Consider the following 72,089-nt stretch of genomic DNA (forward strand, 5'->3'; position numbering starts at 1 on the left):
TTATGCTAAAAGTTAATTTTGTATGAATTTATGTATATCATGTATATCACCTACACACACACGTTTTCCCTTTATTATTCATATTATATATCACATGTTTTTATATCACTACATTAATATTAGGCTACTCTATAGCATATATTTAGAGATTTATTGGACAGAAATTAAGCTCATCCAGCTTAGAATATCCAAAATGTATTTTTGTCTATTATTAGGTTTTGGCCTTGTTTATGTATATGTTGTTCATGCCTTGTTTATGTATCAATAATTTAAGTTCAGACTGAACGCTTACCTGTTAAATCAAGACTCCTAATAGTTTCTCTTCCAGTCTAGTTATCATTGGATCATTATATCTTATACACGCTCATACAATAATACACTCAAATACAATTATTCTACCTTTATACACACCCATATTTTTATTTCTGACTTTGTGTGTGTGTGTGTGTGTGTGTGTGTGTGTGTGTGTGTGTGTGTGTGTGTGTGTGTGCTACAAAATGACACTTGTATTGCTTTCTTTTTTGTTGTTATTTGTTGTTGCTTTCTCTCATTGTTGATTTGTTTTTTGGATGTTTGTATATTTCTTGGAGAGGTGCTTTTTAGAAGCCCATATAGGGTTTTTTAACCTCTCCTGCACTTACTATTCTTTTTCATTTCTGTTTTATGTAATTGTCTTTTCTTATGGTGCAAATAAATAATAATAAATAAATAAATATGTCTGTAAAACGGTTGAAAAATATAAAGTTTCATTAATTAAGCACTCTCTTTTTAGGTATTTTGAGATGCTGAATTACGGTTTTAAATACAAGCGAAATACAAGGGGTCTAGAACTGCGGGTGTGAATCTTCAGTCTGTGGGTCCTCCTCAGAGACAGACTACTGGTTCTGTCCCTAGATGGTGCCCTCTACAAAAACGTTTACGCACCTTTGCGCGTGCGTGCGTGCGTGCGCCCTCTCCAGTTTTCCAAGCTTGCCTCGTTCCAGCGAGGGCAGAGGCCACTTTGGGATCCGGAGGTCTGAGGAGGGTCCCTGCAGGACGGGCACACGGGATGAACGCGGATTTGTTTCCCTGTGTGAACACGCATCAGTCCCGCTGCTTCATGTCTGTCTCCTCCGCCAGCCGGGCAGTGCGCACTATCTCCGGGCCCGGCGGCTGCTGACTGGGAAAACAAGAAGAGCAAGAAGAGAAAAAAGGTCCAGCAGGAGAAGACTCGCCTCTGAAACTGGATGCACGTAGTGTTATTTTTGATATTTCGTGAGTGAAGTGGCGCTATGGACAACTTTTTGAAGAGTTTGATCTGGATGCTTTCCTTGTTTCCAAACGTGAGAAGTGACGGTAAGTTTTTTTTTATTCTGAATCTCCTTAAAGACAGAATCAAAGAGAGAAGTGACGGAATGTACAGCATTTAGTCAACAAGCACTACGTGCTCTATTATATAGTAACCTTCCTCTAGTCTGTGTTCAGATGCTCTCACACAATAGATGGAGCCTTTACCTGGACGCTTTTCTGCTTGTCGGCGAAGGAAAAGACTCAGTTGTGTCTCATCCATTGTGTCGTTTGCAGGACTAAATCTCACATCCTCTTACGGCTGCGTCAGACTCTCTGAGTCCCACGCACATTGATGTAAAAAGTTTGTAAAACTTTGTAGCATTTCTTTAACAACGTGGACATTACTTTGTACTGTGCCATTTCAAATCATTTGTGCACATTTTTTATTTTACCACAGTGTTGCAGAAGTGGTGGATGTAGAGGGAGGGTGGGGGTTGGGGTCCCCCCTATAAGTTTACGTGATCACTTAAACACTCTTTGTCCTCTTTCAGCTTGTTGACATGTGTTCCTTGCAGACCCTAGTCTTCTTAGAAAAGGTGCTTGTGTGAGACTCAAAGAGCCACTTTGTCGTTGTCATGTTAATTGAATGCATAGCTCGAGGTGATCTTACCTCTTTGTCAGTCATGCTAATTCATTTACTCCCCCTGTGTGTGTGTGTGTGTGTGTGTGTGTGTGTGTGTGTGGGGGGGGGGGGGGGGGGGGGGGGGCTGTGGAGATTTCCTGTTTTCAGCCCTGGCTTCAAGGACCTACCATATGGTATGAAGTGAAAGGGGCATGGGGCGAAGTGTGTGTGTGTGTGTGTGGGGGGGGGGGGGGGGGGGGGGGGGGGGTCACCTTCCCCTCCTCCTTTCTTCTCATTGGCTCTGCAGGCAGCATTTCGTAAGAATTTTATGACTTCATTGGAGACTAAAGAATCAGAGCAGAAAGTTTTCAAAAGGTTAAAAAAAAAAAAGACAAAAAGGTGAACATGTAGTTGTTATTCTTAGAGAAAAGGCACCTCTTGTCCTTAAATGGAAAGTTATCTGATAATCAGATCAGTTGATGTTTCCATCATTTAGTGCATCTCCTTTGTTCTTATAGGACATTCAAGTATATATTCACCTTTGAAGTGTTGAGAAATGCATTGAGGAAACCTTTAAAATTAAATTATCTGACTCCAACACAAAATCCTCTCCCATTTCTCTGTGCAGTTCTCAGTTTTACTTCATTTTATTACAACAATTCTTTATCAAGAAATGTGCAGTTACAGAGTCTCTGGGTTCAATCCACATATCCCTGACATCACATTAGGCTGGTTAGTTCATTGAGGTTGGACCAACCTAATTTCTCTTGAACCCTTTTTATATCCTAACATTAATAATTAATAAGAATGTAGGTTGAACTCTCCAGAAGTGCCTCCTTTCAATCTGCTGATTTGTCAGTTTATTGCATACGTGGTCATGCCACCAAGCAGAGAAGGCAGTTATCTTTCTGCTCAGCACATCATGTCTGTGACCTGACTGTTAACAAAACTTTCCAAACATTAACTCCTGCCTCGATAGGACTTGTAGAGATATTATTGGAGACACAGATTTTGCAACAAAACAATAAAACACAAAATATATATTTTTGTGATTATAGAATCTTACTCTAAATAGGGCAGAGTAAGTTTAAGCAGATGCAGTAAATGTATTTAGTTTAATCATAGTTTAAAAACAATATTAGCACATGATCATTGTATCAAAGCATCTTGCATGCACAGAGAGGACACACACACACGCATAGTGAATTATGCATGCATAGATAGAAACGTACGTTAACAAAGACAGAATAACAGATTATTACAGAACATGTAGTTGTTATTCTTAGAGAAAATGCAGCTCTTGTCCTTAAATGGAAAGTTATCTGATATTCATAGATCAGTTGATGTTTCCATCATTAAGTGCATCTCCTTTGTTCTTACAGGACATTCAAGTATATATTCCCCTTTGAAGCTGGGGCCTCATTACACAAACATGTCCAAATTATTTGTCTTATCTTAAGTTGATTGAAGAGTTAAGTTTCAAAGATAAAAAAACATCCTATGATTTTATTACAGAAGCATTTCTTAACTCCTGGCTGTGTCTGGTCCAATCTCAGACCTCTGATCTGATCCAAACTCATCTTGATATCCTGCTATGACTGTAAATTATTTAATTAGCACTGGTCTTGTCAAGTCTGTATCTGTGTTTAGGATGTACATGAGACTGCCTGGTATGGTTGGGCCATATGGAGAAGATAAAAAGTCATGAGTATATTGTTGCTATCACAAAACATTTACACAATGATATTTTTGAAAAATGATCATCATTAATGTGGATATAATAACTAGCAGGCATGGGAAAAATAATACAACAAATATCCCATCACATCAATAAAATGTTGGTGTCAACCAAGGTTATAATAGTAATAGTTTTCGATTTTTAATTAGTTTTAGTTTTAATTTAGTTGTGATTTAGTAAGATGGACAAGCCTTAAATTAAGCAGCTAAGGATAAAGGATCATTTCATTGTAAAGGACATGTCATTGTTAGAAACAACCCCATTGTTTCTCCTGTTATAATAACTTAATTTATATGTCATATGTAGACAAGCTGAGAAAGCCAGTTGAAAGTGCATCATAGGAGCTTTCACAGTGTGACATTTATGTTTCTAGACCATTTTTAAAATGTGAATTTTCTTTCTACAATGAAAACTATTACTATTTTTAATTTACATGCAAATAGACTGTTTTGTAGTTTTATTTATTTATTTTTTTTCTGCTGTTTTTGTGTGTATAAATGGTAAAAAAAAAAGGTACATTTCCATAGACACCTGTGTCTTTTGTTTGTATTTTGGGTTCCTGGCAGCTTTATACTTGGTTAATTGAAATAAAATGAAAAATCTGACTGGTAGCCAAGTTTGTGTGGAGAAAAAGGAGCCATGCATGTGATATAAGGACAGACTGAAAGATGCTAAACAGACAGAAATGAATGCATAGGAAGCTGACAAATTGGAACCAAAATCTCCTGGACTTCAGAGGTTTAACGTAATTCCTAAACTGAGAAATTAGTTTGAGTTAGGATGGTTCTGTAATAGCTACATTTCTGTCCATTTCTGACAGATTTCTTGCCATACGCAGTTAGGAAATATGTTTCTGTTAATCCCAAAGCTCATCCTAAACTGAGATAAGACTTTCTGTAAAGGAGCTCTCACTCAATGTATTTCTGAACAATCCGTGAACACTGAATAAGTTTGTATGGAGGAAGAAGCAGAAACAGTGGAAAGCCCAGGCAGCAGCTGGGAATGAAGAAGAAGCTTTTTACTAATGAGTACTCAGCCATATGAGTCATCATGTTGGGGTTAGAAACCAAAGGCAGAGCTGCTGCTGGAGGAAATGGGGCCAGAGGGGCTTTCTTTGCTGTGGGGGGTGTTTAAGGAGAGCTCCATCATCTCTATGGTCACATTTAACAGAAACCAGCCCAGCTGTGTATCCAAGTCCTCCGACCCACAAGACCACGTAGGTTGTTAATTCCTACCCACCTATACTGATCTACAAAGTCTAACTATGCAAATGTAAAACTGAGGAAAACTGCTTTAAAGTTGTTGTTTTTTTAAAACATTTTTCAACTGGCAAGCCAAATGGGTTATATGTAGGTAAGTGATATGACACTTATTTCTACATGTAATCATGATGTAATTATTATGCTCAAAATCATGATGATTTATTTGGCATTTGACCCCAAAAATGTAGTTACTGCACTCTGGTTTTGCTGTAAAATGTTCTAATAGTAATGCAGAAACATAGTACAGAGAGCAGTAACTACGATGTTGTTGTCTTCTTTCAGCTTTTATATTTTGTTTTCAGTGAATAAACATTTTCAAATTGAATTTGTTATGAATGTATTAAAAAGTGTTTGACTCTATTCAAAGATCAAAGATGTGTGTATTTTAGACTTAATATTATAAAGCAATGTTATATTTTAGTCTTAATAATATTTTTTCTCACTTTTTTACTTAATCACTATCTAGATAATAATTTCCCTATCAAATAAACTTATAATTTCTATTATTTTTTATGTTTAAATTAGTATATATATCCAAAGCAGACCGTGGTAAGTGCAATTACTGCTTGGTTTTGAGTTGGATTTTGTAGTTACTGCAATTTCTATATAATTATTTTTTTTAAATTAAAATCTAAATTTTTTTTTACTTAATCACTTTTTTACTTAATCACTATCTAGATAAAAATTCCCCTTTCAAATAAACTTATAATTTCTATTATTTTTTAAGTGTAGTATATATATCCAAAGCAGACCGTGGTAAGTGCAATTACTGCGTGGGTTTGAGTTAGATTTTGTAGTTACTGCAATTTTTGTATAATTATTTCTCTGAAATAAACTATCTATCTATCTATCTATCTATCTATCTATCTATCTATCTATCTATCTATCTATCTATCTATCTATCTATCTATCTATCTGTCTATCTATCTGTCTATCTATCTATCTATCTCTAGATAGAAAGATAGATAGATGGATAGATAGATAGATAGATAGATAGATAGATAGATAGATAGATAGATAGATTACTTTATTCATCCCCGAAGGGAAATTCAGTTATCACAGCAGTCCGGTATTCAAGTACAATAAAATACAATAAAATACAATAGAATAAAATAAAATACTGAGGTAGCATGAATAAAAACAACAAAAACGCACTGTTAAAAACACAGAAAAGAAGTTAAAAAAAGAAGATCAGTTGGTAGGTTGGCAAGATGATGGTAATTATACTGAAGATATGACGGCAACAATGCTATAGTGACTAGACAGTATATAATAATAATAACAGTACAGTATATAATATATAATATGTAATAATAAATAGTAACAATATAAAATAAAAATAATTATAATAATAATAATATTAATAACATAGCAAAGTGTCATGCGTAGATTTAGTGCATTTCTGTATTGTTGATTCTGGCAGAGGTAGATGAATTATAGAGTCTTATTGCAGAAGGAAGGAACGACTTTCTGTATTGTTCCTATGGGAACAGAGGCCGAGGGGAACTGACTAGTGGGCGGAGCCAAAACACTCAGCCACTTTCCAAAAAGTCCTCAAAAAGTACTCAGTGGAAACACGTCTATTATCCAATTCTGGGCCTTTGGTTTCCATCAGTGACAGACACTTTTTAACATGTAAGATTGAACAAATAGCAAAAGGTGAACCCAAATAAACAATACATTTGAAACATTTGTTGCAATAGGAGGTGAATGATGCTATGCTCAGTAAGCAACACGATGACATGTTGTTTTTGGGATGTTTTTGGGTAACCTGACTCTCATAGATACAGGGTCACACATACTTTGTTCAACAAATCCTCAATTTCATATTTCTCTCAAGTTTCACTGAAATAAATTTACTGCATTCATTTTTTAGCTGATGTATAACGACACAATATCTTCTTAATCAAATGATAAAGTGATTAAAAATGGCAACAATATTTTCAGTTTCAGCAACCAAAAGCTGATGGCTGGTTTCCAGGCCAGCAACCCCTTTTAAAAGTTAGTGTTGACCGCTGATGTCTGCTCATGTTTGTTTCCTACTTGGACCATTTAGTTATTTGGTGAGTGCAATATTATAACAAATACAGTTTTTTCTTGAATATTAAAAGTTGTGTCCTTCGTTCTATGCAAAAGCATAAAAGCAACACCTGTTTAAAAAGCGTTGCCTATATTCTGCTTTCCTGAAAACAGACATAAAACAGCAGGTGAGAGTAATTAATGTGATGACTCCCAGTCTTAGTTAGGGGAAATAAAGTATTCATGCTGCTGTAATCAAATTAGACTCAGCTTAATAAATACATGTGCCACTACGGGGCAGAACCTGTGGTTTGATGTTCTGTATGAACTAATGGCTTGGCTATTTAGCCACAGGCCAGACAATGATGTAACTCACAATAAGAGAGAGAGGGGATAAACTGTTGCATGGCACATACAGTACAAGCTTTTCCCACAGTATTATTGCACACACCATTTACTGTACACTGTAAAAAAACCTGTTGTTTTTACGGTAAAAAAAACAGCAGCTGTGGTTGCCAGAACTTTACCGTAATAAATATGGTAGAACTTTTTTTAATATTACGGTAAAATGATATTAGCACTGTTGATTTTACGTTTAAGGTTGCCATTTTATTCCATATTCTGCCGTAAAAAATAAAAAGTTTTTTCCATCAAAAGAAACGCTGGTCTGCCATATAATTGACAAGAAAATACTTTATAAATGCTGCATAAATTAAAGATTTTACCTTTAAATATTACAGGATGTTGTTGTTAGAGATATGGTGTTTAGTACATTTAACAGTGAGTAAAAAGTACTTTTTATAAAAAAAAATAAATGCAAAAATGATGGCTTGTATGTAACACAGTGCCAGTGTATTTTACAGTAGAGTAATGTATTTTTCAAAAAAATTAAAAACTGTAAAAAAAAAACACTGTTTTGGCTGATATATACATTTACGATGTTTAATTGGATGAAACTGAATTAACCCATTTATCATTTCACAGTCTTTTTCTGTCACGGTTTAGCAGTTTTTCACCGTAAAATCTACAGACATTTTTTACAGGGTGTTACTCCGTGTTCTCACCTCCTGTCCCTGGCGAGCTGTGAAGTGAAGCAATGCATACTATAGCAGCACTGAACACGGCAGAGGGCTAGAGCAGAGAGTTAGCCAGAGGTCAGTCCATTCATCTGGAGTTTGTAGAAATGTGAGGGAAGTGTTCACCGCCCTGGGTTTTCCCTCAATTTTAAAACAAGCAACATCATTTTACACTGAGACATGAAAATTTCATTTTGGACCAAAAGGGAGACAATTGAGTTGGAGACAAGTACAGTATATCCTACGTTAGGACATCAAGTCAGTGTGATCCACTGTAGAGGACAACAGGAGAATAACAGCTTTCAACTTCAGAATAAATAAATAACACAATCTTCTTCTCACAAATGAAAAACTGAAGTAGGGCTGCGTGATATTGGAAAAAAGTGACATTGTGATTTTCCTTTTCTGCGATATGACAACATAGGCTACAGAGATGTTCATCCTGAGGGGCGGTCCAGGTGCACGTGCAGTTTGAGCTGTGGCTCACTTGGTAGATCGGTCATCCACTGATTGGAAGGCCGGTGGTTCGATCCCTGACCATGGCAGCCTACATGTCCAAGTATCCTTGAGCAAGATACTGAACCCCAGATTGCTCCCAATGCTGCGTTCATCAGTGTGTGAATGAATTCCCAATGGTGGCAGGTGGCACCAGTGTGCCCTGGTAGCCTCTCACACCAGTATGAATGTGTGTGTGAATGGGTGAATGAGCGTAGTGTGTAGTTTAAATCGCTTTGGATCCTCTCCATTTACCATTTAAACGATTTCATCATTAGCACATTGGTTTTTTATAGATATGAATCATGATGACCCGGCAAAAAAGGCACACCCCAGTAAACGGGAAGTGGTCTGTGTTTCAAAACACCCAAAAAATTTGGGCCGGGAGAGCTTAAAAAAAAAAAGGGTTGCAGTTCAGTGCCTCGCCTGACATCTCGCTTCCAGCGATGTGACTATTGTTCATGTGCACAACACAGCGTGGATGCTGACATGATATATCAGTGGTTTTACTGCTTCAGCCTGTAGTAGCAGTAGTTTGTGAATATTAATGTGACTTCATGTTTGCTGATGCTCTAACTGAAATGATTACTTTTCTACTTGTGCTAATGTTACATAATGTATTAGCATGTCCCAGTTAAACAGTCTAGATTCAGAAGTGTCTCTTTGAAATGGCCTGCTATGTGGAAAATATATTTGGGCCGTAGGTGGGTTTTTTTTGTCACAGTATCATTAGAGGCCGCTACACTGTAAAAAAAATGTCTGTAGATTTTACGGTGAAAAACTGCTAAACCATGACAGTAAAAGACCGTAAAATGATAAATGGGTTAATTCAGTTTCAGTAACAATGAAACACTGTTAATGTTTACATCAGCCAAAACAGTTTTTTTAAACATTCTTTTATTTTTTTTAAATACATTAATCCATTGTAAAATACACTGGCACCGTATTTGTAGCAAAAATATACTGTAATATTTATACAAGCCATCATTTTTGCATTTATTTTTTGTAAAAATACTTTTTCTCACTGTTAAATGTACTAAACACCATACCTCCAACAGAAATATACTGTAATATTTAAAGGTAAAATCTTTAATTCATGCTGCATTTATAAAGTATTTTCTTGTCAATTATGTGGCAGAACAGCGTCTGTTTTGATGGAAAAACTTTTTATTTTTTACGGTAAAATATGGAATAAAATGGCAATCTTAAACGTGAAATCAACAGTGTGAAAAAAATGTTACCGTGGTATTAGAAAAAGTTGCACCATATTTTTTACAGTAAAGTTCTGGCAACCACAGCTGCCGTTTTTTTGCCGTAAAAACAACAGTTGTTTTTTTTACAGTGTAGGAAACCTGGTAGCAAAACTGAATGTGGCCGAGTCACATGCGTGAAACACATCAATGCCGTCAGGTCACCTAATGATGATGTCTTTACGACAGGCGACTTCTAGCTGCAGTTGCACAGTATCCCCTTGTTGTAGACTCTTGGGTGGATTGTAATCCAGCTAGGTGTAAAGTTATCCTGATTTTTTAATGAATAAATAATATCATATATATAAAATAATGAAATAATTTGCTATACAGTGCCAAATGCAGCTGGCAGGCTCAAAACTTTGAAACAACATTCCCCATAATACCCCTGTACTTTTATTCCAGCTCACTGTTGTCTTTAACTTTTGTTTCTACTTATGTATGGGCAATAATAAAGTCATGTTTCATTTTTTTCAACTGCAGTAAAGTAATAATATGACCGTTCATCTGCCCCATCACAGGGTTTCAAAGCAGACCTTCTTCCATCAGGTCTAGTGCCTGGTCATCCTCACTGCAACAGTGCTGGCTTTGTTCTAAGTAGCTGCTAATTGCTGGCTGATGACAAGCTCTCAAAGGAGTGTGAAAAAGCTTGAGGAAGGCTGCAGGTTGCTATTGTGTTGATATACACAGAGCTGAACCACAGCAGACATCCAGAGCCCAGAAACACCCAGACCACGTCACTAAAACATGAGATGCATTATTTTCATTAGATGTACGAAGCTGTGCAAATGGGCTCATTAAACCTGTCAATTAGAAATACAGCAAAAAAAGTGCACTTTCGCCAAGTGTGTTACATCCAGGGTTGGGCAAGTTACTTTCAGAATGTAATGTATTACTTCAGTGGTTCCCAAAGTTTTTCTACTGCACACAAAAAGCAAGAATCGTCTTGTCATATTTTTAATCTTTGTTTTTTGTATCTGTAATATTTGGAGTAGAGTCATGATCTGATTTAGCTTTTACGAGCATTGGAGAACAATGAAATTATTTCAATTTAGCCTTGCCACGCCCCCCCCTTTTATAACCCTTGGCACCCCCCCTTTACTTAAAGTGCCTGTAGGAGTGAATCAGTGTGTTTACATGCACAGTTTAATCGAATTATACTTAAAAATCGATTTTGGCGTCTAATCAGAATTCTGTCCTTGTCCCAGTTTACATGCAACTGAGGAAATCGAATCACTGACGGAAACGTGTCCTCCTCCTCAACACTAGGTGGCAATATGCGTCGTTTCAGTGGATTAATATGGCGCCCTTTCTGTTGACCTCAGTTTAACTCTTTGTGCCGTCGCTACTGACCGGCTCCTGCGAGCGGCTAATGTGCAAGCAGCTAATGCGACCGGCTTTCTTGGATCTTTTTGTTCCAAGGTCATACACAAGCATGGGGGGTGGAGCATGGGATCATGCATACATGCGTTGTCTTGTCATACATGCCAGCAAAAATCCTATTCCAATCACATTTTGTTTACATGCACTTCAGTTGTCCAGTTAGTCAGATTAAGGCAATCATTTCTATTTTTTCTAGTGTCATGTAAACGTACTGACTGAGAGTGTGAATGATCTGTCTCTATGTGTCAGCCCTGTGATAGTCTGGAGTCCAGTGTGTCCTCTTATCCAGTGTCAGCTTGGATTGGCTCCAGCCCCCATTGTGACATACATCTGATGTAAAATCAGGTTTTCCTGTGCTGCAACACTCTGATACTAGTCAGGTTAGCACTAATGTCTCCTCATAGTCTACGCTCATTTTTTGACCAGACACACAGTGCATATTGCTGGCTAACTCTGGGCCCATAACCTGTTAGCAGAGGTAATGTGTTCTGATATTACCCAGTGCTAGACCAAAATATTCACAGGAGTTAACACACAAGCATATCCATATGTATTGTATGTGATCCATACAAGCATCCCATTGGCTGCTTGAGTTCTCCATCATACACTAACTGCATTATCTCATAAAGTTGCAATACAAAGTTGCATGACAATACAAATCAAGATCCACTTTTTTTTGCATATATGTCAACATACTTCTTGCCACACATTCTGCTTGTGCATATTTCTTATAGCTGAGTTAAATTTACTATGTAGTATGTGAGTGCTCCTTCCATATTCTTGGAGGACAACAACATTCTTCTTTTTTTATATTCTCTTAATTATCCAGTTTGGATTAACCAGCAAACACTGACAATTTTGATGTCAAAGAATGATCTGAGTAAAGCGCAACCATGGTAACCGACATGAACATATACCATATTACAACAGTTGCTACTTCGTCCTAAGTCTTACCACTGAGATAAGGAAAAACCGGAAGTTATGCATATAACCAATGTTCCCTGAAGGGGGAAAATAAGGTAGAACACATTAGTATGGGGATTGTGTCCTTGTGAGACCAACCTAAAGCAACCTTGTCATCACACCTGTCAAGGCCAATGAGACTGTTGCAGGCCAGGGAAGTCCCTCCTTCCCTTAGGGCTATAAAGACCCCTGTACAGTCTCAACTCCTCTTTCTAAACTGCACTTCACCAAGTTGGATGGTGTTGAAGGGCTAACCTGTGTTGTACCTTGTTTCCCTCCTTCAGGGAACACTGGCTATATGCATAACCTCTAGTTTTCAGTCTTTCAGTCGGTACACTTGGTACAACACATTAGTATGGTTAAATTTTGCAGGCGCTGCTGCTCAGCTGATGGGAATGGGGGTGGTAAAAAGACATCAACTCAACAGACAATGCTTTATATGACAAAGCAGGCTCTCTAGGGATGTTGCTGGATTAGGGCTCAACATCAGTCAGTACCGAGTGTATTGACTGAATGGGAACCTTAGAGGCTTTAGGCAGTGCTCCAAAATGAACCCAAAGCTGAGGGAAAGAGACACATTTAAGATTGAAACTAAGGCTACGTTTACATGATGACGGTCTGAACGGAAGACCCAAAAGTGGTGTCGCGTCTTCACTTTTTATTCCGCGTTTAGACGAGCGTTTTCAGGAGGAAATCTGCGTGCATACGGTGACGCAAGAGTGTGTGGAATTGGATTGGGTATGCATGCCAGGCGGCATCACTTAAAGCGATAAGAGCATCTTTGGGCATGTGGAAGTTTTCATGCCACGCATTTTCATCAGCTACTCCTTCCACAAAGTTCTCCACCATCCACTAGATCTCCCAGGTCTCGTCCAAAGCCGTCTGGCTCGCCTCTGACCGCCTCTGGTGGAAAGACTCCTGTAAGTTTATTAGAGCTGCCAGAGCAGCTTGAAGGTCCGACGCATGGAAATAATCCCACGTTTGTTTATTTCCCTGTACTGGCAAATGTATGTGACGTAAACGCGTACGTGACGTGAGCAGATCTGAGCAGAGTTTTGTGTCTTGGCAGTGTAGATGGACACGCTACGGTGGAGTGGATTACAGTTTTACACTCTGGAGGGTGGTTTCAGATTTTTGTGTTTTTAAGCTCCAAAAACGTCGTCACCGTCTTAACGAAAGGCACTTCTGATTAAATATTTGGGTTTTTTTTACCCGCAAGCGTCCTCGTGTAAACGGGGGCTAAAGGTAGTTTTAAATCTTCATCCATGTTATCCAAACACTTGGGTGACATTTGAACTCCAGTGTTACATAAATGGGTCACGCCAACCCCCCAGCAGCAGCACTTGGCTGCACTGTGGTTTTGGCAACTTGAACACTAGAAATGCCTTTTGCTGTTTGACTTCAATCAATCTGTTTTTTCCAGACTTGTGAATATCTCCAACCACAAGAGGTCCTGGAGCACACAGTGAGACGTGTGCACAAAAAATATTTGGCTAATTGACTCAGGATTTGAGCTGTTCAGGATCTCTTTTTTTACTTGTGATGTGAAGGAACAAGCTCCTCCTTATAACACCAGGCTTCACAGTCTGCCTTCATGTGTGGCAATAAACACTGTTACTTCAGTCATGGTTGGACAACATTATATATGACACTATTCATTTGAAGCCATTATATATGACACTATTTATTTGAAGCACACTTTAACCTTAATTCTGACAGCTTGCTCCATATGAAACTGAATTTTCTTTCAAACATTAGTATACTCAGGTAATGAGTGATATCAGAATATCATTGAGACGTGACAGAATGTTATGATAGACTGTACCATATACCATCATATAATTATTATTCAGGCATATTTAGCAGAATCAAATATTGTTGCATTCCAGTCCAAGGACTAGGAAGCACTAGTCTATACTACTGTACTGTACATGCCTTCTTTTATAAAATATCAAATCAATGATTAGTTTGAAGGAAAAAAAAGAATTCCAATAACTGAAATATTAAAAGCAACCAAACTGGATACCACATAAACTGGGGAGCTTTTAAAATCTTTGCTAACAGGAACAGAAACATACTGCTGTGTGTTGGTGTGTCTTTGGGCTGGTACTAATTATATTCCTGGATCTGGGACTAATTAGAGCGATGCAAGACATTCCCATGGACAGGATTCTGTGTGGATTGACTCGATGACAGGATGTGCTGCTGAAACAAAAGTTACGTTTAATTATCAAGTGCCAGTGCTGCTGCTTCAAAGACTGCATTTGACTACATTAATATCATAGATGGCCTTATCTTGATTGCATTTTGAAACCAAACCACAGAGGCAGAAGTTAACATATGCAGTTAATTACTGGGGCTAGAAAGCGGAGACAGAAGAGTGGCTCACAGATAGGCAGCACGACTTGGTCGACTGTAGAACTCTGTGTTCCTCTCTAGCTCCATGCTGACATGTCTGTATTTATGTGTGTTTATGTGTAAAGTGTAAACAGGCCAGACATTTTTCATCAGAGTATGAGGTAGCACTGAAGAGGTGAACAGAAAGAAAAGGGAACAACTTCAGAAGACAACTCATACAAATCAGTACAAGTTATCTGAAGCATTTCTTTGTGAAAATTATCTTCAGTCCACAGATGGTGTTGGAGAGGGGGAGCTTAAGACAAGATGCATTTTTCAACATGCTTTTTCCACTACCAGGAAATTCAATAACCTGAATGAGGCGGGTCTCACTTGCCGAAACACCCCTAATTTGAATATGAGCAGTCCGGAGCCGGCTTTTGTTGGGACTTTTTTAGTCCCTGTAGAAGAGCAGGGTCTTTTTTTCTCCCCTGAAAACAGCCTGGTTACTGGTTGGATAGATCGCTAAGCAGGATATGACGTAGTACTCTACACAACAACAACACATGCCATTTGTAAAAGCCGGCAAAGCAGTGTTCCCAACTTAGCGATTTTGTTGCTAAATTTAGCGACTTTTCAGACCTCCTAAGCGACTATCAAGAAAGTGACTGGAGACAATCCAGCGACTTTTTCTGATCTTATTGGAGACTTTTGTAGACTCGTTACGAAGAGCCGGTGTTAGCGGCAGTAGCAGTACAGTGTGTATGTGCTGCTGCTACAGGAGGTGTTCACTTAGCGATCTCTGTTTGTTTACAACAAGCACCAGACACTCTGTGCACAGTTAGCGATGCCGTCAATTCACAATCACTATGTTTATGATCAGCAGAGACTCTGTGCATAATTAGCCATGCTGCTTTCAGCTGACATTGTGCACAGTTAGCGATGGTGAAAACCATACGTCACCTCCAGAGTCTCTAAATCCCTCTGGGGGCTAACTTGTAGTCCAAACACGCAGAGTGAGTGGACTTTTGGGAGGGTGTGGCCTGAGACCCGGTGGCCACTTTCCCTCCTCCTCGAAACGCGGCTAACATGATGTTGCCAGCTTATAGGTTGGAAGGAGATTTTATCATCCACACTACACTACTGCATTTTTGTTTTAAAGCAATGTGCCTTTTTGCACTGTTTCAGAACGGATCTCCATCCATACTGAAAACACATATCACAGAACATTAATGTACACTAGGTATACATGCTGCAACAGTGAATGTCCACTGTATGGACCCAGTTCATTTACACCAGGTCTGGGTATACCTCGACAGTTATCCCAGCATGCAATGTGCAGCAAATTAGTCACTTCCCATGCACAAAGAACAAGTGTGAATTCTGTTGCCACATACAGTGAACATGTGGACATGGACTGATAACGGAGCTGGGCACAGGATAGTTGCAGATGACTGTGATCCTTTAAAGCTTGCCTCATGTGCATGTAGGCAGTGGTAGCATTATAAAATGCTGAATTTAACTGCACAACTGCTGTTAGCACCAGCAACAAGGTCAGAAACGGCTGTAACTCATTATCCATGTTGAATTAACCAGTGGTAGTCAAGGATAATGTTGTCTGCTTTCTTTCAGGGAAACGTCACTTCATAATAGGGCTGTGGCCAATCAGGGAAGGGCAAGTCACAGCTGATAAGTAACCTGTCAAAAAAGATGGCCAGCAGTCTGTTCAAACACCTCTGTTTTAGGAGTTTGGAAACACTGTATATTAGCTGTAAATGTAGCAAATGTTCTGGGATTTAAAACAAAAATATCAGTGTGGAAGTGGCCTTAGAATGCCTGTCCTTGTAGGTGAGGTGAGAATCTAAGAAAAGCAGTCAGTAGCCCCTTTTCACGCAGAGATTCTGCTATAGTGTCCTTAAAAAGATCCACCAGTACACAGCTTTGCTTTTTACACAGAACCAACAAACATAATGCCAATGTAGATACATAGCATACTGTCTCAAAGAGTGTAACACAGCTTTAGCTTTAGTGTCTAGTGTGTGTGTGTGTGTGTGTGTGTGTGTGTGTGTGCCTCCGCTCCCAGCTTCACGGTGGAACAACTCTGTTCCCTATTCCTTGTCCCTACCTTTTATACAGAGTGGAAACATTCCTGCTGCTGTGAGAGGGACTGATGGATTACAATGATCAACTACAGCATATGTGGTTGCACTGATGTGTAATTTGACTATGTCCAGCTTGAACAGTCAGGTTCCCAGGCAAGACAGGGTTGAGGTTTACTAGCAAGAAAACATGGAAGTTAACACGCAGGATTCCAAATACTTACAAAAATGGTCTTTGAAAATATTTAGGGGATTTAAGGGAGATACATGAGTTTGTTCGGCCACAAGCATACACACACTTTGTCTTGGTATGTAAAATTTGGTGTAAATGATGTTAGTTAACAAGAAAATGGTCATAATGGCTGATGAATAAATGCAGCCTCGGTAGTTCAAATGTGTGGGGCTATCAAAACTTAATCTCCAAACCACTGCTACTTAATACCAATACCATGTTGTGATCTGCCTGCGAGTCACTTTACTTATTGTTTGTGTCGCACTCGTAGCTGTGAGTTATTGTTTGTGATCAGTAGTGAACATTAGCATAACAACGTCCTCCATGGTCGTTAAAACAAGTACAATGATCAAATATTAACCTTCACCACCCTTTTCTTGCGTATTAAAATCAATACCCAGGTCTGTGTTAGACTAAGGAGAAAGTAACAGACACCCAGTTTGCTTTTTTTGAGATAAATGCCAGTATCTAATTTAAATAGTCAGTGCCATCAAGTGGAATGAACTTAAGTCTACCAGCTAGTGAAAAGTAAAATAATACATTCTCTTAAACGGTGGAGAGAAATACAAGCTCTCCCGTGACATACAAACACAAGAGTTCGTCTAAATCGAGCAACTTGTCAAGAGTTGAAATGAGCGGCACAGCAGCCAGTCTGGTCGCCACCCAGGCGATGCCAGCTCAGAGGTAGCCCACATGGAATAGAAGAATGATAAAACCATATTTCTTTTAGAGCCCGACAGATATTTTGGTTGATAGATATTATCTGCCTCTTATTGGCCGATCAAAGGCATATCAGTATTGGTGTATATGCTGTCCGATATGTTTCGTTTCGTTTCGTTTCGTTTCGTATCTGTTTATTTCGGTCAATACATGTCATCAAAACAAACCAGAAAAAACAAAAACAAAACATTGATCAAAGTAAACAACATGTAAACAGAGAGAGAAAATTGATAATAGACATTTGGACCGAAAAGGCGTAGGCTGAAGCATAGCTTATTACGCCTACCCTGTTACAACTCAAGTAAATTTAAAATTTAGAAATGTACAATCTGTTATTTATCAACAAAAGAAATAAGCAGTCACAAAAGAGAGAAAAGAAAGAAGCTTATTACTCATTACTCTAACTTATATAAATTAATCATCCTATTTTTAAGTAATTTTTTGAATAAGTTAATGGTATTGCAAGTTTTCAAGCCTTTCTCCAATTTGTTCCATAAATTAACAGCTGTTACCGTGGTGCATCGTGATTTGGTGTTGGTTCTGGTTTTTACCTTTTGAAATATACACTCCCCTCTGAAATTGTAATGGCTTTGTCTTAGATTGAACATTTTCTGAATACAGTCAGGCAGCATGTTGTTGTTAATTTTGAACATAAACTGTGCTGTTTTGAAATCCACCAGTTCATTGAATTTGAGTTCATTTAAATTAATAAATAACTGATTGGTTGGATGCTTATAATTGACTTTGTTTATAAGTCTCATTGCTTTTTTTTGAAGTAGAAAAATTGGTTTGGTGATTGACTTAAATGTGTGTCCCCACACTTCTATACAATAGGTTATATATGGTTTTATTAGGGATTGATACAACATTTTTAATGAGTTTGTTGTTAAGATATTTTTACATTTATATAGAATTGCCATAGTTGTTGATATTTTATTCTTTAAGAGGTTGATATGTGGCTTCCAGCACAGTTTTATGTGCCGTGTGAAAACATTATTTTACACAATATATAATGCAAAAAATGTTGCATGGCAAGATTTAAAAATGATGGTAGCTATTCATTCTCTTATTAATTAAAAAAAATATTTAGCAACTGACTGAGTAGTAATGATGTTTATTAAGCTATTTATATTATTCCTATTAAGTCTTTATTTTCTCAGTTATCATTTATAGAATTGGCTGACAATGTAATACATTGTTTGTATAATGTATAATAATGTTAAATATCAAGTTTAAGTTTGAGAAAGTAGCTCTCTGAGTACATTTGTAGAGTGGTGAAAAATCTGTGCACAATCAACATAAAAAAGGTCTATTTTCATTCCAGTCCAAAAAATTACTATATCGGCCACCATATCAGTTTTCGATGATTTTTCCCCTCTGAAATAAATATCGGCATCGGACTCAAAAATCCCATATTGGTCGGGCTCCAACTTCTGTAGTGGGGATGGACCGTCGTCCAAGTCTCTCAGTTCATTACAGACTTAACAAAAGAACATAATTTTAATACTGTACACTGCAAAAAAGGTGTGTCTAAAAACAATTTACCTTGACAAGATTTCTTAAATTAAGATTATTAAATCTAGAAATAAGCATGTTGAACTCTTAAAATAAGAAATTAACTCTTAAAACAACATAAATTGTCTAACACTTGAATCTAAAGGTTTTTTTTTATCTTGGTAAGAAACAAATAATTGTCAGTGCACTCTGCTCGGGCCAGTTCATCGCTGCTTGCAGCTTGAATTGATCTTGTTTTAAGAGTTAATTTCTTATTTTAATCGTTCAACATGCTTATTTCTAGATTTAATAATCTTAATTATCTATAATAATCTTGTCAAGTGAAATTATCTGTCCATGCAGCAAGATCATTTCCCTCAGATTTAGTGTTTTTATCTTGTTTTTAGACACACCTTTTTTGCAGTGTAAGAAATAGTAAAACATAATATTTTGTTATGATTTTCTGGAGACTTAGATGGCACTATGCTGGTCCTCACCAGTACTTGTTCTGGATATATAACGGCCTTTATTCAGTGGTGGGGGTGGAGGTGGTGAGGAGCCTGGATGGAGTCATCACTGTCGGCTGTTTAGGGAGGAACTTCTAAATGGGAGCTAAATTTGTTACTTCCTGTCTCGAGTGGATTTCCCAACAGTGTTTCGAATATGTGAGTGTGTGGATCTGAGAGGGCTGAACACGTCTGTCTGTTGTTTTATGGATCACACTCCCTTCAGTTTATCAGTTGTTTAGTTAGGATGTGGGCTGGATCACCTCTTCAACTGCGATACATAAATTGTGTAGTCTTTTAAGTGAGGGGCGGATCCACCCCTTCACATACACTCACAGGTCTAAGGTCAGCTCAACAGATCTTTTGTGTCTTAGTTTGTATATTGAAGATTAAAGTTTTTGTTCCACAACAGTTAATCCAGAATATTTAGCTGTCTATTTATTATCTGTGAGTTTCACAGAAGACGTTGTGGATGTTTTTAATCTCTCAGCATTCCAACATGTGCCTGGCCATCGCCTGTTTGGATTAGAAGATATGTGGAGCCACAGGCAGTGTGGGTCTGTTCATAATTATTCTGTTAAAGTGTCCCAGGATGTGTTCCCATGTTTTATGGTGCATACTTGTCTACCTGTGTAACTGTCTTGTGTTTATGTAAGTAAAATGATTCTAAATCCCTCTCACATTTCTTCTTAAAGCTGGGGTACACTTTTTTGTTTTTGCAATAATGGGCAAATATCCCATAAAAACCTTAAGCATATTGCTATTTAAGTGGTCTAAGAGAAAATTAGGCCTGTGACGGGAAGCCAATTACAGAAAGAAGGGGTTCCTATTAGATTGTGGGGCCAGGTGATATAGTAACATGTTATCTCAGTAGACATTTTCTTATCACGATAAATGCCAAGTTATAGGTTTTAAGTGACACACTCTTATCAAACAGCAACTCGTTCACAAATTTGAGGTAAATTTATACCAATAAATGACTAAACTGACTTGCCTACATTTTACACAGCAACCCCGCATTTTTGGCATCATGATTGTAGGAAACAAAGAAAAGTGTTTAGAAGCCAAACACGTAATGTTAATCAGTGCTGATCACCAAATATGGTGGTACAAGATTTTCACTCAACATTCCCTTTTCACAGTTTTCTTTGATTAATAAGTGATAAATAAAGTAAGGCACACCCTACACCCTCTCCCTATAGCCCCTGTATATGCATATGCTCATAATGTTGTTTATATAAGCATATGTACTATTTGTGAGTTACTCGCTGCTGGATTTGATCTGTACTGAAGAAAAATGCGGCTCACCCAAGGGGCTGATCAGTTTTGCAAATCAGCAGAAAAGTAAAAAGTTATTTTCTTGTGAACTATTATAATACCACAGCAGAAAAACTGTCCATTCAAAGTCCAGCATTCGAGAGATGCCCTTTATATGTGATGTATGCAATAAAACAATACAGTCTTGGAGTTGAATATTTTCTACAGTGTATTTAGACTCAAGTCTAAATATGTGACACTGGCATAGAGTGTGAACTTTTGTTTTTGCAGGCTTAACAGATTCAATAGGAAATTTAAAGGCAGAGCTAATTATACATCAAAAACCAAATGTTAGAAAACAGGAGGTTTGGGTTATGTGAAAATATAAATCATGAGATAATAATCATTCACCAGCAATCAGTGATTCTGTCATGATGTTTATAACTCTAACTATAACTTTATTATCTACTTGATTATCTAGAGAAGAAACAGGTCACATTTAGTAAATTTGTTTATTGATTCATATATTGTAAAATGAAAGCATATGTGTTCATGGAGACAGACAAGTGAAGCAAGCTGAAAGCTCTCAGTTAGGGCTGGCTGGCCTTTACAGTCTGCCATGACTCTGTGGAAGTATGTTAACAGCAGGGTTGTCAAACTAATAGCCTATCCCTCCTCCTGCAGCAGATGCTTTGTTAATCATAGCTCAGAGACGGGGGCCGAAGAGGAAAAGTTTAGAAGAACACAGGAGCAGAGTTTTCTTTTTTTTTCACAACTTAAATCGGTGTAATATTGTGCTGCGCAATAGCTTTTCAGCTCCACATTCCTGCTCTTCCACCAGAATGTTTGGGTGAAGGACAGAATGACTAAGAGCTGGTTTGGAGGAAGATAAACAATTGACAGTAGAACTTTGTTTGACATGTATCCAAAAGGTTTCTTTTTCACAACTGACCCCGTTTTCCACAGACCTAGCTTGGTATGCACACTCTTATCAAAGAGCCAGTAAAATGCTAATGACTCAGCTCTTCCCCCATCACAACCTTCCCAGGCTCATTTATTGTCTTGTCTTTGAGCCTCCAAATGGCCAAATATTTGAGGGGAAGTGGCTCTCTTTTTATGAGATAGCTATTGTTGTTTTAACTCAGTCATGGGGATGGAATTACCCCTGTGTAGGCTCCATGTGTGATGAGGGCTTGTACGGTGGCCACATCAGAACCCATACAGGGAAATTCCATAGCAGGCAAGTGATACCATCTGACAATCCAGAGAGCGCCATGGTACAGTGATTGTCAGAAAGACTGTAACGTGTCTGTTTGGGCCTGGGTGAGAGGAGTGATACAAGTTGTTGTATCTGACAATGGTTTGTGTTTGAGAGGCATTTCTTTATGGTGTGTGGTGTTGCAGTCTCAAGAATGCTTCCAGAAGGTGACCAATACTGGAAGAAATGGAGGGACTACATGTATGAGAGGTGATTGCATATTCTGTGTGGGAAAATCTTTTTATTTTATATTATTGTATTTTTCCCCTGGGTCAGGAGCGTTTCTCCCCCAGTATATATAAATATGTATATATATATTCCATTTCCGCTTGTTATGGGGTTCTTTTTTATTTTATTTTTTGTACCGGTGACCTTGTGGACAGCACAAACGAAGGTATTTTGTGTCACTGGACCTGAGTTCTGCCAGCCCTTTGTTTAGAATAAAACCTGCCATTGTATTTTGCCATGGATGACCCTGTCTGATGTACCTGTTCTGTGTGTATAATTATATGTTTGTGTTTTGTTTTTCACTGAAAAATCAATAAAAAGAAAGTTAAAAAAAAAGAATGCTTCCAGGATAGCTGGGAAAAAGTTCTTGATACATGTAGAATTCAACACTTTATATATATTCACTGATCAGATAACTGTAGTTTCAGTGTAACATGGAAAATAGCAGAGAGTTTAGAAAGTAAGGTGCCAGAAAAGTTGAGTTTGTGAAAATTCACACTCGAAGGTCACAAAAGGTCAGCATTGTTACCTGGTTTAGCAACCACATTGTTATCACACTGATGCAATAAAGCTAAAGCGCTGATTGTTTCCAATCTAGTTAGAGTGACACTCAACAAAAACAGGCCTGGATTTAAAGAGACCTTATTGTGCATGGGGAAATTCAAGTGGCAGTTTTGCATACACACATCAGCAGCTGTCCTACTTGGATCTGAACATGTCAACTGGGCTCTGTAGAATCTAGGTTCAGACCTCCAATTATAGAACACAGCAGAGAGGTGTAAGGATCTGTAATGTAAACAGAGTGATTAGCCGTGTTTCAGCTAGGGGGGGAAAGTGTCCACCTAGAAAGTCTCAGGCCACACCCTCTCAAAGGTTCGCTCACTCTGCGTGTCTCCACTACAAGTTAGCCCCCAGAGGGATTTAGAGACTCTGGAGGTGACGTATGGTTTTCACTGTCGCTAACTGTGCACAACGTCAGCAGCTGAAAGCAGCATGGCTAATCATGCACAGAGTCTCTGCTGATCATAAACATAGTGATTGTGAATTGACGGCATTGCTAACTGTGCACAGAGTGTCTGGTGCTTGTTGTAAACAAACAGAGATCGCTAAGTGAACACCTCCTGCAGCAGCAGCACATACACACTGTACTGCTACAGAGCTAACTGTAGCTAACTGTCGCTCCGGCTCATTCAGAAGAGTAAGAAAGAGTCGCTGAATTTGTCTCCAGTCGCTTTCTTGAAAAATTGTCGCTAAGGGGGTCTGAAAAGACCCTTAAGGACTATTTCTATCTAATTAGTAACCAGGCTGTTTTCAGGGGAGAAAAAAGACCCTGCTCTTCAACAGAAACTAGAAAAGTCCCGACAAAAGCCGGCTCCAGACTGCTCATATTCAAATTAGGGGCGTTTCGGCGAGTGAGACCTGCCTCATTACATGTATTGTCAAGTCAAGTCAATTTTATTTATATATAGCCCAAAATCACAAATCACAGATTTGCCTCAAAGGGCTTCACAGACTGTACATGGTAGGACACCCTCTGTCCTTAGAGCCTCACAGCGGCCAGGGAAAAACTCCTCAAAAAACCTTTTTAACAGGGGAAAAAGAAGAAGAAACCTCAGGGAGAGACAGAGGAGGGATCCATCTCTCAGGACGGACAGCTATTACCCGGTAGTGGAAACAGCCCTTTTATGTTTGACTGCTGTCACTCCATCAAGTGGCAGCGTAATGTAGGATATAAATCATAGAAATATACTACTACTACTACTACTACTACTACTAATAATAATAATAATACTCTTATTCTATTTCTCTGCTAAACATGTTGTGTGACTCAACAGTAAAGTTTATGAGCCTGCCACAAAATATAACAAACTATTTATACTTTATGGTGTCAATGCCCCAAAAATAGTTCTCAAGAGCTAAAAGTAGACTAAACACTGGACTTGGATGTCAAATAAATGTTAATGTGGCTCTGTGTCTGCTGGATACATCACTAAGCATTTCCTTGCTCCCAGTTCAGCCATAACAACTTCATAAGATGTGGATATAATGGTGGCTGTATATCTACAAGCTTGTTTTGATGTTTCTCTCTTCTTATGGACAGGAGATTATTAACGTCTTCCTGTCTTGATGGAATCAGTCCCAGATATGTTTAAATGCAGATTGATGAAATATATGTCTATGAGATGCATCAACAGGTAGTGCTGTACAGGAAAAAGGGCTTCAGAAAATTCATATCCAAAGTAGCAGTATCATGTTATTTAATAAACTATTTATTTGGGCTGTTTGTGTTGGAGCCATATAACAAAGTCAGTGAGTGCATGAACTGTAGCTTCAGGGCAGTCTGAGTGGTTCTGACCTGAAATGTTCCATCAGATACGCTGACCTCTGGCTTTATGACGGGTCATAATTTCAGGGCATTGGCAGTTTTTCTTCTTTTACACTCCAGAGATGGTGTGTGTTGGACAGGACAAGTGAGGCCATTTGTTGAAATACCAGAAACACATTCCAACACGTTACATTCAGACTTCCCATTCCACTCTTAACTGAGAGGGGAGACTACTAATTTTATACGTCTGCTTAGGGTTGCACAATTAATCAAATTTTAATCGTGATCACGATTTTGGCTGCCACGATTAAATTAACCTGATCGTCGGTGATATTTCCATTTTAAAATGCGGCTCTCCTGCATATCTTATCAACCACTTTCTACACAATCCAGCAACTTTTTCTGCTGTTATTGGATCCTTTTGGAGACTCGTTCTTACTCTTGTTAACGAGCCTCGCAAAGAAGAGTAGGAACAAGTCGAAGCGGCACAGTCCTCCTGCAACAGTCTCTCCCAGCGGCAGAGCCAGAGGGGATGTTAACCTCTTAGCGTCCAGGCTGCAAATTGCTAATAGGCTAACAGTTAGCTCTATAGCAGTACAGTGTGTATGTGCTGCTGCTGCAGGAGGTGTTCACTTAACGATCTCTTTTTGTTTACAACAAGCACCGGACACTCTGTGCACACACTAAAAACTGTTCCTATTGTTTGTAAGTAGTGCAATAAAAATACAGATGTTTTCCCTAACATGATGAATAATCGTGATTAATAATCGTGATTACAATATTGATCAAAATAATAGTGATTATCATTTTGGCCATAATTGTGCAGCCCTATGTCTGCTCTCATTTTTTGTCAGAATTGGCTTCATTTCTTGATAGCTCAGTACATCAGACAGGATATTGTTGTGGTAAAAAAGTAAATGCAGTCGTTCAGGGTAGCTCACCACTTCTGCAGGTACTACCCCTGCCATTCCTGTTTCAACCAGTAACAAAGTGAGGATGGTATGCTCAACCCTCATTGCACACTTATCAGATTTCATAACAGTTAAGCTTCAGCTACAGATTCTCTTAGGGAAGAGTGAAAAAAATGGAGTAGATCTCTTAAAGGGATGGTTTCATTTTTGCTCCAGTTTGTTGATTGCTTTGTCCATTGCATTCATTTTAACATAGTTATTGTTGAATGAAAAAAGGTGTAATACATTTCAGTTATCATGTGTATTGAGATATAAAATATAACTCTAAAATATTTCATTAAACCAAACTGATTAAATATTAGACAGGTTTTTTAAATAGGTTCATATCCTATCTTAAATGTTTGACAAGCATATTTTTTTATAATTCCTTCAATTCACCACATCACCATCTGCCTACACACAAACACACACACACACACACACACACACACAAACACACACACACACACATTTCTGTAAAATAGGAATGCTTTATCTATCTATCTATCTATCTATCTATCTATCTATCTATCTATCTATCTATCTATATATATATATATATATATATGTATATATATATATATATATATATATATATATATATATATATATATATATAGATAGATAGATAGATAGATAGATAGATAGATAGATAGATAGATATAGATAGATAGATATATTCCAATGCTTAGAGTTTAGTTTAGTTCTATGGTCTGTGATACTGTAATAGTGACAGATTCTATAACAGCACATGCTGTTCCTCATTACCTACATGTTTCTATTGAAAGGTTCCGTACTGGTACACCGTTAGCGCAGAAGATGACACTGTAACTCTGGAGTAATTACAACGGGTTGTAATCTGAAGCATTTTTCAAATAATACTTTGAACTTTTTAGGGATGTCTGTGTGTAATGATCCCGTTAATATAAAACCTTTAAACAGCAGTGTGTTGGTTTCTTTCTAAGACAGCACTTATCTGTGTAAATGAGAAGGCCATGAATAACTCCCCATGAGGCTTAGAAGGCTGAGAGAGACAGAGGAGGCCCACAGTGCAGTCTGAATGGGATATCTAGAAGAGGGAGCTTGACCAGGACTTGACTTGTTCAGACTGGGGAGATAATGTGTTCCCCCATGGATACTCTGAGACCATAGCAATATATACAGAGTGTGAGCAGCATCAGGTCAAGTGCCAGATTAACAGATAGAAGCAGTTGTTTGTGCTGAAACTTTAACAGTAGGTAGAGAAGTAAAAGCACTTGAAACTGAAAGAAGACAGAATAATTCCATCTAATACTTTGTAATGCATCAAAGCAAATTCACTTAAAATGTGTTTAATGTGAAAATCTTTTTCTCAGTTTTGGCCTCAATAGGCACTATTAACTTGTTTCCACTGCAGGTCAGTATAACCATTGTAAACTGCTCATAATCTGAATTTTTAAGAGCCTTGTGTTAAGGTTTGGTAGTGAACTGGACTCAAACGCTGTTTATGGTCTCAATCGGGTTTTTTAAAACTCTTTTTCAATACAGCATGATGTTGATTTTGTAAATGATGGTCTCTTTTAGAGTGAGAAGAGGATAAAGCATTCCATGTTGGCAGGTCGTTACCACAGCTCATCGTGTGTTTTCATCTGAGAACTTTGACATTTTGGCAAAAAAGACACTCTTAAGGAGTTGGCTGTTCATTGTTGCACCTTGCTAACGGACTAGATAGATAGCGCAAGCTGAATGTGATCACTTCTGGCTCCAAAAAGCCAAGATGCCGATAGTCAAAATGCCAAAGTTGAGGCCTCAAAATAGCTCACAATCCAATGGATGACATCATGGTGGCTATATCTTTTATACAGTCTATGGATATATTCCCACTTCTGTCAGACACTGAGAATGTGTTTTAGTTTGTGATGACTGACTGCAGATCCCTCTGAACAGCCTCATCTCAATTAATACATAGGGGGACACTAATTCTTGTCCTGCTTCATACAGATGCAGAATAATAATAATTATAATTTCTGGATCTGTTGTAGTCATCCTTCATTGTAATATGATGTCACATCTGAAATCTGAAAGTTCTTGGAATTTGTATTTGGTATCATGTCCTGATTCCAAATGGTGAAATATGTGTTCTTTGTGAGGGTGGTGAACGGGGAAAGGGTGAGGGGTTAGGCCAGTACCACTGTTAACACCTGCCATCATAATGATTGAGGTACCAAGATCATCAACAAATCAGTTAATAATAATTCCACAGAAATTTGCAACACATCTCTTTTTCCTCCCTGAAATATCCACACATATATACAAGCACTTATAACTACAAAATACACGCACACTTACACACATACGCATATATAGCATTTACATAAAATTCCTCCATTGGTCGTTCTGTCGGTCGGTCGGTTTGTCTGTCTGTCTGTCTGTCTGTCTGTCTGTCTGTCTGCTGATTTACATATCAGCATATATGTATGGCCACACAATAACCCTCCTCCTTCTTATTAACTATCAGAAATCAATGTTAACAACAACTGGTGTTGTAAATATCTACTCTTTATTTTTTCGATTATTTACCATATTTTCTGTTTAAGTTGTTTGACCTTTTCTTGTTCTGCAACAAAATATAAATAAATTAATAAAATAATAATAACTATAATAATAATAATAATAATAATGATAATAATAATAATAATAATAATAATAATAATAATAATAATAATAATAATAATCATGGCTGCTTGCAACACATTCTTGAAGAGAAGTAAAAACAAAAAAATAGTTGAGTCTTCAGGAATGTTTTTTTTCTTTAACACTCTGTGCATTGAGGTTTAACATAAATTCTGCCTTCAAAAAATATTTTTATTACTCCAATCTGCTCTGTGCAAACTGTTCAGTCAACACTTGCACAAAACTCAAGGAAAGGCTGGAATGAAAGGCTGAACATATAGAGGGGTGGAGGATGGGGAGAAACAGAGACAAAGGTTAGAGGACCGAGATGCAAGAGGTGACACGCACACACACACACACACACACACACACAAGCAGTTTAAACAGGAGAGGGAAGGAAAGTGTTGAGGTGTGCCAGAGGGCCCTCTGTCAAAACCCCAGTAGATGGAGCCGTGGTCTGGCCTCTCAGCTCTCAAAGGGCCCTTTCATGGCGGAGGCAGCAGGCTGTTGGAATGCAGAAGCTAGCAGTCTCGTTCAGCCTCAGATGGAAAAGCATCCCATTGACCCCAATCCCTCATTTTCCAAGGCAGTGGATACATGTAATCAATCACAGCCACTGTCTAATGGGACGCCTGTAAGCCGCCTTTAAGGAGCTCAGCTCACTTCTGGCTTGTAGTGGTTTTGTTTTTGTGTACTAATCAACACAAGTTTACTATATGACAGAATACTACTAAATGTGTAGCTGGATGGTAATAGCTACTTAACAAGACCAAAGTCTAGTGGCCCCTAGAGGCTCAAGTTTGTCATTACAACCCCAGTAGCACACTGGAGGAAACAAAAAATATACTAACAACTTTCTGTTTAAGGAGTCTTACTGAGTGTGATATTTAAATTTAATGTGGCACCAGTGGAAAATTAATAATAAAAATGATAAAATAAAATATTTTTTAACCCTTAAATGCAGGGTCCAGTTAATGTCTGGGTGTCAAAATAAAAAATATTAGGAGCATTGTTTTTCTAATGTTTTTCTACAAGAAGTGTAAGTGTCAAAATGTGGTCAAAGTGTTAAATTTTTTTATACATGCTATGCTGGATGCAAGTGATCGTGGGTTGTGTCATGATGGCGCTATTGTCTCACAGTTAGCGTAAAAATATACAGATAGTTTATTTATATGAGCTTCAGATACAGTAACATAATGGTGTAGCACCTGGGCTCAGGTTTATTAAACAGCAGCATTTTCATTCATATTGACAAAAATATGTATCTTAGGCTCATGATTATGATTAATTGAATTTAATTAACCCATAAGAACCCATGGTACCCATAACAAACACTTTAAATCTTCTAGAATCTCCCATATTCAGCTTTATGCTTCATCTTAACTCATTAAATCCCTAAGCAAGACTTCTCCAAAATGTGGCTGACTGGAAACAGAAATGTGAAAAAAACCCAAAAAGCTTATTTTTTGTTACAAGGCTAAGTGTAGTGTTCTATGTGGTCCACTTGGTCTGTTGTATATCCCCCATCATTTTCCTTTAAGCATAACTGGGTCTGGGTTCTTATGGGTTATTGATTAATTAATTCATGAGCCATTTATTCAGATGGTATAAAAGCAGAATGGGAGCATGAGCAGGACGCTGCTAGCTCAGACAACAGGACAACAGTGTTGCAAACACATCCAGAACAAGGAAAGATGGAGGTTGTGGGGAGAGATTTCTTAACCTTGGAGTTTAGTGACTCTAGGCCTTTATGGAAATGCATAAATAAATCAATCAAATCAATCCCACAGCCAGTTTGCCTGCATACTTCACTGAGAATGCTTTTGTTCTTTCAGTAACAGATCACTCTGTGTTGATTCCATGGAGTTTTGACTTGTTTAAAGTTTGCAGTAGATCTCTTACAGATGGGAGCAGCGGGCTGATCAAGAAAGCTCCAACAAAGACCAGAGTTTGTTTTTGATGTTTTCTGCTCATGCTCCTGATCATAGCTGCAATGACGTTTAGCAGACTTTGTAAGGATGTCTAAAAGTGAGGGTTGTTCACTGATAAATATTTAGTGAAGTAATCTATCCTTCTCATACTAAGGGAGATCTGTCTACATGTCTGCCTACATCTATGGCTGGATTAAACTCCAATCTACAGAAGGAAGTAGGGCTCCTGAAAGGAATGCTGTATGGTCTTGTTCACTGAAGTCCTCAGCACCACCAATTTCCTCCACCTCCCACATCTGTCGAGCACATGCTCCGTATCATAGGGAAGGAACGAGCCAGCGCTAAGTCAAATCAAGCTACAATAGCCAAGCCGTACCATGTGTCTTCTCACATGTGCCTGATCCTGATTCGCTCCAAGGGAGAGCCAGGCCCGATCTCACAGAGCAGCCAGAGGATCCATTAGACAAATCATGCTCATTAAATAATATTCAGTGTATATCAGAGCAAAAAGCTAGTTTGCTCAGGAGGCTTCACATAAACAAACAATATGTTTATTTGGTCATTTGGGTTAAACAACAGCCAATGAGATGTAGTTCAGGAAAGGATTGTTCAACATAAAGCACATCCAAAATATCATATACATCACCCCAAATATGCACTTAGTGTAGATGATAACTTGTGTTACAATAAATAGTCTAAATATTAGTGTGTTTAATGGTTTAGCCATTTATGTGATTAATAGTTTAACCATTAAACACCATTGAATTTGTAGAATCCGTGTCTGTCTGATGAAAAACAATAATTTATGTGTTGGAATATTCAAATAATCAACAAATGAACAATCCTGTGCAATGCAATGATTGTAGGCAACACACACACCAAACAGAACATCCACATCTACACAAAACTCCAGACTACATTTAGTTGATCAAAGTTAAACTTTGATCAAATAAAACTATACATCTTTCAAGTGGCTTGCTTGCTTTACTTGGTATAATATTTAGTTGTTATAGATGATTGAGGAGGTTTTGTTTTCATGTTTGGAAGAGATTGATTAATATGGTTTTGAGAAGACATACACTGTATGTGACGAATAAATCACATTGTCACAATACTTTAATGGAAAGAGGTAAAAAAAATGTATTTTGTCACTCTCTATAAGCCCCCTGGCCCAAAATGCCCAGTCTACTCTGATTGGTCAGTGTTTCCAAGTCTTTCACATCTGTGCTTTCTGTGTCTCTGCATCATCATTGCAGCTGAGAATAATAGCACTGCAGCAGCACTTTCTGACTGCATATAGTATAGTTGTGACAGAAGTCCTGAGGACTTGTTGAAAGACACAGTTTGTGAATACAGACTGTTCTCTGCGGAATGATCATTTTGACACTTTCATACAATCTAAAATCTACATCTACAATGTCATTTAGCAGACGCTTTTATCCAAAGTGACGTACATTTGAGAGATCATACAACACATGCAAAGATGAAATAGAGAAACAACACAAGAATAATCAAGGATAAGTGGCATGTACTATGTTTCTGTGCTGTTAGGACAGAAGTGCTGTTAATGTTAAAGTTTCTAGTGTTTTTGGGACGCAAGTGCTTTTCAGCAGTGAGTGCAGATTTTATTTTTTATTTTTTATGCGTTCTGTGTGTTGATAATGTGTGTAGGTATTCAGTAAAGAGCTGGGTCTTCAGCCTCTTTTTTAAAACTAGAAGAGTCTAGTTTGAGACGTAGAGCCTTTCATCGGCGGAGGAGCCAGATGTCTTTCACTCGAATAGCGTAATGGGCGTGTGGGTTTGTGGACCTGAACAAAGCTCAGATATGTAGGAGCTGTTCCCATTGCTGTCTTGTAAGCAAGAGACAAGGCTTTGAATTTGATGCAGGCTGCGACTGGGAGCCAGTGCAGAGAGATGAGTTGGATGGATCCAAGCTGAACATTGCATGGATCCAAGCTGAACATTGATAGGCTGATGTAGGGCTGGGAGGGCCGGGATGACTAGATGCTCAGTCTTAGAGAATGTTCTGTTATACAAGTGGAGATATCAGCAAGACAAGCAGAGATAAGGGCTGAGACTGTGAGGTCATTTGGTGGAAAGGACAGGAACAGCTGGGTATCGTCGGCGTAACAGTGATATGAGAAGCCATGATTGCAGATGATTGCCCCAAGTGAAGTGGTGTAGATTGAGAAGAGAAGGAGGCCCAGCACTGTCAGGAGTAAGCAGAGTGGAGGAGAGAGGGGGTGGTGGATGTAGGAGTGAATTCAGAGCCTTGTCCTTGTCAGATCTTGTCCTGATAATTAGTGGTCTGGGCTGATTTTAGGCTGGAGGTGAAAGACGTGAGGAGATTTTTATAGTTGTCGAGGTCAGGGGCGTCCCTGGATTTGCGCCATTTCCTCTCTGCTGCTCTGAGTCCTGTCCTATGTTCTCTGGTGACTTCAGTGAGCCACGGACTGGGAGAGGTGTCGCGAGCAGGTTTGGATGTTAGAGGACAGAGGTTGTTAAGAGAGGAGGCCGGGGAGGAGTAGAGAGGGTCAGGACTAACTCCACTACAGCCAAGCCCCTACAAAAAAAAGTATTTTTATGTTATAGAAACTTTGCAGGCTGTAGGGAACCCCGTCACCACTGAGTTAGACTTGTTTAAGCAAGGTTGAGTTTTAACTTCTGTATCCTCTCTATGCTTATTTCTGCAGCTGATCCAGGTCTGTCAGTGGATACAGATGGTCTTGCTGAAGCTCAGAGTGGAGCTGCACCCACAGCCGAAGGTAAGATACATATTTCACAAGTGTGCAGACAATCAGAAATTATTACTTATTTGTTTATTCCAGACAATATCTGTGTCTCCCGCTTCTGGACTGAGTAGTCGTTGCAAGGATGAACAGACACTGAGGGGTCTGATGATGGGGGTGGGAGTTGGGGGTTGGGATGAGGGGGTCGGTCAAGTACTAGGGGATGAATAGATGGTTGAAGGGGGATCATCAATCAGTGCCCATCACTGATTCACCTTGTGGGGTCGAGGAATCCAGGGAGTGGGCCTAAGGATGGGGGCACATCTTGATGAGCCTTCATTTTTTGGCAGGCTTAAGGCACTTCTGCTGCCCAGGTAAACCAGAGGTGACTCAAGAGCTACCCAGAGGCTAGGCCAGGGACAACGCATGGTTTCCGCTATTAATTTAGTAGCGGCAGCCCGTCGCTGCTATATTGTGCTCTATATTGTATTTTTTAAACTCTGTAGCAGTGACATAGCGGTAAGCTCTGCTTCCACTCTCTCCCCGCAGGAAAGAGCTAATGGAACACTGTCGGGATGTCAAACACTCAAAATGTCATAGCAACTGTAACAGCGCGAGCACTCTGTTAGCATTACTCCAGTTTCCGAGTGAGGTTAGACTTCAAAATAAAAGCAAACATATGTAGCTTTCAAAATATGAGCAGATGGATGTGTTAGCAGAATCCACCACAGAATTTACTGGAAGACTGTCAAAATATGATGCCTTCAATAAAACATAGCAGAACCTGTATTCTCCTTTACAATAATTAATTAAAATATGCAATGATTAAGATGGAATAGTGGCATTAGAATGTGTGAGAGGCACCAAATTTAGGCTTTTAGGACATTTTCTATACTTTGTTCAGGTCTCCCCATCATAGTCTCAGAAAATCCTGTGGGAAACACTGGTTAAAAAGCTTTTTTTTCAGTTGAGTGTTATTTTTTTATACCTGATATTTACACGCGCACACCATCCAAAGGACAAATAAACCTCAGCTGCTGAAAGAAATCCTACAGGAAACACTGCAGTGTCTTCATCGTAAATGAATGCTGAGGCTCTTCATTTGTGTTTTCCACATTCTTAATGCTATAACAGTTAATGGTATAATCTTCAGACACTCCATTAATTACACTTTGTTTAAGAGGTGTGCCCTTTTTCTATTGTGGTTAAATATGATATGACTGTAGTGATGTATAGACCATTTGCCCTATTGTTACCAATGTAAATCATATAAAGTGTCTGTGAGTTGCCAGACATGTTTATAGCGTCCACTGCTATATAGTTACTGCTGCTAATCTGAATAAATGACATTATTCCATTAACAGTACAAATTGTTAACATGATTTGCCATTGAGGTTGATAAATACACATACATGAAACTAGCAGTCATCATTTTCACATGTTTAAAAACACTGGCTTCCTGATTTTGAAGGAAAAAAGCACATTGTGGTAAAACATAAATGTGTAAATTGCTTATTTATTAATTAATTAAGCGTTAAGCTTTATTTAAATTGTAAACATTTTTTTTCTTAGGTGCAGTCAGCACATATAATAATTGGTTCTTGCCTATATTCTGTTTTTCCACTGTGGAGGACATCAAGTTCAGTGCCTCGATCAGTTATTTTGTTTGTGTTATTGTGCATTTTTGGTAAATCCGAAACTACCCCATTACAACACCAAAGCCAGAAGACTTCAGTGTTAATGAATTCATGGCAACAATCTGCTCTCAGCTGCATTAAAGAATTCATTAACGATATGAAACAAGTTTATAATGGTTATGCCTTCTGGTTTTTAAGCCTTTCCTCTCAGCTCAGCTCTGTTGTGCAGCATGGTGGGTGTTCAGTGCGGCCTCCTGGCCTGTGAGCATCAGTCAAGTTATAATTTAAGGGGAAGCTTCAATACTGCTGCAGCAGGGTCTGTTTAATACCAGGGTAGGAAATGGAATTGTACACCGTGAGGACTGTCTGCATGACAGTTCTCCAGGGACCAAAGTGAGCACCGAGCACTAATAGTTTTCATCAACATTCTTTAGAACAGAAAGGGCACTTCTAACCTAAATGCCTAACTTTCTATGTAATCAGTCTTTCCTTTTCATTTTAATATATCAGTTATTTAATGTATAAGGCTGTTCACAGGGATCACTGTTTGTAATTTAGTCAGCCAGCACACATACAATACAATTTTATTAGGATGTAGAATATATGCAACATATTTATACAGGCATCTAGGCTCTGACCTCGTCACTCTTAACCAGGGAGTATATCTTTATATAATTAAGATATTTCTTGCTTTCCGCAAGGAATGACATGCGCAGCAGAGTCGGGAGTGGAAAGTGGTAGCTCCATTTCCAAAGCAATATTTTTTGAGTCCTCACTCTAAGGAATATAAATAAATATTATTCTACACATATTCTACACATATTCTGACCAAAATATGCTAAAGTTCTGAAATGTAAGACTCTTGTTCACATTCCTCCCGGTTCCAATTTTAAAAATTCAGGTTTTTCTTGTGTGTAAATTAACCTTATTCCATATTATATTATTGTGCAGTATTTCCTGTAATGGTAAAAAAAAAAAAAAGTCAGATGTATTCCAGACAGTGTCATTACCTATGATACTGAATCCAGCTGCTCTCCCATGACAGAGCCTACCTTCCTGACGAGCTTAATGATTCTATCTCAGTTTTCTTCTGCTTGCTGTGTGCTCGTCCATGCCAGACTTCACAACTTATCACAGCAGAGGAATGCATTATAATTTTCTCCTTTATGAAGTTAGGTAAACTCTGACACCACTACTTTTGGTATCACTTAGTGCTCTGAGTAGTGATGTTTAGACAAACAGGCTGGTTGCCCAAGTGGACTAGGTTCGGAAGCCTGCCAGAGACCTGGCTTTGAGAGAAAGCAGCTTTACCTCTTTAGCTCTTGGGAACAGCACTATCAAGCACTTCTGCTTTGATATTTGAGACAGTCATGCCTCCATAAAAGTACCTTGCTAGTTACAAAGAAGCTTTTGACTATGATGATGTCTTAATCTCCCAGTGGATAATTGAAAATGGATCCATGAAACTGCATGCATGAAACTATATGAAAATGTCATATCACAATTATAGTGACCAAATTATCATGGTTATGAGTATTATCGTGGTGTTGTTGAAATGTGCTGAAAATCTTCAAATTAAATTTTTTTTTTTTTAACGAACACACTTCAAGTCTGAAAAATCTGAAACTGAAAAATCTGGAACACTGTCACTTCCTTCCACCGTGTTTTTATTGATGTAAACAGATCTACGTTGCACCTTTGAGTAAGAATTTATTTCTTTAAAAAAAAAAGAAGAAGTATTGGGTGAGAGAGGTCAAGCTGGTCAGCCTTAATTAATTAGAGATTTGATATGATGATGTCTGATGTAGATTACGGTTAACAAGGCTTGCATACTTATGCAGGCCATGGACGCACTAGCCCCCAAAACCAGACCTATAGAATCCAATTTCATTCAGATATTTTGCAGTGAGATGTGAAGAGACTTCTTTGAAAATGCAAGTTTTCCCCTCGCCAAAATGTACCCTAACTTTCACCTCCTTCTCGACAAGCTAGCATAAAATGGTTAGTAGCAAATGATACCTTCTACCTTCTAGTGCCATATAATATGAGAATGTTGACTAGCCATGCAGGCTGTCTTTAACCCTTTGATGCACAACATGGGTCAAAAATGATCCCCATTCATTTCCCATGTTATTTCATACTGGCTGTGTGTTTGAATATCTTTTTTTAAGTTATTATTACAACAGATCATTATATCCATTTTTCCTTTCATACTTTATAAAGAAAAATAGTTTCTTATTATTACATCAACTTCTCAAAACAAAAGCAAAAAAACAAAAGAACAAAACCTCAAACCCTATTGTATTTATTTATGTGACATTTACATATATTACTGTACATATATGCACTTTACTGCCTTTTTGCATTTCTGGTTAGATGCTAAACTGCATTTCGTTGTATAAGTACCTGTACTCTGTGCAATGACAATAAAGTTGAAACTTATCTAATCTAATCTTTACACACATGGGTAAAAAATGACCTCGTGCATTAGAGGCTTAGTGATACAAAAAGGGTTTTAATTCAAAAAACAAAACTTCAAAACAAAACATTAGGATGTATGATGATCAAAAAGAAGTTAATTGAGGAAAGCCTGCAATACTGAATGATGAAATTCATTTATTGCAAAGATAAAGAATATAAAAACTTAGTCGGGTTACTTTAGACCCATGTTGTGCATCAAAGGGTTAAGCAGCCTTTTGTTGGGTTGATCACTACTTATTGCAAGAAACAATCAAGCTGTTTTGGATCTGCATATCAGTTGTTTCATCTTTCCTGCAGAGTTGAGAGTTGCAGTACATTCTTAAATGTAGGCCGAAAGACGTTATAATTAAAGAGCTGCGTGGTGGCATTACTCATCTGTAGCCTGCTCTGTGGAGAGCTCATGTTGTTGCCAGGACGGGAAGCTGGGCACGCATCTCTCTTTTTCCATTGCGTAAACTCAAGAGCCTGGCTGCTGCTCTAAATCCAGATGGTATTAAGAGCCAGAGGACATCTGAGTGTGTGTCTCTGTGTGTTTGTGTTTATCAGTGTCTCTGCACCCTAACCCTTCCTTTTTATTTCCATATACAGTCATCTGCATAATACATCCTAGCAGACAAGAGAGTGACAAGAGCACTGTGGAAACCTACCATATGACTGTGGTCACTGTGCTTAACTGTGCCTAGATTGTTAGTGGTGGAGCCAATATTGTATAATTATATTAAATGTTCATCTGCAGTTTTCTGTAGTGATCACATTAATATTTCTTAAAGTGCCTTTGGAAGTATTTGGGAAGATTGTCTCTCCTCTCCTCTTCTCTTCTCTTCTCTTCTCTTCTCTTCTCTTCTCTTCTCTTCTCTTCTCTTCTCTTCTCTTCTCTTCTCTTCTCATCTCCTCTCCTCTCCTCTCCTCTCTTCTCTTCTCTTCTCTTCTCCTCTCCTCTCTTCTATAGCAATGACAAGCAAAATTGTGTGAGGTTGCTTTATTTGATTTTTTAAAAAGGTGCTTTATTTAGAACTCGAATCTCAACCATTAAAGACATACAGCCCTTTCATAATGCCGTTTCATGCCGGGACATTTACGGCTCTGTAACATCTCGCCTGTGCTATGAACGTGCCAGAAGCAGGATGCCAGGATCAAATGACACATGTCACAGAGGAGGAAAATTGGACGGACTGTTGGAAGCGGGACCACTATGAACGAGACATCCCGGCATGCCGGAATATCTGATGTTGCGTGTGGCGTCTATCACACACTTCCCACTTGGTCCGATAGTCATTGAGTCACTGTCGCTAACTGGGCACAATTATTGTATACAAAGATGCATGCTAACTGTACACTGGTGTCCACCGCTGATCGTAAACAAACAGCTGTTGCTGTTTTGAGGAGGAACCTCTGTTTTTTCACTCACTCATACAGTGGGTATGAGTTTATGCTCCACTCTGTAAGGTGAAGCTTGTTAATGCCCACATGGTGCATTCAGGTACAACTCATAAACTTTGAGAACCTCAAGCTGTTGATGAAGTGCCCATCTACCATCTGGCTCTTTTATATTGTTTAACAGTTTGTCCCCAATCTACTGGTGGAATAAATGACCGTTATGTGTGTTGTATGAGTACACTGGTTGACTGATCGGGCAACTGGCTGTTTTCACTGGCCTGATGTATGTTATATAAACTGTATGAAGTGAATATGCATTTTCTAAAAGTTTCATTAATTTTTTTTCTCTCTGTGAAAAATGCATGTGAACTGTTTTGACATAGCCCCTTAAAAAATACAAATTCCAGAAGTGTTAAGAAATGGAGTCAATAGGCATAAGCAGAGTAAAAGTAGAAAGAAGTAAAAAAAAAAAAAAAAAAGGCACCCAACTCTAAATGACATAAAATAGTCGACTCACCAGCCGGACAAATATGTTCAGTAATGTCATTGTTATCAGCTTGTCTTCATAAAAATACCTGGACCCTAATCATTTGTTCCAGTGAGCAACTGATATTGTTATTTTAAAGAACTTAAAGGATAAGGGTGTCATTATTCTATTTTACTGTCAACGAACCCTGTCTGTGGCCCTCACTGTCTCCTACTGGAGAGTAAGGCCCCGTTCACATGAGGACGGTCTGAACAGAAGACGCAAAAGTGGCGTCGCGTCTTCACTTTTTATTCCTCGTTTAGACGAGCATTTTCGGGAGGAAATCTGCGTGCATACGGTGACGCAAAAGTGTGTGAAATTCGATTGTATGCAGCCAGGCGGCATCACTTAAAGCGATAAGAGCATCTTTGGGCATGCAGAAGTTTTCACGCCACACATTTTCATCAGCTTCTCCTTCCACAAAGTTATCCACCATCCACTAGATCGCCCAGGTCTCGTTCACAGCCGTCTGGCTCGCCTCCGATGAATTGCTGCATCCAAAATGTGATAGAGGTAATTACAGATCCTTCTCTGTTCACTAATACTATCTGTACATATCCTGTACATTTGGTGGAGAGACTCCTGTAAGTTTATCAGAGCTGCCAGAGCAGCTTGAAGGTCCGACGCATGGAAATAATCCCACATTTGTTTATTTTCCTGTACTGGAGCATGTATGTGACGTAAACACATACGTGACGTGAGCAGATCTGAGCAGAGTTTTGCGTCTTGGCAGTGTAGACGGACACGCTACGGCGGAGCGTATTTAACTTTTCCACTTTGGAAGGTGGTTGCAGATTTTTGCGTCTTTAAGCCTCCAAAACGCCGTCACCGTCTAAACGAAAGGCACTTCCGATAAAATATTTTGTCGTTTTCACCCGCGAGCGTCCTCGTGTGAACGGGGCCTAATATTGGTATCTTACAACTTGCAGAACTGGCAGAAATATGCCATTCTAAGCAGATAAACTGCATCAAAAATGAACCATTTATACTGCTCTTTGAGAGAGGCAACAACAATTCTGCTGCGAAATAACTTAGGGTTAGGCTGAGGTTGTGAAGGCATATGCAGCAGCAAACAGTGTAGCAGTGTAGCACTTCAGCAAATGGATAGTTAGAACTGCGGGGTTGTAATGTCTGTGATGTACACCTGCATCAATATGATTCGATGGTGCAAATGGACCAGTGATTGTGAAGCATGAGAGACTAATGTGAAATAATACCGTGCTCTATAAAAGTCAGTTTCTAATGCCTCCTTTAACACATCATGTTTCAGCTCCTCAAGGTTACTTCCTGGAATTCCAGGAACCGGTCAACAACATCACTCACTTCCAGGGCCAGACAGCCACGCTGCACTGCAAAGTGACAGGAAACCCACGACCGTCCATCCGCTGGCTGAAAAATGATGCCCCTCTGGCCCAGGAGCAGGGACGCATATTCATCCGCAAGACAGAGGCAGGATCCAAGCTCCGCATCCAGGACCTGGACACGACAGACACTGGCTATTATCAATGTGTGGCCTCCAACTCACTCAAGGAAATCAATGCCACAGGCGTCCTGTATGTCAAACTAGGTAAGGTTCACATTTATAAAACCATGCATCGACTAAGTAATTTATCAAAGTTCAGTGAAAAACTCCTACTTATGATTGCTCCTCCTTCTTGTTTTTACGACTGTCAATAATGGCCCTTAAATGTTTAAGATCAAACATGTTATTAGGAGGCCATGGTGGTCTTTTGCATGTACAGTAATAAAGATAAATAGGTCTCTCTTTGAATGAATTATGTGCCTGTTTCTAATACTTTATTCATGTTTTTATACTCACAGGACAGATGCCCACACATGGCCCAGATGAATCGTAAGTAAACACCCTCTACACATATATATACTTCTATGCAACAGAATGAAAACCTTCCAAATTGAGGCTATTTTCATCGCAGACAGATTTTTTTTAAGATATTTTGAGTATCAACAACTCACACTCTGTAACCCTAGCCTGTGCCTATCAAAAATTGAACGAGAGTGTCTCAGACCACACCCTCTTAAAAGTCCACTCACTCTGCCTGTCTCCATTACAAGTTAGCCCCCAGGGATTTAGAGACTCTGGAGGTGACGTATGGTTTTCTCCGTGACTAACTGTTCACAATGTCAGCAGCTGAAAGCAGCATGGCTAATTATGCACAGGGTCTCCGCTGATCATTAACATAGTGATTGTGAATTAACCAGCATCGCTAACTGTGCACAGAGTGTCCAGTGCTTGGTGTACAGTGAACACCTCTTGTAGCAGAAGCACATACACACTGTACTGCTACAGAGCTAACTGTAGCTAACTGCCGCTAGCGGCGGCTCTTCTTAACAAGCCGACTCCTTCTTACTCTTCTTAAGGAGCCGCTAACGAGCCTCCTTAGCGGCTCCTTAAGAAGAGTAAGAAGGAGACACTGGATTTGTCTTCAGTCGCTTTCTTGAAAAATAGTTGCTAAGGGGGTCTGAAAAGTTGCTAAATTCAGCAACAAAGTCGTTAAGTTGGGAACACTGCTTTGTCGGCTTTTACAAATGGAGTGTGTTGTTTTCGTGTAGAGTACTACGTCACATCCTGCTTATCATCCAATCAGTAACCAGGCTGTTTTCAGAGGAGAAAAAAGACCCAACTAAAGCCGGCTCCAGACGGCTCGTATTCAAATTAGGGGCGTTTCTGCAAGTGAGACCCGCCTCATTCCGGGTAGTGCCCGGCAGTGGAAACAGCCCTTTTGTCATGAGAACATGAGGGCATACTCAGCTCAACGGCAGTTCCAATGCATTTCAGTGTAATTAGGTTTCCATAGCAGGAAATCTTGAATAGAAACCTTTCAAATCACTACTGCAGCATAAAGCCTGGGTTGTACTCCCCATCGGACACATACACAGACAGCAGACCCCACCAACCTGTAATGGTTCTGTTTATACGATCTGCTTCGAGGACACGTTCCACACATACACAGTTTATCTCTTTGCGCCTACTTGTAGTGCAGTGCCCCATTGTCAAAACAATTTGGCAGTATGCAGGTCTGCACGGAGCCAAAGCAAACTAGTGAAACACACCCCTTTCAACTAATTGCCCAATTGCACAGCCTTAAGAGCATGCATATCACGAATGCTGGGTCTTGTTGGTTTTCTGAGAATCGACTGCACCTACTGGTACCTTGTTTGCCATGTGGCAATAAAAAAATATACTAAAAACCTGGATTAATCTGGTTAGTCACATTGGACTGCTATTATATTGAACACTACTGTATGTCCTCTGGTGATGAAAACGTACAAGAGCACTCTTCAAAGTTGACTTTACAGATTTAAATGAAGTTAATACCATATTTCACGATTTTGAATTCTGAACTTAGTTCACAGTCCATGAATTGTGTTGTCGCTGATGTGTCTGACATTGACACTTTCAATGGGTACTGCCTTTGTCTACGCTGCAAAAAAGGTGTGTCTAAAAACAAGATAAAAACACTAAATCTTAGGGAAATGATCTTGCTGCATGGACAGATAATTTCGCTTGACAAGATTTCTTAAATTAAGATTATTAAATCTAGAAATAAGCATGTTGTACGCCTAAAATAACAAATTAACTTTTAAAACAAGATCAATTATCACACAATTAACACTTCTAAAGCTAAAGTTTTTTTTTATCTTGGTAAGAAACAAAAAATTTGCAGTGCACTCTGCTAGGGCCAGTTCATCGCTGCTTGTAGCTTTATCTTGTTTTAAGAGTTCAATTCTTATTTCAAGCATACAACATGGTTATTTCTAGATTTAATAATCTTAATTTAAGAAATCTTGTCAAGTGAAATTATCTGTCCATGCAGCAAGATCATTTCCCTCAGATTTAGTGTTTTATCTTGTTTTTAGAGACACCTTCTTTGCAGTATCCTACACTCTAACTGTAGGTAGCACTTGCAAAAGTAATAGGGGTAGTAGAAATAACAGAAGTAGATGTAGTTCAAGGAAAATGCCAGCTCAATCAGGAGAGACATTCAATTTTTTGGATGAATTCATTTTTTATTGACATGTGCATAAAGGGATGTAGTGATTAGACCCCATTATGACCCTGTGTATTTTAAGGGTAGAATAGAAACAAACATACAAAAAATGTACATGTATGTAATATAATGTATATATGTTACTTGTTTTAATACACCACATAATGTGATGTTGGTTGGATTTAGAGCAGTCACACATGCGTGATATTAACATTCACAGATAATCACCTCCCAGTGATTTCCATTCAGTGTGAGACAGTGGCAAATCTTTGCATGATATGGAGTTCAACTCTAGAGAATATTGCGCTAATATGTGACCGTGCCCTTACTGATTGATAATTGACTAGATTTTTTTCTATTATTTCTCAGAATAGAATGTATGATAGCTCCAGGTGTGATTGGTTGCTTAGTTCCAGGTTACAATTACCATCTAACTGGCCTGTTTAAATTTAAGAGCAGACATACATCTGTTAGCTTCGCATATATAACGTAGCTGCACAGATAAAAGTTTCATGAAACAGGTTTTATTGTGTTATTTAAAATATTAGAGAGAATAACTCTTCCCTTCTAGAACATGTGCGAAAACCCTAAGGGAAAAGTTTTCCAGAAAACCCAGTAAAGCTGCTTCTGCTGTTGATTGTTGAGGTTTTAGAATCATCCTGTAAGAAATATTGAAGTTTTAGCTTTAGAATTCAGATTAGATTTAAAGGTGAAACAGCCCTATCCCTCTTCAGACTATAGGTTTGTAGCGTGAGGATAATTTGCAAGGTTGGAATTTAGGAAGTTACTGTAGTTAATTATTATTATTATTATCCCCACACTTTTAGTGGTGTTAGAAGTGCCTGCCCAAAGATATAATGGGCATGCTATGACATGTCAGCAAACGCTTATACCTCCACTGACTGTTGGATGATGGTGATGGTGAGGATCTTGTGCTATGCTGCACTGGTTGATGCAACCAAACTATGAGGGTATAGCAGCACATGCAGCTTTTCGCTCTCTTGTGGGTTTGACTCACCACTATGGGGCTCAGAATGGATTTCTGACCAGCAGTCAGACACTAGCCGGTGGTTTGGACAGGCCTGCTCTGAACTGGAAAGAATGCTGAATCATGTCCCCAGTTAGACCAACTGTTTCTCAATGCCTCTTCCATGGAGCATATCATCAGCCAACAATATGAATCATTTAAAGCTGGAGTCTGCAATTCTAAGCCAATACACTTTTTGTCAAATTCAGCAAATATCTCCAACAAAATTCCATTCCAGAAAATACAGTACTACAGTAGTTGTCGCAGTGGAAGAAGTTCGTAAAATGTGTTAAATCCTGATTCTGTGTATTTAAATCACTGCAGTGTGTTGGTATGATAAACCTTCAGCCCACCAGTGCAACCCATGTGTTGTTCTAAGGGTTGCTTTAGTCTGAACAGACAGCTAAGGAACTCAGGAACTCACTTCCACCTCCTTTTCACATGTGTATGGACAGGAAAATAAGGGATCAAAGCCTGATGCCTAAAATAAATACAGCACCGTACCTTCATTTATTCGTAAGTTGTGGTATGCAATAAGATGTAACAGTACGCTCCAGGGTCAAAATCAAAGCCCCAGTAGGATTACTCCGTATCAGTATTGTCCAAATTGTTGCTAGTGAGAATAGAATTATTTGGACAACAAGAGCCATTATCAGTTAACAGCTCAATTAAATTACTTGTGCAACATAAATCTGATTGTAGGTAATGAAAAGGAAAAAGCATCCTGTTTTCACAGAATAGGACAGAGCAGCAAGAGAGAGTGAGTGTCTATTCTCAGGAAGCACTGTGTGTATAGCCCCAACTTTGGGCTCAGTCTGTTTGTTTTGCGGATTAAGACTCAAGTCAAGCACAAACATAACACAAGAACGACCTCTGCAACGGGCCAAGTTCAAAAACAAGTTCAGATCACTTTAGCCAACACAATTTCCTGTACAGCACTTACACTGAACCAGCAGCTCCACATGCTGGCATGCAGCCACAGTATCTTCACATTACTTCTCTGTTATATCTTATTGAAGAAACGGGTCCTTTCTCCAGTGTTTCCTATTGTTATTGATTTGTTAGGAAATGAGCGATGTCGTTCTGTGGATACAAGATATCCAGCAGGAGCCACCACCAACATTTGCTCAGCTGTCTGATACTTAAGAAAATACAATTTATGACCACAACAATGATGCATGTACAAATAGGATATGATGTCATTGACAGGGGAAGTAAAAAACAAAACAAAAAAACAGACCCTTACCGGATTAATACAATTTTTTTCTGTTAGTCATTTTAATGTGGAAAAGTTGGTTATTATTCTGATGTATTACTTCCCAGTAAACAGCATGTCCAATGCCGGTGGAATCGATTTGGGTCACAGACTTTAAGATAATATCAAGCAAAAATTAAGTTATTTTACACATTGCTCTTACAATTTTATATAGGTGTTTTAGACCATGTTGTGACACAACAGGCAATCTATAGTTTTTGGACTGGGACAACTGAGGAGCTTTTGATGGCAAAGAGCCTTGTAGAACCTGATAATGTAATAAATTCCCGATAATGTAATAACCCCGATAATGTAATAAAAATCTGCACTTGAGTCCATTGAAAATGTAATAAAACCTGATACTGTAATAACTTCCCGATAATGTAATAAAGTGCATTTCCCAATAATGTAATACACTTTTTACCAATAACGTAATAAAGTATAACATTAATGGAAGGTTTTTGATCAAATCAAAGATGGCGGAAAATCCAATATGGCCGAAAAACCCCATTGAGCTCGGATTGGCCCAAGGGTTCGGATGAACGGGTCAAAAGTTAATAAACATTCAACTTTGACATGTTGGTGGCGCTAGAGCTCTTGAGCTAGTGTTGCCTACACAGTATCACCACTTGAACTCAAGTAATGGGTGGTCGGGTCAGCCGGTAACGTAAGCCATGGAAAATAAGAACCTTGTAAGTTCTCGTTCTGACTATTGCACAGGCTTACAGCACAATGCAGACGCTTAAATGATGTATGGTGGAGCCTTAGTTTCTAGGAACAGTCCTTTGATGAGTAAATGCAGAACTCAACAGTTAGCCCAACACTTCCTGTGGACCTGCTTCTCCTCATAGAAGGAATTTTAATGACATTTCCATTACATCATTTTTTAAACATCCTCATAAAGAGATATGGGGAGCTAACAAAATCAGAATAGATGAATAACAATAGAATTGTAGAGTTAATAGATTTTGTCTGTGTGTGTCTGGGTGCATGCATGTGTGCGTGTGAAAAGGGACATGAGATGGGTTGCAGACGTACACTGTAAAAAATGTCTGTAGATTTTACTGTGAAAAACTACTAAACCATGACAGAACGACATAAAATGATAAATGAGTTAATTCACTTTCAGTAACAATGAAATACTGTAAATGTATATATCAGCCAAAACAGTATTTTTAAAGTTTTGTTTTTACTCCACTGTAAAATACACTAATATATATTTAATGTAATATATATACAAGCCATCACTGTAATTCTTGCATTTATCTTTTGAAAAAAATACTTTTCTAACTGTTAAATTTACTGAACACCATATCTCTAACAAAAATATACTGTAATATTTAATGGTAAAATCTTTAATTTATGTGGCATTTATAAAGTATTTTCTTGTCAATTATATAGCAGAACAGCATTTCTTTTGATGGAAAAATCTTTTATTTATACAGTAAAAAATGGAATACAATGGCAATCTTAGACGTGAAATAAACAGTGCCAATATCGTATTTACTGTAATATTAAAAAAAGTTCTACCATATTTATTACGGTAGAATGTTCTTGCAACCACAGCTGCCATTTTTTTACTGTAAAAACATCAGTTGTTTTTTTACAGTGTGTTTCATGTCTTTTGCTTCTGCTCGGATAGTTCTGTGGAACAAACCATCTGATGCATCAGATTAAGCATTTACCAAACATTAGAGCTATCGTAATTAATTAGTTGGGTTTTTAGTCTTATAGTACTGAAGAGCACTCAAATTAATTATGAAAATTAATGAGCTCTGGCATTTAAATACAAATATCAGTGTTATTATCTTAACCCATGCTTACTCTTTAGCATGTGTAGTTTTTATTTTGCACACGTTAATCATTTTCTTTTTTGAACGCTTCGCATCTGTGTTCATTTTCCTGACAGAATATTTGTCTCTATCCTCGTACATTAGCTCGTTATTCGAGTCTGATTGATACTGAGTGATTTATAAAAAAGGGTTTTCAGAATCCAAAAATGATATATTGATATGATATATTCATTTTCTATCATAAACACTTTAGATAAGGATCCCTTACATGTTGTCATTAAAGAACTGAGAGCAACATATGGACTGAACAGGACATTACAGTTACAGACAACAGAGCAAACAGAGATATCTCTTTAATGGTGATTCTGTTTTTAAATTACTTCAAACATACTGTTCTCAACTGCAGTTTCTTGTTCATTATCACAGATCCCAGTCAATCAGTAGTAAACTCAAATTAGCTGATCATATATAATATAATATAAATTTTGGCTGCCACAATTAAATTAACCTGATCGTCGGCAATACTTCCATTTTAAAATGAGGCTCTCCTGCATATCTAATCAGGGACTTTCTACACCAGTAGTCCACCAACCACCAGGGGGCGAACGCATAGTTAAGGTTTCATGTAGCTGCCTAAATAAATAACGAGCCAGCGCTAAGCAGGATGTGACGTAGTACTCGACGCCACAACAACACGCGTCATTTGTAAAAGCTGGCGAAGCAGTGTTGCCATCTTAGCAACTTTGTTGCTATATTTAGCGACTTTTCAGACACCCTTTGTGACAGTTTTTAAAAAACAAAACAAATCCAGTGACTTTTTCTGCTGTTATTGGAGACTTTTGGAGACTCGTTCTTACTCTTCTTAATGAGTCGAATCGGCACAGTCCTCCTGCAGCAGTCTCTCCCAGCTGCAGAGCCAGAGGGGATGTTAACCCCTTAGCGTCCAGTCTGCAAATTGCTAATAGGCAAACAGTTAGCTCTGTAGCGGTACTGTGTATGTGCTGCTGATGCAGGAGGTGTTCACTTAGTGATCTCTGTTTGTTTCCAACAAGCACCAGACACTCTGTACATACACTAAAAACTGTTCCTATTGTTTGTTTAAAAGTAGTGCAATAAAAATACAGATGTTTTCCCTAACATGATGAATAATCGTGATTACAATATTGATCAAAATAATTGTGATTATCATTTTGGCCATAAACGTGCAGCCCTATGTTGTAGTACTAGTTGTAAATTGCTGTATTTTTTATTTTTTTAGGTCGCATGAAAAAGGTTTCTGCCAGCCCTACCGAGGCATTGCCTGCGCTCGCGTCATTGGCAACCAGAGTATTTATGTTGAGTCTCTGCAGATGCAGGGGGAGAGTGAAAACCGCATCACAGGTAAGAAATCAATTAACTCTTAGTTAGATATTGCATCAATAAATAACTCGTGTAAGTAAATTTGTGTGTCTGTTTTTTCCCCTCGAAGCTGCCTTCACTATGATTGGCACCTCCACCCACCTATCAGATACGTGCTCTAAGTTCGCCATCCCATCCTTCTGCTACTACGTCTTCCCTCTGTGTGACGAGGGCAGTCGAGCCCCTCGGCGGCGTCAGCTCTGTCGAGATGAGTGCGAGGCCCTGGAGAACGACCTGTGCCACACAGAGTACACCATTGCCCGTTCCAATCCCATGATCCTAATGCAGCTAGAACTCCCCACCTGCCACCTGCTGCCCCGGCCGGGCACTCCTGACGCTGCTTCATGCATGAGGATTGGAGTGCCACCAGAAAAACTGGGTCCATGTAGGTGGATTCTAGCATGCATACATTACCAATACTCATGTACAACAAAGGTTTTCACATATAAAACCATTGTGATCACATCAAATAGCACAATTATGTTTGTTTTGGTTAAAGGGATAGTTCAGATGAAGTATGATTGTTAAGGTACTTACCCACAGTCAATTTATTACCTGCAGCAGATGTATGGGCTGAAATATCTGCTACCAGAAACTGAATTTGAATCACATAATTTGAATTTGTATCGTATAATTGGAATCATTGCATTGAACAACTGAATCTGAATTGTAATTTGAAATTGAATTTATTAGTTTGGAACTGAACATTCAGTTCTCACAATTCAATTTAGTTCACAAAATTAAATTTCAATTTTCTGCGACAAACATCCGGGTAGTTGAGGCAGAGCAATGGAGCACAGAAAAAGGATGTGCTGATTGGCCGAAGAGGCGCTCTGTGTATCTGTGCTCGATTGCTCTGCCTCAACTACCCGAATGTTCATCACAGAAAATTTAAATTGAATTTTGCGAACTGAATTTGAATTGTGAGAACTGAAAGGGTCAAAGTTATGAGACCAAACCGCTAAACGTCCTCTTTTCTATCTATATAACGTTATATATAACTTTATTGACACGTTGCCGTGGATACGCTCTGCTTCTCTCCTGGTGACGGCTCGCCTTGTTAGTGACCTGTCAATCAAAGCTAGAAACGCCCCAAATCATACGATTCTTTATCTTCTATTTTCTTCTAAATGGGGCCATTATTAGAACTATTGACATCAAATTGTCTTGAAGAAGATTTTTTACTAGCGATTGAGACCATAATGTTGTCCCTGAAAATTTTTTCTGAGGTAATAAATCAAGTGAGAAGTTTTCAAATTTAGCACTGAAATGAATGGGCAGATTTCTTTTGCAGCCAAACTTAGCACCCCCTACTGGAATTTTCAGTGAATTGCAGGCTTTATGCACTTCCTGGTGGCTTCCATGCTCAGGCACGGAGATTGCCGCCTGTTCCAAACTAATAAATTAAATTTCAAATTACAATTCAGATTCAGTTTTTCAATGCAATGATTCAAATTGAACAATACAAAATTCAAATGATGTGATTCAAATTATTTTTAATGCAATTTTTCAAGTTCAGCAATTCAAATTTAAATATAAAAAATTCAAATTCTGTTTCTGGTGGCACATATTTCAGCCCATATATTCCAGCCAAAGTCAAAAAGTATAATTTAGGTTTGCTTTACTAAGCCCACAATGGGAAATCTAAACAAGACTGGCAACCAATCTAGTTAATATTTGTGAGCATGTTCTGACTATGTCATCATTTTGTAAGACCACAAATGTCACCTCCTTATTGTGTGTAGGAGCATTTACATTGAGTCACTGTCTACCCTACAGATGACCCCTCAGACCACAGCTGCTACAATGGAAGTGGGGCTGACTACAAGGGCACAGTCAGCATCACTAAATCTGGTCATCACTGCCAGCCATGGAGCTCTCAGTACCCTCATAGTCACCACCTGTCCCAGGACTACCCCGAGCTCTGGGGAGGGCACAACTTCTGTCGTAACCCAGGGGGCCAGATGCAGGCACCCTGGTGTTTCACCCTGGACCCTAAGTTCAGGGTGGACCTGTGTGACATCCAGCCCTGCAGTAAGTACCATACCACAAGAATTGTGCTCTTACTTACTAACTAATAACTAATAACACACACACACACACACACACACACACACACACACACACTTTTTTGTTTCCACAGAAGAGAGCAATAATAGATTGTCGCTATATCTATTTACTCAAGTAGTGTATTTAACTACAATTTTGAGGTACTTGTACTGAGTAATAGTACATAATTTATTTGTGAATTAATTGTGATGAATGATTAAACTTATTAAGTAAGACTGTAAGACTATGGACCCCTTTGTGAAATCCATCGTCTACCTGGTAGTATATATAGTACAAAAAACTGCAATATTAGGGACTTTCAAGTTAATAAAGAACATAATTGATCAGTACTTATAATTCAGTAATATAATATACATTATTCTAAAATGGCCCTTCTGCATAATTAGTACTTAATGTTTAGACTAAACTGTATTTTGTTGCTAATACTTATGTTTTACTTAAACATTTCTTTCACTGCATGTGTTTTACTTTTTAAAAAAAAGAGTATTTCTACACTGTTGTATCACTACTTTTACTTAGATAAGAGATCTGAATACTTCTTTTACCCCTTATCACCTAAGTGATTATTTAAATGTCAGTTAAAGGCACATCAGGTGTCTGTAAGTCATTATAGACTATTCAATTAAGATGCTTGTTTATATGTTCATACCACAGATTATGTATTTGAAGACATAGAAAATAAATACTGTTGATGCATTAAAAATTGGATAACTCAATTTGCTGCTATCTCTATCCTGTTGTTATCTTCAGAGCCTCCAGAGAACCCCCGGAACGAGATTCTGTTCATTCTAATCCCTGCGATTGCCATCCCATTGGTCATCGCTTGCCTCTTCTTTCTAGTTTGCATGTGTCGCAATAAGCAAAAGGCAGAAACTGACACACCACTTCGATGCCAGCACAGCAACTCACCGAGCCAGGACGTTGAAATGTCTCACCTCGCTCAGCAAAAGAACCAGGTAACACACATGCACACACAGTATAGAGGCTTGTTGATATAGGTCTACTTTATTAACATGTCTTCTAATATTTGACCAACATCAGCACTGCATTAGAAAACACATTCCCCTCATTCATTTTAACAAAATAAAAATAAATGATTAAGCAAAAATTAATTTAGGAATGTGCAACATGATAAGTGGAAATAATAAAGGCTATGTAGCCCCTCTCCAAGAAGATATTATGATAATTCATGTCAGTTTAGGGCAGCATGTCATTTCAGTGTATCCTGTGCTGTTGGAGGTGCATAGAGTATTACCAAATTAATGTTTACATTACTACAAAGCACACAGTGAAACCTTGCATTGTACACTTGCATTGTGTATTACTTTGTAACACAAATTCCGATTCTGCCCCCCCTCATGCCTCAATGGTTGAAAAAGTGCCCTCAAGAGTGGTGAAAACCAGAGGAAGTGCCTTATTGGCTGCTCTTTAGGGTGCCCCTTCATACAATAAATTCTGATGATGTGCCCTCTAGAGCAGTGATTCCCAACAGGGGGGGCCCCGACCCCCCAAGGGGGGCGCCAAAGATCCATGGGGGGTCGCGATGCCCTCTTGATTTTAAGGGATGTAATAAATCTAATGTGTTAAATATAGATGAGTCAGCATTTAATTCATTAGTGGGACAAAAAAAAAAACTCAATAAGGGCTACATTAAATTCATTTATTAAAGTAGAAAAATCACTATAGAAAAGTTTAAAAATAAAGGCTATATCGCAAGACTAAGGACATGTGTAACATCCCTCCAGCAGTATACACAGGTATCTGCACCTAGCGGTAACCTTGCCTAGCGGTAACCTCACCTAGCGGTAACCTCACCTAACAACAGAAACACAGAGCTAATGGAAAAATGGTGAAGCGTCAGGGAGACGAAAATGCTGAATATATCAAAAAGAAAAAGAGAGGGTACCATGAAAGTCACATTGAGTTCGGCTTCATAGAAGCAATGGACAATGGGGGGGGTCGCCAAAGTTTACAATGGTAAAAATGTGGGTCCCTCAAGAAAAAGGTTGGGAACCACTGCCCTAGAGCAAGAAAATTTGATAACATGCCTTAATGAATGCCTTTCTAGTGCCCTTCTGGTACCTCCATGGTTGAAAAAGTGTTGCTAACGTGCCCTCCAGAGTGGTGCAAACGAGAGAAAGTGCCTTATTGGCTGCCCTTTACACATGGAAAAAAATATTGTGTGCCCTCTAGGGTGCCCCTTCATACAATAAATTATGATGATGTGCCCTCTAGAGCAAGAATAAGGCAAACTGAAAAAACATGTTGTGGTTAGCTAATGAGGTGCAGACGTTCCTCTCTTTGGTAACCGACGAATGTGAGGTTTTTGCTCTCATTTAGCTCTGAAAGTGCACAAGATTGATGCATTTAACTTAAAAATGTACAAATGTTCATGCATGCCCCTGACTCCCCTAGATGGTTTGGTTCGATGGTTTTAACTGTCACTACCATATCATTAATTACTTTGATCTGGATCTCCTTTTAACTTAATGCTAATCGTAATTGGAAGCTTTTTGTGTGGTGGTGGGGCCCCATGTTGTGAAGAATGTGCCCTTTTTATTTTTTGGTCCCTGCCCTTCAAACAGTCTGAGTCGGCCACTGTGGATACTAGTTGTTTTAATGCAGTGCTGGTTTAGAGCTGAACACCAAGTAATGTAAAAGAAAGTGACCTCTGTACACTTGAATTATGAACTGCTGCATTCCAATGATAAAGTAGTACATGAGGTTTATTGTTGGCAATACACTTTGATGACATGTAACTGTATTTATTGCTGCAGGGCAAGCTGCGGGAGATTAACATGTCAGCAGTACGGTTTATGGAGGAGCTTGGCGAGGACCGGTTTGGCAAGGTTTACAAGGGCCACATGTATGGCACTGGCCCTGTGGAGCAGACCCAGGTAGTGGCCATCAAAACATTAAAGGACAAGGTGGATGTCTCTCTCTGTGAAGAATTTCGCCATGAAGCCATGCTCCGCTTTCACATACAACACCAAAACATTGTTTGTTTGCTGGGTGTGGTCACCAAAGAGCAGCCAATGAGCATGTTATTCACCTACTCGGCCCTCGGGGATCTGCATGAGTATCTGGTAATGCGCTCACCCAACTCAGATGTTGGCAGCTCAGATGATGACAAGACAGTGAAATCCACACTGGAGCAGGCTGATTTCCTTCACGTCATCACTCAGATTGCTGCCGGAATGGAGTACCTTTCCAGCCAACAAATAGTCCATAAAGACCTTGCTGCCCGAAACATACTGGTCTTTGATAGACTCACTGTTAAGATCCTGGATCTGGGTCTGTTCAGAGATGTCTACTCTGCTGATTACTACAATCTCATGGGCCCAAGCCCTTTCCCCATTCGTTGGATGTCCCCAGAGGCTATTATGTATGGCAAGTTCTCCACCGACTCCGACATCTGGTCTTATGGTGTCTTGCTGTGGGAGACTTTCAGTTATGGTCTGCAGCCATATTGTGGCTACTCCAACCAGGACGTGATCGAGATGGTGCGCAGCCACCAGTTACTGCCTTGTCCCGATGACTGCCCAGCCTGGATTTACAGCCTGATGCTGGAGTGTTGGAGTGAATTTCAAGCAAGACGGCCTCGCTTCAAGGACATCCACACACGTCTGCGCTCCTGGGAAAGCCTGTCCAACTATAACAGTTCTGTTCAGACTTCTGGCACCAGCAACACTACCCAGACCAGCTCTCTCAGCACCAGCCCTGTGAGCAACATCAGTATGAGCACGGCAAATGCATCACGCTACACCAGCCCCAAAAAGACCTCGCCGTTCCATCAGCCCCAGTTTATGCCCATGAAGGGTCAAATGCATCGAGCGATGGGTCCCCCACAGCTCTACATCCCTGTCAATGGATATCACCCCATGCCAACTTACCCATACCTGCAAAACTTTTACCCCATGCAAATACCCATGCCCATTACCCACCAGCAGATTCACCACCCACCACAGATGGCTACCAAAGCTGGTTCTCATCATAGTGGCAGTGGATCCACATCTACAGGCTACGTCACCACTGCCCCTTCCAACACTTCTGTCACAGAGCGAGCAGCTTTGCTTAATGAGGACTCCAAGACCAACAATGAGGACTTGGCTGACAAGACGTCTCAGGAAGAGCGAGACCAAAACAAGGACTTGTTAGTACCTGAAACAGAATTGCTAGGTGACAGTGACCCACCACAGACTGACGAATTGGTGATACACTTGTCAGACACATAAGTGTTGTGCTGTTTGAAGACCAATACAGCTGAAATCTTCTGTGAGCTATGCTTGCCAAAAATTCAATAAGCAGCATAGAGTGAAGTGAGCAGTTTTGTGGAACAGTGACTGAATATTTTTTTATACATTTCTTAGATAGTACTGCCACATTTTAATGTCAAGTATTCCTTATGTTTGCTCCTCTGTGTTAACAATTCAGCAAAAAAAAATCATGTAATTCTTCATACACGTTATTTTGATGTTGCCATTCAGAGGAAGGTTTGTTCTAGTTGTTGCTGTGCAACACAAAACATTTTTCATCCACAACTACACTGCAAAAAAGGTGTGTCTAAAAACAAGATAAAAATGCTAAGTCTGAGGGAAATGATCTTGCTGCATCGACAGATAATTTCACTTGACAAGATTTCTTAAATTAAGATTGTTAAATCTAGAAATAAGCATGTTGAACACTTAAAATAAGAAATCAACTCTTAAAACAAGATTAATTATCCAACACTTCTTAATCTAAGTTTTTTTTTTTTTTATCTTGGTAAGAAACAAACAATTTGCAGTGTACTTCAGAGGGTGCCTTGCCTGTCTGTGCCTTGCACAGACAGGACTTCTTGTTTGGCAAAAAGTGAAAAAATGCCTCACCCTTTTCCCACTCACTTACAATGACAGTTACCAAGCCAGAGGTAATGCTACCAGAACCCACACTTTTGATACTTTTCTACTTTGAAGAATCTTTGAACAATAGAATGTATGATGAATAGAAATGCCGTCAGAGTTTAGGAAAAAAAATGTTTATGGCTAACTTTGTTAATAATTATACTCACTAGGGGTGTGATGATACTCTCAGCTCACGAGACGAGACACGATATTGGGTTCACGAGAACGAGACGAGACGACAATGACACAAAATATGACTGGACCAACAGACTTTTATTTAACCGAGTTGCACATGCATTTTGAAATGTTTTATGATAACTCTTTACATGCATGATGTAAGCATGAGCTTTTAGTGAACTACTTCTTCCACAAATTTAAAAACTAAAACTAAAATTTATAAAAGTTAAAATAAGATGAAAAAAACAATAAAATCCCCCAGAGGGATTAACGAGACTCCGGAGGTGATGTATGGTTTTCTATCGTCGCCCAATCGCTTAGCGACAGTTTCGACCGTGATCCGTGATCACATGCATGACTAACATGATTAAACACGGGAGACGCAACTGTGGCCGCCGTTGCTAACAGCACAACATCAGCAGCTGATCAAAACAAAGCAGCATGGCTAATTAACATAAACATAGGGATCTTGAATTAACCAGCATCACTAACTGTGCACAGAGTGTCTGGTGCTTGTTGTAAACAAACAGAGATCGCTAAGTGAACACCTCCTGCAGCAGCAGCACATACACACTGTACTGCTACAGAGCTAACTGTTAGCCTATTAGCAATTGGCAGACTCCGGCTCTGCAGCTGGGAGAGACTGCTGCAAGAGGACTGTGCTGCTTCGATTCGTTCCCACTCTTCTTAACGAGCCCCTGTGACGTCATTCTGGCTGCTTGCTGCTTCTCCTCCTCTTCTTCTTTTCTTTTTACTGCCCCCCAGGTCACAAATAGAAGTTTGGATAACTCATAAATCTCGCGAGACTGAATTTCAACGTGACGAGAAATATCGTTGAGTTTAATCTCGCGAGATCTCGCGGCACAAGATCTTGTCACACCCCTAATACTCACAGATGTATTTTGGAATTTTGGAAGAACCAAAAATCCTTCTTATTCCAGGCCAAAGTTCACATGACAGTGACGGTAATCGTTGATCATCCACTTTCATAACCAGATTGTACAGATTTGTAATTTATGTACTTTGATGTGAACATTTTATTTGTGTATAGTTTTTCTTTATCGGTGAAGGTTCCTAAGCCTGGTGTTAGTACAATATATTTTCCAACCCATGTTTGCTTTGTTTAAGTAGTGTTTTGCTTACCATATATTATGTACATCCATCTATGGAGTTTCCAATAAAATTGTATGAATAAAATGGTGTACTTTGCCCCATTGTGCCGAATAGATCGAGCTTCGAACCATCATTCATAACATTGACATTTAAATTCAGAATCAAATTTTTTTATTGCATGTATATTCATTCATAATGATTCAGCTACACTAATATTATTAGTTTGATAGATTTCAGTGGTGGCTGCAGAGGATTGTTTCTGACTGGTGTGATCAAACATTTCGATTAACTTCGGAGCGTTGTCAAGTTGAAAAGAAACACAGTTATTGAAAAAAATATAAATGTAATTATATCCAAAATTCACAACATGTTATCTTACAAAGTATTCTGCTTCATTATATATTTGTTGGCGTTTAACCTTTCAAAAACAACATTTTCGCTGTAGTCAAAAACAGTTTGATCTCATGCTGCTACACAAAGTGAATATTAACGGGGCATTCTGCAGCAATCTACACTGTAAAAAAAGAACTGTTGTTTTTACGGTAAAAAAAACGTCAGCTGTGGTTTCCAGAACTTTACCGTAATAAATATGGTGCAACTTTTTTTAATATTACCGTAAAAAGATATTGGCACTGTTGATTTCACGTTAAAGATTGCCATTTTATTCCATTTTTTGCCGTATAAATAAAAAGTTTTTCCATCAAAAGAAAAGCCGTTTTGCCATATAATTGACAAGAAAACTTTTTAATGAAGCGTAAATTAAAGATTTTACCATTAAATATTACAGTATATTTCTGTAGAGATGTGGTGTTTAAAACATTTAACAGTGAGAGAATATATTTTATACAAAGGATAAATGGAAAAATTACAGTGATGGCTTGTATATATATTACAGTATATTTTTGTTACACACATAGTGCCAGTGTATTTTACAGTGGAGTAATGTATTTTAAAAAGTAAACTGCAAAAAAACTTTTGTTTTACGTGTTAATGTGGTGTGGCAGTTCGGCTCAGTTCCACCAGTATTAGGGGATATTAATCATAATATATATATATATATATACATATATATATATCACAACTTTCTCGATCAAGTAACAAGTTGCCCGGTTGAATGCCAAATTCAGACCAGAGACACTTACTACCCAGTGAAGTAGATTTAACAGAAGTGTCATGTCTTCTACAGTATTGCCAATGACATTCTGGCTGAAGAAAGTAACTTCACCTAAACTTATGGCACTTCAACCCATCCCCAGTCTCCCATGCACATTATCATATAGTATATGATTTCACAATTATAATGTTTGTTTTTTTCAACACTTTTCAACATGCTACAACAATGTATAATTTACATAACTTGTTTAATCAACATTTATCTTTATCTTTCTTTATAAATACTCCTACAACAATATTCCCAACTGCAGTTTGTCGTGCTGTTTTATGGTATAATAAAAGACAGTAATAATATATATCTGGGGGACACATACCCTCAATATTGTTTTAAATACAAATTTTGCTACAACATGCATATCACTCTCTGAAATAATCATTAAATGTAATTATAGTCATAAATACACTTAACAAATTCACATAATTATGCTGGGTCTTAGTTTACGGTGTGCTGTGGTTGTCAGACACTAAAGCTTGCCGTCTCTGCATTACATTACCTGTAATGCACTAAAAATGGAAAACTAGAATGTATGTAGGCAATATGACTATCAATTGTGATAAAGTGTTGAAGTGTTGTAGAATTGTATTAAGTGTATTATAACGCAAATCAATAAAAAAAAAAAATAATCTTCCCTCAGACAACCTGGCCTCACAGGAATCCGTGAAATAGCTACAGATGCGCTTAAAAAAACTACAACTCCCTAGACCTCTCTTTAGTCCTTATGTCGACACCAGCACCATAGTTGTAGTTCTTCCGTTTTAGGGTTGTGCTAGGGTTGTGAAAACATATTTCTACCCAATATATCGAATATCACACACTGTCTAATAAATAATTATACTGCATGAGTATTATCTATGCTAAAAAAAGACAACAATGTTTGTTCAATGAAGATATTTTAACTAAAACAGGAGCGTGCCTCAATGAGATCGCACCACATCCGGTAGATTACAAAATAAAACTACGGACAAACGTAGATCGTAACTCGTAGATCGTAATGTCACTTTGTCAACATTAGTGTCTCCCGCTGCAACAGAATAATATGTTGATCACCAAATCAACCTCAGACACAAGATGAAGGTTTGATGCGTTAAATACTCAGAGGACCAGGGAGATTTCAAAATAAAACACAGCGGATCGTGTTTTTCTGGCAAAATCTTCGTCACAAAGTGATTATGTTCATTCACTGAGTGAATATTTAGAAAATAAAACATATATTTCTTGCTAGAAATGTAATCAAAATCCATTTTTATGCAGAAAAACACTAAAAATGTGAGAACTGTCCACCATGTTTTTTGTTCTGACTTCCGGAATCTTGAAAGTCACGTGACTTGGACATAAACCCATAGGAACTCTGCATTGTAGTGAAATCTGTGTGTATTTCACGGAAATTTGAGTGATTCCGTGGCTATTTCACAGATTTTGAGTTAAGCGCATCCGTGGCTATTTCACGGATTCCTGTGAGACCAGGTTGCCTCAGAACATGCATGAAAAGGTAACATTCCGTGTGGGAATGAATAATATTTTTAAAAAGTGTCAGTAATTGCACGGACTAGAGACAAACATTTCTGGTGAAAACCGAGTGCTTATCAATCAACCACTACTAATGCTGGCTATCATCATAACTATACCTGCAAAGGTAATTAGCCACAGATTCACCTAACGGCCACCAATGGTGCTCTACAGGTTGCTGAACTAAATCCTTATTATGTTATACTTATCAGATAGCCCATGTGAAGTCTGAGTAAAGAGTCAATCATTTTTGTTAAGTTGCATGAATAGTTAATTTATTAATTTGCAGTGAGTGTCATCAACAGCAAAAGGAAGGGTTGCATTGACAACTGTCGTTTTTTTGGACAGGCAGAAGTAAAGTTCAGAGCAGTATTTGCAGTCTTTGGTGGACAAACTATGCAATGGAGACACTGTTCCTTTACTTTAAAGATACCATTGGCATTTACTTACATTTCTTGTCACTTATCTACAATAAGCTTAAATTGATGACCGACAACTCACACTGATGTAACAGCTGAGCTTTTCTTTAAACACAAAATATTATTTACAGTTATATAATTTTAACATTGAATTATAGTACCACACTGCAAAAAAAGGTTTGTCTAAAAACAAGATAAAAACACTAAATCTGAGGGAAATGATCTTGCTGCATGGACAGATAATTTCACTTGACAAGATTTCTTAAATTAAGATTATTAAATGTAGAAATAGAATGTTGAACACTTAAAATAAGAAATTAACTCTTAAAACAAGATCAATTATATGCTAGGAAGCAAATCATTTGCAGTGCATGCTAGCTAGTCAGTGCCATTTTTATGATCAGCGACCACAAAATACTTTTAAGTCTTTTTCTTCTGTTCAATTTAATTCCTGTAAAGTGCACAGGAATGCTGTGCTTTATTTTAGCTTGAGGAGGGAAACTGAGTCCAAGTACATCCTGAGAACCTTAATGGTGGTGACATATGGAATAAATGAACCGTCTCATAAAACAGTAAGATGGCTTATTTAAACTGACTATATTACATTGAATTGCCAACATGGATCATGTCTGTAGCCCAAACATTGAACCTTGAGCAGTTAGTCGTCATTCCTAGAATCTGCTGATGGAGTTTTTTTATATACAGTTGTTGTCACTGTTTACATTCCTCCCTAGACCGATGAGGTGTGTTACATCATCCACTTTGTCACAGCCAAAATCCAGACGAAACAGACTTGGTGAGTCTGATCAATAACGTGGTTCATGTTATGTTTATTCATCTGTTATGTTTATGTGGTCAGTTTATTCATTTTATACAGACTGTCTAAATATCTAAATATTGTACAGTTTATTTGGTTTCATTTTATGTGACCGTTGTTTGTTCTTAAAATTATACACATCTAAATCTAAGGATGTGTACAACATGTTTAATGTCGACACCAATGTACCCTGATATAGGTATGTCCCTCTGTTGTTTTTTTGTATAAACATCAATAAAAATATGAAACACAAAAACCAAAATAACCAAGCACCAATAGTACCAAACTTCTCCACTCAAATTATACCTGCATTCAATCCTTTTTGTACCCAGATCCAAAGAATTACTACTGTATGGTTTAACCTATGGGTTTAACTTGCAGCCAATCATCATACTTTATTTTAATGGGACTTGTGATTGCACTTAAGCATGCCAAATGATCATTTTATGTCTATCGGAGAGGACAAGATAGCTGAATCAAAATAATGTAAGCGATGTGTCAGGAAGCTAAGGCACTTGCAAACATAATATTGCATAGCTTTCTGATTTATTTCCATATTTTCACAACACAAGATACATCTTGTTAAAATGGTTTAGCTTAACTTGAAGAAATGCAGGAAGCCTGTGTAAGGAAGCATCAACTCACTCACCAGCTCTTGCTTAAACCCCCTTTTCTTTAACAAAAGTGCACAGACTCATACACAGTTTTCTTTGTTTCCTTTATTTTGTATTAAATGGTTAGAGGATAAATTTAGAAATAAAAATGATCTACGTTGCATGAAGCTCATTCCTGTGAGTCTTTAGTGGAGGCCATCTTGTGCTGGTGCTTAAAGAGGAAACACACCTCAGTTGCAGCTCTTTTATGATGTATGTGAGTAGGTGGGTACTTGCATCTGATTGGTCAAAGGATGTGTAGTGAAAATGACAGCTAATTAAGATGAATCTTGAATGATAAAGTAATGATTTACTTACAGTTTTTTTCAATCGCTAACAAGCGCTTACCCATACTTCAGATACTTTTTCTAAACTCTTAACACAGACTCACACCTACATAACACAATTGACTTCTCAAAAACACATTTTGTTAAATATATACTAACTCTTCATTTCAAAATAGAACACATATTTCTCTGCACACACTAACGTTACCAAAACACTGGAAATCTGACTCAAAATGAAATTATTCTGTCAAAGAATAACACTTGTTTTCACTTCACAAGGTACATGCAGTCAATCAAAGTACACCAGGTTTCAAAATACTGGCTGTTGTTGACATTACAAAAGTGCATAGACTTTTATGTTTCAGTTTTACAGGTATTTGCATGCAAAACATGCAATCCACCGTTTTTACACTAAATTTCTTGGTTGGGAACTGTATGTCCACATGTAATGTTCACATTCAAAAGCATTCCAGTAGAAAGCAAAATTTCAGTTTGTTTTTTCCTTTACTGTTTACAGTTTTTCTCAATTGCTAAAACAATAATTCCTGTTGTGTGAATCGATTGCTCGGTTGTCTAAACTCATTCCCCGAATCAAACATCCTTTTGACAAAACCATAAACTATCTTCATCTAGTAAAACACTATTTGCAGATCTCAGTCATTCCTTTTGCAAAACTCTAAACACAATTCTCCTGCAATAAGAATTCTGAGAAAAGGACAGGAGGATTCCAAAAATGTGTTTTAGCAATTGAGAAAAACTGTATTACAGGAGGTACATTAGAAATACTGTTTACAATATTATAGAACAGAAAAAGTTTTACAGTATTGCTTACAGTGAACAAAATATCCATGAAACACACATGAGCACAAAATTACTGCATCTAATCTCTGCGATCTTCAGGGTTAGGCAGGGCCGGAGTGGGGGCACTTTTCAGCCCGGGAATTCCAGGCCCAAGACCGGCCCACTTTTTCCATGGTAGTGGAAATTGGATAAATGAAGCAACAGTTCAGCTCTTACTATCCTGTAGTTTTTTTTATTAATACCATGGTTCAACAGATAATGTAAAGGTTAAATAATAATCCACTTAAACTGAGAAGTTAACAAAAAATATTTCACTATTCCACAAGGATACAGTAGGTTGATAAATTAACAAAAGCATAAAATAAATAAAGCATTTGAAACATATCCCACTGTCATATACTGCTCTTTCTTACATTAAATAACTTTAATTCATATTGTTTACTCTGTTATCTTCTCTACCTGTCCCTGTAGTCATGGCCTCCTCATTGCAAATTTCGGGCTCATCATTTTCAGCAGGAGACTGGCTTATCTGCTGCTCAGAAGCTACAAAGAAAAAATAATTTCACTGCATAGCCTACACAGATCAAGTTTGAGTTTTGTTATCAATATTTTCATAATATTTGCAAAGTCTATGAATCGCCATATATCAGGTGATATAAAAAGGCTTATATTTTAATTCAATTCAATATTTTGCTTGCGAATAGGTTGACAACGCTTCAACGATATTAACCACGTTACAACGTTAGCCGAACAGTTACGTTGCATTAAGCCTATGTCTCTCTTTACCAGTTGCCACTTGTGTTTGTCCTCTCGAAAATAAATCTGTAAGCTTGGCACATTTGGCAGCATCCTCCTCCAATGCCTTTTCTTTTCTTCAACCTGGCTTTTTCAGCCCCTCCTGGCCTCTTCCTCCCATCCATCCTCCCCGACGTGTATCGTTGAGATAGGGCTGGCCCAGCTATCGGTAGCCTACCTGAGAAAACTTTTTTGGAAAGACGGCTATGGACCCAACCAACTTTATTTGGGAGGGGAGAACTCCCTCGCATGGTACAACCCATGCTGAGGCTGCGGTGTCAGAATGCAAAACGTGTTTAGCGTACTTTAAGAGAAGATGGACTAACGTGAAAAATGTCAAATACAGTTTTTCACAACCGCTATGACCCGTTGTTCAATACTTTTACCGCTTTTTCAAAACTCTTCACACAGTTACCACAACATCAGCCTGTGTGGACGATACAATTAACACAATTCTTCTTCTTTTGACACAAAATACACACATTTTACACATTTAAAATGAGTTTTAACTCCTTTTACACACAAGCTCAATCAAGACCAAAACAGTAGATGTTAACTGGTGAATTTTCAATTGCTTTCACACAGTTTGTCAAAACAGAAAACCTCATGTTCAAAACTAATGAATTGAAGATTACATTGATCACAGCTTCTGCTCCTTTTTCTTTTTGTCTATTTGGCAATACAGTAATGAATGACAGCTGATTTTTTTTTACCTCTTTACTCTACTGTAAGTCATTTTAATTTGCAATACAGTAAAGTGTTTACTGCAAATCCTGTCATTCACTATCTTCTTCTTTCATACGTAAACATTCTGCAAAGCTGCTCTGACATGGCTCGTTCACTTTCTGTACTGAGTAGTACAAAAAAGGAACTAAATTCATGGCCAACAAATGAAAAATCACAAACATTGTCTCTATGGAGGCTATTTTGTCCATTTTTGAATAATTTTCATGTCTTTTCATGTCTTTGTAAGTCATTTTGTGTCTTTTTTAGTCATTCAGTCCAACATAAAATGTGATTTTGAATCTTTTTTTACTTTCAAAACACTATCATGCTCAATAAAGAATTTTACAGTAAATGTTGCAAATGTGAACAAAGGTCGCAAATACAACATATACGTAAGAGGGTTCCATCCAGTTCTATCATTTTATACTAAATATATTTGAGCTTGTCTCCAGATTTACTTGGTATATCATCATCAAACTGAAACTGGCCTCATGGAGTTTACAGCCAGAACTTTAGAGGTAAATTTACAGTAGGGCTCCACGCTGCTTTGTTTTCTAGTCTGGATGATGAAGAAGTCATGCTTTGGAGCTTTTGGAGACTCCAGAGGGTTAATTTACATGTATGATCAATACAATAATCTGTTGATTGTAAAAGAAAAAGGAAAAAAAGTAGATAAGAAACATGCAAAGTGATTCGGTTTGTGTTCTTCCATCAGTTGTCAGTGTTTTTTATGACACTGTGCTGTGACTGACTAAATGTTTCTGTTGGAAGACAACGTGTGTCAGTGTTTTGGTAGATTTGGTGAACTGTGTTACAGTTTTTCACAACCGCTATGACCCGTTTGTCAGAACCTTAAAAACTTTTTCAAAACTGTTAACGCACATCACACCTGATACACTCAATTCCCCAAACAGTTAATTTCATGGTCAAAATCACCCAGTGTAACTAAACACAGACACACACTTCCAAAATACAATAATACACTAACACAGTTGACCAAATCTACCAAAACACTGACACACGTTGTCTTCCAACAGAAACATTTAGTCAGTCACAGCACCGCGTCATAAAAAACACTGACAACTGATGGAAGAACACAAACCGAATCACTTTGCATGTTTCTTAGCTACTTTTTTTCCTTTTTCTTTTACAATCAACAGATTATTGTATTGATCATACATGTAAATGAACCCTGTGGAGTCTCCAAAAGCACCAAAGCATGACTTCTTCATCACATCCAGACTAGAAAACAAAGCAGCGTGGAGCCCTACTGTAAATTTACCTCTAAAGTTCTGGCTGTAAACTCCATGAGGCCAGTTTCAGTTTGATGATGATATACCAAGTAAATCTGGAGACAAGCTCAAATATATTTGTATAAAATGATAGAACTGGATGGAACCCACTTACGTATATGTTGTATTTGCGACCTTTGTTCACATTTGCAACATTTACTGTAAAATTCTTTATTGAGCATGATAGTGTTTTGAAAGTAAAAAAAGATTCAAAATCACATTTTATGTTGGACTGAATGACTAAAAAAGACACAAAATGACTTACAAAGACATGAAAAGACATGAAAATTATTCAAAAATGGACAAAATAGCCTCCATAGAGACAATGTTTGTGATGATGTTCTTCATTTTTCATTTGTTGGCCATGAATTTTGGTCCTTTTTTGTACAACACTCAGTACAGAAAGTGAACGAGCCATGTCAGAGCAGCTTTGCAGAATGTTTATGAAAGAAGAAGATAGTGAATGACAGGATTTGCAGTAAACACTTTACTGTATTGCAAATTAAAATGACTTACAGTAGAGTAAAGAGGTAAAAAAAATCAGCTGTCATTCATTACTGTATTGTCAAATAGACAAAAAGAAAAAGGAGCAGAAGCTGATCAATGTAATCTTCAATTCATTAGTTTTGAACATGAGGTTTTCTGTTTTGACAAACCGTGTGAAAGCAATTGAAAATTCACCAGTTAACATCTACTGTTTTGGTCTTGATTGAGCTTGTGTGTAAAAGGAGTTTAAACTAATTTTAAATGTGTAAAATGTGTGTATTTTGTGTCAAAAGAAGAAGAATTGTGTTAATTGTATCGTCCACACAGGCTGATGTTGTGGTAACTGTGTGAAGAGTTTTGAAAAAGCGGTAAAAGTATTGAACAACGGGTCATAGCGGTTGTGAAAAACTGTAGTGTATTATTGTATTTTGGAAGTGTGCGTCTGTGTTTAGTTACACTGGGTGATTTTGACCATGAAATTAACTGTTTGGGGGATTGTGTGTATCAGGTGTGATGTGCGTTAACAGTTTTGAAAAAGTTTTTAAGGTTCTGACAAACGGGTCATAGCGGTTGTGAAAAACTGTAAATAAATTATCGGCCGGCCCAACAGTGAAGCGGCCCACCGGGAACTCTCCCGATTCTCCCGATTACCCACCCCGGGCCTGGGGTTAGGCCACATGTTTTCATCAACATCACATCTGATATTGTTTTTGAACTGATATCATTGCAGAAGCAGAGGTTTTTATACTGTATTTAAGGTTTGGAATATTGTTTTTGCTATTGTGGGATGTTGTGTGTTAACATTCTTAAATAATAAAAAAACAATCCATAATTTTGTTGCGAGGTATAGCTTGTATGTTAAGGAAATGTGTTTGACTGCATATTGTGTGGAAACGACATGAAATGTGTGAATGGTATGGCTACAAAATACCATGCTGTGCTAATTGTGTGAAGAGTTTAGAAAAAGTATCTGAAGTATGGGTAAGCGCTTCTTAGCGACTGAAAAAAACTGTAATTTGAATGTAGAACATTAATGGTTACATATTGAGGAATTAAATTAAGTTTGTTGGTGTGAACAAACTAAGAATAACTATTTATATTTGTGTTTAACCTCTCACCTCTCATGTTATAGTGCTGACCTGATAGGCCAGTTTGAACTGGCAAGGCGGGCTCTCATATTACATATATGAGTGAAATGACAGGGGCAGAGGTCATTAGAGCAGGTCCCAACCCCAATTGGGGTCGCGAGATGATTTCTGGGGGTCGCCAAATCATGTTGGAAGTCAGCGCTGTCTCCACTGTGTTAATGTGTTTTAGTCTTTTTAGTCATTTAATGTCTTTTTTTGGTGATTTTGTGGGGGGTTCCTTTTTTGGTCATTTTGTGTCTTTTTTAGTAATTTTGTGTCTTTTTTTTGGTCATTAGGGACAGATCACTAACGGTGCGAGGACCCTATTGAAATTGGTCTGTCTATTATTATTTCGACAAATGAATTGCCTTTTTGGGGGCTTTATCATATTCAAAAACGCCCCAAACTCGGCACAAAATTCAATCGTGTCGAAAATTTACGTATTTCATTGCTTTCAGAAATGGGCGTGGCAAAATGACCTACTAGCGCCACCTAGAATTCAGCCCCTCACACAGGTTTGTCGTAGAGACACGAAATTTGGTACATACATGTATCATGGGAAGACGCACAAAAAAGTCTCAAGAAGCCATACCCTAAAATGTACAGGAAGTCGGCCATCTTGGATTTTATATGGAATTTTCGCCATTTCCACGTCACATACTTTAACGAACTCCTCTTACAGATTTCATCCAATTCTCTTCAAACTTGGTCAGTAGCATCACAAGGCCTTTGGGATCAAAAGTTATTGAACGCTTTACCGACGGTCACACTATGTGGGCATGGCATGACGGCAAAATATGGCGTCTCGCCATAAAACACGAGATCGTTATAACTTTCCCATTCTTTGTGCCATCTGCTCCAAACTTCTCATGCTTCATCAGAGTCCAGCCCTTAACACTTCTACATGACAATATTTCATAAAGCCCCGCCCCTTATGCTATATCCATACCCCCTTTCACCACATGACCACCTTGCATACTTTACATAACTCCTCCAACAGATTTAACCTGATTGACTTCAAACTTGGTCAGTACCATCACAAGGGCTTTGGGATCAAAAGTTATTGAAAGCTTTACCGCCTGTCACACTATGTGGGCGTGGCATGGCGCCAAAATATGGCGTCTCGCCATAAAACACGAGATCGTTATAACTTCTCCATTCTTTGTCCGATCTGCTCCAAACTTCTCATGCTTCATCAGAGTCCAGCCCTTAACACTTCTATATCATAATATTTCATAAAGCCCCACCCCTTATGCTATATCCACGCCCCCCTTTCATTAAATGACCACATTTCATATTTTAATGAACTCCTCCTACAGATTTAACCTGATTGACTGGCAACAGGTAGTCACATGTTTTATACTTAGCCCTAGCAGTAGGCTTCACGTAGAGACACGAAATTTGGTACACACATGAATCATGTGGAAACGCACCAAAAAGCCTCTTAGACCCATACCTCAAACCCAACTGGAAGTCTGCCATCTTGGTTTGAATATCGCACAATTCATCGCTTTTTCCCATTTCCACCTCGCATACTTTAACGAACTCCTCCGACAGATTTCACCCCATGGACTTCAAACTTGGTCAGTATCATAAGGGCTTTGTACTTTGGGATCCAAAGTTATTGAAAGCTTTACCGACTGTCACACTATGTGGGCGTGGCATGGCAGCAAAATATGGCGTCTTGCCACAAAACTACACATCCTTATAACTTTTACATACTTTGTCCCACCTGGTCCAAACTTCTCATGCTTCATCAGAGTCCAGCCCTTAACACTTCTTAATAACAATATTTCATTAAGCCCCACCCCTTATGGTTAATCCACGCCCCCTTTCATAAAATGACCTCGTTGCATACTTTACCAAACTCCCCCAACAAATGTTATCCTATTGACTTCTAAGTTGGTCAATACCATTACAAGCCCTTTGGGAACATAACTTATCAACACCTTTACTGACCTTCGAATATGTGGGCGTGGCATGCCGGCAAAACATGGCATCTCGCCATAAAACACCAGATTCTATAACTTGACCATATCATTGTCCAATCTGTCCCAAATTTCCCACACCTGATAAGGGTCCAGCTCTGACCACACCCACATGTCATTATTGATACACAGTCATAGCGCCCCCCGCTGGCTACAGGAAGTAACATGCTTTACACAGACACGACATTTGGGACGCATAGGGACTGAGCCCAGAGCGCCACGCCCTACGTGGCCTCCTCCGATGGCTCCACTCTGCTCGGTCCCGTTCAGTCCTGCTTGCAGGCCTAGTTTTTATTCATATTTTATTAGGGCCACGGGGCAATCGCACCGAGCACTGGTCCCATACAGCAATAGCTGTAGGGACCAGCTCGGGGCGATACTGTGGATTTTTTCTTCTTCCTCTTCCGGACGCAATTTCGTCCCGCTACTAGTCCTACAACTTGAAGACTTGAAGGACAAATTATATATCAAAACGTGCGGTTTGATCAGGATCGGTGTGCTATTACTTTTCTCTACAGAATATGAATTTTTCATGACGTAAGTCGCGAAAAACCGGCTTAAATTTTGCATTGAAATGAATGGGACGGCCGAAAAATAATGAGCGAAAAAATAATAATTGGAGATTTTTAAATGTACTTCTCCGGCATAATTTCACCTAGACTCCATTTAAACTTTAAACAGTAGACACAAGGTTTGTGTATCGGTGTATTTATCCACGTTTTGATACGTCATATAGTTTTTTATCAATCCCTGTTCAATGACCATGATCATTTTTGGAGAAATTCTGAGATTATAATGGGTGTGTATTGCACGGAATGAAAATTTGTCTTCTCACTCACAATCCTCTGGTAAAGCTGCCAGAGTTATAGTTTGGGCGTAGGACGTACAGATGCGCCACCAACACGCACCAACAGCCTCATTGGCTCCCATATTAAAAACGCAAGAAGATTTCTGAAAAAAAGCGAGATGTAACAGTTTTTTTAGATCACTCTAACAAAGCTATTTTTTCATTTTTCTGAAAAAAAACAACAACAACATATGTAGACGTTCAGGAAGAACTCAGGACGCTCAAAGTGAAGTCGGATCAATGATAGGTATTATGGTTTTGCCAAAAATGCTTTCTGTTCGAGGCCAGAAATTCCAGTCCACCTCTGTCAATTCTGTCTGATTTCAGGCAACCAATATCAAGACCGGCTCATACCATTACTAAGCTCTGTGATGACAGATTGAGAAAAGTTCCCTAGGACAAATGATCATGAAGCTCAACTGAATAGCCAACTGACTAAAATGCAAAAAAGGTGTGTCTAAAAACAAGATAAAAACACTACATCTGAGGGAAATGATCTTGCTGCATGGACAGATAATTTCACTTGACAAATTTTCTTAAATTAAGATGACTAAATCTAGAAATAAGCATGTTGTACGCTTAAAATAATTTATCTTGTTTTAAGAGTTAATTTCTTATTTCACACTTCGAAATCTGAAGTTTTTTTAATCTTGGTAAGAAACAAATAATTGTCAGGTCACTCTGCTCGGGCCAGTTCATCGCTGCTTGCAGCTTTAATTTATCTTGTTTTAAGAGTTAATTTCTTATTTTAAGCGTTCAATATGCTTATTTCTAGATTTAAGAAATCTGGTCAAGTGAAATTATCTGTCCATGCAGCAAGATCATTTCCCTCAGATTTAGTGTTTTTAATCTTGTTTTTAGACACACCTTTTTTGCAGTGCAGTACCTTCCAGTTGGACAAGTATTACCATGGGTAATGCAGTACTGTTCAAAATAATTCTTTGTTCTTTAGTTAAGGTACCAAACTTTTTCAAAATACTTCACATATTAGGCAGAATTCTGGTGAAATTAAAACAATATTTAGCACGATAGATTGAGAGTATCTCTCTTCGATGACAGGGTGAATCGTGCAGCCATAACTTTGTGATATCTCATGAGTTTGAGTGTTTCATAAAGCTTCAGTGAAAACACTGCAAAAAAGGTGTGTCTAAAAACAAGATAAAAACACTAAATCTGAGGGAAATGATCTTGCTGCATGGACAGATAATTTCACTTGACAAGATTTCTTAAAATAAGACTGGTAAATCTAGAAATAAGCATGTGTACTCTTAAAATAAGAAATTAACTCTTAAAACAAGATAAATTAAAGCTGCAAGCAGTGATGAACTGGCCCGAGCAGAGTGCACTGCAAATTATTTGTTTCTTACCAAGATTTAAAAAAAAAAAAAATAGATTTAGAAGTATTAGATCATTTATCTTGTTTAAAGAGTTAATTTCTTTTTCGATTTAGTGTTTTTATCTTGTTTGTAGACACACTTTTTTTGCAGTGAAGTCAGGACTAACATACAGTACTTCATCTCTGTTCATTTCTTTGTTTGTTTCTCTAAATGTAAAGCTATGTCTTTAAAAAGCTGAGGAGAGATGATCCTCACACCTACAGGCGTGAGGATGACTTCCTCTGCTGTGTTGTCTCCATATGTGCGAGTTTACATGGCTTCACAAACAGAGCTCACATTCAAACTTATTAGAGCGGACTGGTATGCAGCAGCTATCTTCACTGAACCTCCGGGTACACACAGCTTTAAATGTACAGCAGCTATCCAACAGGGACCCCTACAGGTCATATGCAGTGTGGGCAAATGAAGTAATGGAACGTAACACAAAACCATAGAACTGAATGCCTGCTCCATCTAGGATGAACTACGGTGGCCCTGAAGTTCAAATCACAATGTCGAATCAGAAAACATAACAACAAAACAGAAAACACAATAACAAATCAAAAAAACACAACAACAAATCAAAAAACACAACGACAAACTAACACAACAACAAAACAGAAAACACAACAACAAATCAAAAAACACAACAACAAAACAGAAAACACAACAACAAATCAAAAAACACAACAACAAAACAGAAAACACAACAACAATCAAAAAACACAACGACAAACTAACACAACAACAAAACAGAAAACACAACAACAAATCAAAAAACACAACAACAAAACAGAAAACACAACAACAAATCAAAAAACACAACAACAAAACAGAAAACACAACAACAAATCAAAAAACACAACGACAAATTACTTAACACAAAAACAAATGTTCTGACTAGAATTGGAATTTCTCAATAAAGTTTTGGGAAAAAAAAGAAAAGAAAAAAACCCATAGGTATACGTTCAGTTATTAAATCACATTGAATTGTACATAATGGCTGGTAAAGCACCATCTATAAATTGAACACAGTGATCAAATAGAATTGGATATGCTCAATATAAATGAAACAATAACTACATAAACAATCTGACAAGCCAGTAAGATTGCTGTAGCCTATTTACTGTACCAATATAAAGCCTATAGAAGGTGAAATATTGCCCTTCATGAAACACCTATTACTTATTTGTGTAATAGAGGTGGTAGAATAAACATTACATAATATGTGGGATATGTCCAGGAGGCCTTT

The 72,089-nt window shown here is 38.3% G+C and overlaps 1 protein-coding gene across 1 annotated transcript; it reads left to right on the plus strand.

The window, feature by feature from the left end:
* The first annotated feature begins 980 nt into the window (after positions 1 to 980).
* On the plus strand, positions 981 to 56,650 carry ror2 (receptor tyrosine kinase-like orphan receptor 2). The gene is made up of 9 exons (XM_059358600.1): positions 981 to 1,335; positions 32,761 to 32,832; positions 40,088 to 40,384; positions 40,639 to 40,669; positions 48,161 to 48,282; positions 48,371 to 48,685; positions 50,080 to 50,334; positions 51,121 to 51,326; positions 53,148 to 56,650. Exons 1-9 carry the CDS (start codon positions 1,272 to 1,274, stop codon positions 54,603 to 54,605), a joined length of 2,820 nt encoding a protein of 939 aa, XP_059214583.1. The 5' UTR covers positions 981 to 1,271; the 3' UTR covers positions 54,606 to 56,650.
* Positions 56,651 to 72,089: the final 15,439 nt, after the last annotated feature.

Source organism: Centropristis striata, chromosome 19 (assembly GCF_030273125.1).
Source record: "Centropristis striata isolate RG_2023a ecotype Rhode Island chromosome 19, C.striata_1.0, whole genome shotgun sequence".
NCBI lineage: Eukaryota > Metazoa > Chordata > Actinopteri > Perciformes > Serranidae > Centropristis > Centropristis striata.

What these genes read in the sequence shown, in the direction of transcription:
- ror2 (XM_059358600.1), top strand. Translation starts at nt 1,272, where the DNA reads ATGGACAACTTTTTGAAGAGTTTGATCTGGATGCTTTCCTTGTTTCCA. An exon ending in AGCTGCACCCACAGCCGAAG is followed by an intron (nt 32,833 to 40,087) that starts GTAAGATACATA and finishes ATCATGTTTCAG; the next exon opens with CTCCTCAAGGTTACTTCCTG. An exon ending in CGTCCTGTATGTCAAACTAG is followed by an intron (nt 40,385 to 40,638) that starts GTAAGGTTCACA and finishes TTATACTCACAG; the next exon opens with GACAGATGCCCACACATGGC.